This window comes from Corvus hawaiiensis, chromosome 26, assembly GCF_020740725.1.
Source record: "Corvus hawaiiensis isolate bCorHaw1 chromosome 26, bCorHaw1.pri.cur, whole genome shotgun sequence".
NCBI classification, from domain to species: Eukaryota; Metazoa; Chordata; class Aves; order Passeriformes; family Corvidae; genus Corvus; species Corvus hawaiiensis.
This window is the reverse complement of record NC_063238.1, coordinates 9,166,615-9,238,703: the sequence shown is the minus strand read 5'-3', so window position 1 is coordinate 9,238,703 and position 72,089 is coordinate 9,166,615.

Here is a 72,089-nt window from a genome sequence, read left to right as displayed (position 1 = left end):
TGGTATTACTATGACTTTGAACAAATGCTATGCATCCCTATGTCACAGAAAGAAAAAATGGGGCACAGAGAGGAGAAGTGAATTGTCCAGCGCCCAAAGGCTAAAAAGAAACAGCAGCACTTAATAAAAAACCCCAGATTTTTGCATGCCTGGTGCTGTCAAAAATTTCTACACTCCTTTTTTGGTGGGGGAGGGGCAGCGCTGTTTTTTGGTTTGGGGTTGGGTTTTGGCCTTTTTTGGGGGGAGGGGTTGGTTCGTTGGGTTTTTTGCTTTAGTAACACTTTCAGCTAGCTTTTTTGGATATCCTTTTTAATGGAAGAACGGAAGTAAGATGCCTACATTATTCCTATACCAAATACATTAGGTTGGCTTATGGGAGAAACCCTGAAGTGAAAACTCTTGAGTGCATGTTCTTTTTTAACCACATGAGGACTGTGATTGGAGATACTTCAAAGTGGGTTACGATGGTTAACTAAGTGAAAGATAATATCCCTTTGCCATTACTGCCTAGTAGGTCTCATTACTCCTTTGGGCATGCTCCTTAGAATAAATTAAAAGGATCCACTGAGAACCATTTTGCTTTGGGTTTTTTATTTTCTAATGATTGCCAAAAGCCATTTGCTAGAATAGTACAGAATGTTTACAGATGCCTTAGGAAGAAAACAGCAGAATGTGGAACTAATTGTGTTTATTCAAGATAATTATGAAACACAAATGACCATTACTTACAACAAATCCCTTGACAGCTAGAGTTTGACTCATGGGGCCAGGATCAAACTCAGTAAAGAAATGCCTTAATGTAAAGTTATACTGTCCATACGGACACCACGTATCAGCACTGGCTATTGGAGTTATTGCTCGCCCTGCAGTGCTCTTGTACCAACTAGTGTTCAGTACAGAACAGACACAGCTGCTAGGAAAGAGGAAAGGCACATGGAGATGATGAGTACTTCAGAAGGAAATCCTGCTGGGGTCAGAAATTCTGAGGAAAGCAACCACAGACTTCTCTGGCAATTAAAGAAGAAATTCAAAGGAAAATGAACCATCTTTGCTGCACCAGTAATGGGCATTTAATCTCATCAGAGAATGAGATGCACAAAGCAAATCTAAAGACATGATTATTAATTCCACCATAAAGAACATGCTATACACAATGCATCTGTGTTCATCCCAAAACAGTTTGTCAAGCCATCCCTACACATCCATGTAAAACTGGTATGCACACTTCATTCTTGAGTAGGAAGACAAGAGGAATCCAGGGTAGTACAGTGTTGGAGCTGCATAAAGGTAGATAGATGAAGAAAAATATAGTGAAAAAATTCGTAGGGAAAAAAATTAAGCAAATTGCTAGATTAAGGGAACTAGGCATAATCTGATTGCCTATGGGCTTTTTTGTTTATTTGGTTTTGGTTTTGGTTTTTTAATGGGACACTGAATTGTGCTTTTTAATTGATCTGGGGGTTTGCTCTAATACCATCCAAATGGGTCAATACTGTGATTACAGTTTCATTTGACTTCATTCTTCTATTGCTGCAGTTGAATTGGTTTTGCTTTCAACAAAAAAAAAATAGTTATTTAGACTACCAAAAATTTATTAACATGTGGTTCTCCTACAGAGAGGTCATTTATATCCTTAATGGTGTGAAAACACAATGCAGGCTGTACAGCTTTTGTTGATTTCTTTTTCTGGTGACATACACAAAATCCAAAGCTTAGTAATGGCCAAAAGAAAAAACAGCAACTTCTTTATTGACTTTGGACTTGCTTGCCCATATGGATGAGTGCATACCTTGGTGAAATCCTGAACCTTAAATCACTGTGAATTTTGGTTCAATGGTCACTTAACATACCATGCATGTAGCTTATGTTCAATGTTATAAATCAGCATTCAGCGTTGGTTTCAAAATTCCATGAAAAAGGATGAGTGTCAGAACTTGTGCACTAACACAGAATTGTTGATGAGGGATGAAACCCACCAGCAAATACATTGTGACTGAAAAATGCCAGCAGCTCAATGGGACTAGAAATGGCCTCAGCACACAGATTGGATCTTAGCAGTCTGGGTCCCTGCTAACTAAGCTCCAATGTTTCAGTCTTGGTGATTTTTTTCCCGGGAAAGAAAATCACCACTTAACTCAGTGTTTAATATGACTGGAAGAAATTGGACTGAGATCTCAAATTAATTGTCAAAAATTTTACAGATGGTTTATCACACCTCCTGGGGTTTTTCAGTTTCAGAAAACTTTTACTGTAACATTTCTGCTTTGATTTTTATTTCTTGTATAATGGGTAATTTAGCTATAAGAAGGGAAAATGATTTTAAAAGAGCTGATAACCCTTGGAATGAAATTAAACATATAACTGTGTCAAGCAGAAAGCTTCAGCAGGGTTTGAAAAATTTTTCCATGAGTTTCCATTTAATAGCTTTAAAATATGTTTTATTTAGACTCAGACCTACTTTCTCTCATTGACTTCAGTACAGTCAGGTCAGACTGGGGGGTCAGTCCCTCATGGTGACAGGACTTTTCTCCATCTGTTACAAGGACCAGCCTGTGCTGAGTTCACTAGTTTCCCAAAACACATTTTTAGCCAGAAGGAAGCTTTACCTTTGCACTATGGGAACACTGATTTCTTCTACCACTGCTGTTAATGGTACAGGCTGAAGGGGTATGCAAGAAAAAGAAAGGGTGAAGGAGAATGCAAATAGCATCCTAGGGTGAACAGTTTATACCAGTAAGAGCTCCTTGAATCTCTTGTCCAGTGCATGTGGGCAAGAAAAAGAAGGAGAATTAATTTTATGGGAGCTGCAAAATAATAACAACAGAAATTAATAGCCAACTTTTCTTTTCAAATAGGCTTGTCAAAGTCTCCCAAGAACACATGGGACTTCCTAGCAAAGCAAAAGCAAAGCCTGGTGAGCCTGACCTATTCTCCCACGCTTGCGTGGACTGGCTTCTCAGAGGTGGCTGCAAATGGCTTCTAGTGATGAGAGTCAACTGGGTCTAACTGGAGAGAAAAGGACCTCTGCTTGCCTTCCCTTCCTTGGCAGTTCTGCCCCATAAGGGTTAAGGAATTGCCCACCAGCTGCCAGCCCCTGTGACCACCCTGCTCTTCTCTCAGCCACCAGCTGATCCCTCCAACAAGCGCTAAGGTGAGAGTTCACTGACAGAGGTGGGTGAGGTTAAAGATAATAACAATCTAAACACCCATAGGGAGTTCAGCTCATGTACAAAGTCATAATTACATAAGCCATTACCATCATACGGGTAAAAAGAAATTGCTGCGAGCAGGGGTAGGAAACATTTGCAAAGACAGGCTTAAGAATCAAGGATGGAAAATATCAGACTTTCTCCAGTGGATGCACCATGGCTTTAGCTAGGCTATAAAATGAGGATTGTTTGTTTATTCAAGTACAAACCTGTTAAATGAATAACCCTGTTGCAATAAATTTTAATTTTTTAGCAGGTCTGTTCTTTGAACAGATAATGATTCAAGCAGCCTCAGATATTTTTATCAAATGCATTTTAGAGGGACAGGAAATGCCACTGAGGCTTTAAGCCCCCACTAAACTACACAGAGGCAGTGTTTGTAATACACTGCTTGCTGCTTTCATAAGCTGGACAAACCTCATACATTATGGGCCAGATTATGCCCTTGGATGAGTATGCCTGATTCCCACTGCTGTCAATGTGGCTGTCATAGAAATCTGTGGGAGACCAGCTTGTACATCCAAAGAGGAATCTGGCCTAAAATCTATTGTGCTCATATTCCTTGTTACTTGGATATTTGTCATGTCTGCTTGACTTACTCTCTTTTTAACTGAGGTAAAATGACCGTATTTAAAGATAATGTCACAAAAAGAAAAAAAAGAAAAAAAGACCTCTAGTTCTACAGTGTTTTGATTTGTGTGTGACTATAATTAATGCATGTTCTTTATCCAAGGTTTCCTTGAAAATCACTATATAAATGGGTTTACAGAAATCTAGTGTTTCTGCAGCCTTTTGTGTTTTGGACAGGCCTGGCCGATCTCCCCTAAGAGCAAGCAAACATGGTCATTTCCCCACAAGTTTTACTCTGCCAATCCTCAGCTGCCCATCGGTTGCTGCCCTCCTGAAAGAATGCCTGAGAAGAGACATTCAGTAAACATTCTGCTGCCTCTGTGATTCAGGAGCATGCCTCCTCTTCACCCAGGTAAAGGAGTTTGGGAGTAAAGGATGGTCTGCAAGAAATCATTTGCAAATACATAATACCAGGAAAAGCCAATTTAGCAGAGTAGCCCCCACGAAAATCAAACTGAACGTATCTTGTGCATTCCTGATGGGTACTACTGTGGGGAATGTGGACCTGAGGCCACATGGGTGACAACAGGAAGCATAGCATAAAGGGCCAGCTCATCTGGGAAGGATTCCCACTGGCTCCTCTGGTTGTGTCCTGGTGCCCTGGTATCTGAGCTGGATACCAGGTTCAATATTTACTCCCCTCTGCACGGCTGCTTTGAATTCATTTTATTCCTAGGCACTAGTTGGAGTGGGAAATTTATACATGCATTCAGCATTGTCATAGTCATATCTTGCCTGAGGGTATATTGATCCTTGTTACCATATTGACTTGATGCTTCTACATCTGCCAGCAATAGGTCTACACATTTTTTTTATATGAAGATTGCACATTTTCTTTCCCCTGCCCCAAATCTCCTTCCATTCAGTCTCCTTTTATCAAGGTAGAACAGTTGTGGGGGTTGTTTTTCAGCGCATCTTTTAAAATGTGTCTGTCTTTGCTCAGGTAAGGGTTTAGCAATTGCAGTTTAGCTCCAGCTAGCAGCTAAACCCCGCACAGCTGCTCGCCCACTCCCCCCACAGTGGGATGGGGGAGAGAATCAGAAAATTTAAAGTGAGAAAACTTGTGAGTTGAGTTAAAGACTGTTTAATAGGTAAAGCAAGAGCTGCATGCACACAAGCAAAGCAAAACAAGTAATTCATTCACCACTTCCCGTGGGCACGCAGGTGTTCAACCATTCCCAGGAAAGCAGGGCTTCATCAGATATAATGGTGACTTGGGAGGACAAACGCTATCAGTCTGAATGTCCCCGGCTTCCTTCTTCTTCCCCCACCTCCACATGCTGAGTGTGACACCATATGTTATGGAATATCCCTGTGGTCAGTTGGGGTCAGCTGCCCTGGCTGTGTCCCTTCCCAACTCCTTGTGCACCCCCAGCCCCCTTGCTGGTGGGTGGGGTGAGAAGCAAAAAGGCCTTGACCCTGTGTAAGCACGGATCAGTAATAACAAAAACATCCCTGAATTTTCAGCAATGTTTTCAGCACAAATGGAAACGTAATCCCACTACCAGCTACTATGAAGAAACTAGCAAAACTAGTCCAAAACTAGCACAGCAATGATGACTATAATGAAAAGAAAGAGTAAAGCAAATAGTTGGAAATTAATTGGCAACAGAATTTCCTTTCTAAATTATAAATACACTGAAACAATTCTCTGTATTTTCTTTCCAGAGTGAAAGAAACAAAGCAAAGGGGAAGCTACCTGTTCATTTCTAATTAACTGAAGACTGGGGGAGCAGTAGCAAGATGGTCCTTACAACTGGTACGCTTGGAGCAGCAGATTTGTCACCACCAGCAATTTCTGCTTTTCACTCATGTTCTCCAGAAAGTTTCAACTATAAAGGTCACTAACCAAAAGCAGCTGCTAAAGTGGGTCCAATAGTTTTTGCTTAACTTTTAGCATTTACTTAACTGATTACTAGTTACAAATCTGACACACAGCAGATATAACAGTGTTCTCAAGGAGATTAAAGGATTAGTCACTCACTAGTTTAATCAGATTAATAGAGATTTTGAACACAATATATAATTCTATCCACAGAGGGGATACATGATAGCCACATGCTAGCCTAATTTGGGAAGGGATACTAGGGATGGACAGACCCAGACAAAAAAAGCATGGAAAAAATTGCTAGTTATCACAGGGATTTTTCCATGTACTGCACTTGTAATACCACATAGAGACCTTATATTTTCTAGTGGAATTACAAATTCACAAAATACAGCATTATCATCAGCTAGTAGCCTATGCAATACTGGAAGAAGACTAACATGATGCCCTGATATAAGCTTGAGATACTGGTATAAAGTATATTTAAAACCTTGCTTTTAATTTGTGGGGAGGTGGTTTTTTTTGTTTGGGTGCTTTTTTTTGCTTTGTTTTGTTTTGGGTTTTTTCATCTTTTGATGCCACAGCATCCAGGATCTGAAACATGAAGTGTGGGGAACAACTCTGTAAAATATTAAAAGCTTTGTGGCAAAGTTGGAAATTTGATACAGTAAATTCATATGAAGCAGGAAGAAAAGAAAGGATTTGCTGTCATCTGTGAGAGATGCCAAAGCTAGTATTTAAACTTTACCTGTGGAGAAATCTACAATTTTTTAAGGAAATATGCATTTCTCTTCCACATGGTTTGAATAAAGGGAAAAGTAGGGTGGAATCTCAGCATATTGAAACTGAGGTTTTCCTGTAGTAGAAGTTACTTTACAGCTGTAGTATTTCTACAAACAATTTGTAGAGAGAAATCATAGAAAGCATTTATATGAGCCCTGTTTTTACATGTAAAGAGAAAAAGCAAAGAATAATCAGTGTGACAGTATCTTCATCTATCACCCTGTTCTTTTTAATCCATTATATTTCGTTTTCCTGATTTTTTCCCCATTTCTGGGATAATGACCTTCACAAGTTCCCAAAGCATTTCTGAAGGTGTCAGTCTTGTGTCTGAATCTTATTTCCCTGACATCCAGTCTTCAGAAAAGAAGCACTTTTAAGAAAGAAACAAACAAATTAATCTCCATGTGCTTCAGGAAAGACACTGTAGCTGGAAGTAGGCCAGGTTTTCACTCTGAAGGATGCTCTGTGCTTGGCAAAGCCCAGAAATGTGTGTCTGCAATGGTTCTTCTGCTAAGGTTTTGAAATTTAATAATTACAGCTCTTTAAAGGAGGAACTGCAGCTTAGTGGGAACATAGCAGCTAACAAGGAAAAACCACGTTACCAGCAATTAAGTGTTTGTTATGCAGGAGCTGCAAAAACAAAACGGAACTCTCCGAGAGAAGCGCTCAAACTGTGCAATCTGGCAGCCCCTACCCGAGGTCACGCGTGCGGTGCATGTACTAAACGAGTCGAGGTGAGCGTCTGTGCGACGTGCAGGCTGCCGCCGCTCCCCTCTCCCTCGGCAAGGAGGGACTGCAGGATCGTTCTTTGCCGAGAGGGCTCAACAAATCTGTTTACAGTGGTCCACTGATGGGCTCGGCGTTTGCCATCACCTCTCCGGTGGCTGCGCTGCTCCCTCACCCAACGGGCCCCAGCCCCGGCACAGCTCCCTCCCTGCAGCCGGTTCCTCTTTCCCCAGCTCCGACAGTCAGATTTCAGCCACGCAACCCGTGGCAACCAGAATCCCATCACTGCTCTCCGACAGGAGAAACACAGACACAAACACAAAGCTGCCTTTGGAAAAACAGCAATCGCCTGCTCAGGCTTTGCTTTAAAGAGAGAACGCGCTGAATTAAAAATGTGCCAAGAACAACCAGGATGGCATTGCTTTATTTTCACAAAGAAGTCTCTCCTAATTGCACATTAACTGTCTTTTCGCGAACAAACTTGTTTCCACCTAACGCTGACAGTCGCAGGAGCCCGTGTGTGCGTGTGCCGGGGGAAGGGGCGGGGGGGAGCTACTTTGTGGCGCTGTCGGTACGTCTCGTGCCTGCGCTGATGGAATTATTGTTTATTTTTTTAATTTTCAGAGGTAGGTTGATGACAGCTGAAGAAGACTGTATTTGCTGAAGAGCAGCATGATGGTAGAGAGGAGCAGAGCTCCTGAGGGAGATCTAATGGTGCCTCTCCTTCCTGCACAGAGATAAAGACTTATAATAAGCGTGTATGTTCACCATCTGGCTCTGTGCATGTGGTCCTTATGGAGGCGAAAGCAGCACAATCTGTAAATGATCAGGAGCCATCGCACTCTCTCCAGAGAATCCACGATGCAATCAAGGTGACAGATGGCATGGCCGCTGCTGTGGCCTCATGGAGAAGATCAAAATCACCTTCAATAAACTCTGACTGAAATGGGCATGAGCACCTCAAAAAAGTCAGTTTGTCAGTCAAACTGCGACAGCAAGCTGCATTGGGGAAACATAGCAGCCAGCTCTCTGTTTTCAATCGTTTCCGTCTGACTGAGCCTGAACTATGATCTTTCTCAAATTGTCCTTTCTGTTTAGCTGAAGCAGGCCAGCAAATTGCCAGATTCATAGCTTTATTGAAGGAAATTGAAAACATGATGTCCTCAATTCAAGGGACAAACAGCTGGCAGGTGCTTGGACACCCAAGCACATAAAATGGACCCCTGGTCTTTTGGACAAGTTTGTCTAACTTTTGTTAGAGTAAAAACAGATACATAATAAAATAGATATAATAAAATCCCAATTTAGGCAGGGTTTATCAGGCATTAGCTCACAGCAATTATATGGCTGCAAAAGGACCTTGTGTTATGTATTAAATGCTGGGTTTTCCCATTTATGCTAAAAATTCCACATCTACTGCTAATTGCAGTGATTCTTGTTTCTCTGGTTTTGGATGAATATCTGAGTATAACATTTCTGCCATGACTGCTTATCAAGTATAGGCATTCAGGGCCCAATCCTGCAAGGTTCCCCACATGCCTGACAAGGTGACTCACCTTACAGGGTCAGCCTGCCCAGGTCAGACTCTTCCCAGCACTCTGTCCCTCTCTGGCCACCACTCACACCAGCAGCAGCCCCAAATGCCCTACTTCCATCCTTGTGCAGGCAGGGCGGTACCTGCCAGGTGTTATCTGTCATTTGTCCTACTGCATGAGCAGCCAAGGGTCTTAGGTGAACTTCCCTGAAACTGGTGGTGAGGAGACATATCCATTCCTTTATTTTTCCTAATTCTCTCTACTTTTTATACTTATTTTTTATGGTGTCCTTGGCTTGATCAACTCCTTTTTTTTTTTTTTTAAGGGAAGGAAAAATAATGTGCTTGCTGTTCCTTTCAAGCTTGCAAGGGGACTTGCAAGGGGGACTTCCAGGCTGAAGCTTTACTGCTAGGCTGAAGCAAGAAGGACACGTTGAGAGGAGACAGAGAATGGGCAGCCTTCCTCCTGCCCGTGGGATCCTGCCCCAAGATCTTCCTGGCCTGCTTTGGTACAAGAAGGGGATCGGCGTCTGCGTCCCCGCTCCGTGTGGCAGATGGTCACTGTCTTTCTCGGTTTGCTTGCTTGCATGTTTGGTTTTCTACCACCACATTTTAAAATGTCCCTATTGCCCTTAGCCTTTCCAGCTACTCATTTTTAGCTTCGTTACTCGTGAAATATTCTAGAAAGTCTTTTGGCCTGGTTCAAATTCTTTTAACAGCAGTGAGTCTTTTCAACAACTTCACTGGGTTTGAGTAAGTCCTTGGCACACACTTCTCTGTAAAACAGAGTGTTATCAAAGGCAATTATTTTAAAATTTTGGTTTTTGATTCAGTGTGGAGCATGGGTCACATTTTGAACTCCAGGGTTCTGTACCATCTGACTAATTTTGCACATATAGCTGACCATCCTGTCTTGCACATTTTATGCTTGGAAAACATATAAATAAGTTGCCTTTGTACCTTTGTTCCTCTCTACCAACGCAACTTTGCATGCATGGCAGAAGATCTATGCTCCCTCTCACTAGTACACAGGTGCCAAGAGACTGTGACAGAAGTGGCCCAGTGTAAGCCTATTGTTTTGACCAGGCAAAAAGGTATTGTGCTGCTCCAGCACCCTGGAAGTTGGTTAAAGAGCCCACACCTTGATCGGACCAAGAGGTCCTGTTAGGAGAATGAGGAGGGAGTTTTAGCAATAAACTCCTGAGGGTTTCTGCTCTCTCTGCTGAGAAGTTTGATTTGGGATTACAAGGTGTTGCTCTGCTTTCTCCTGCTAGGTGGTAATAGGGAGCACAGCCGAACAGGTATATGGATAACCTCTCCCAGAACTGGAGAACTGCATGGACATTTCCTTTGGTACAGTTCCCTGAACAGAGCTAGTATGACAGTGGAAAATAATAAATATAATATTATAAGCCTGAGGTTCTTGTGTAGACCTTGTCAAAACATCTGAATACCTGACATCTCTATTATGGCAACAACCATAGATGTTTAAGCATTTGGACACTAAGATTTTGGAACTCAAGTATTATGAAAAATTAATGCACTTGCCTCAAGCAAAATCTACTTGGGACCTCTCTAAATTGTAGCCAAACCGTGGTAGCTTTCTGTCTTGGGCTCTATTTTATTTTCTATTTTATTTTCTGTTTGTTTCTATTTTATTTTCTGTTTGTTTCTCATGCTGAGTACAGAGAGTAGCAGGGTAATCTGCTTTGCTCCTGTGGTAGAGAGGGCAAAGACCAGATCAGGTGGTTTAGTTGACAAACCCCAGTCCACAGCTCCACTCTGGAGACCCCTTGCTACAGAGTTTGGTTTCCCCTACCACGATCTCCAGACGGTCTCTGTAAGTACTCTATCTCCTGTTGGAGAAGAGGCTTGAATTGCTCTCTCCATGGGAAGATGAATGTGCAGTCAACTTCAGAGACTGCTTTGAGTATAACAAATGGTTTTATTTCTTGTTTAGTGGTGACAATGCATGACATGTAATGCAGGGTACATTTCAATACACGTGTGCGTTAGATCAATGGAAAAAAAGCCTGGCCCAATTGAAATTTGCCACTGCATGGCTGAGAAATTTGGAGGTCTTTCCCCAACAAAGGGAAGTTTCACTTAATGCATCGAAATTTGATGTCATCTATTATGAGGAGGAAAAAAGGATAGGTTTCTAGATAATTGAATGAAGTGAAGGGAAATTTAGGGCCAGAAAGGCTTTTGTCCTTGAATGTTCTTTCATCGTATTCCAAATAGGGACTCTGTGTCATGGACCTGTGAATACAAAGACTGCTTTTAAATCTCTGCTTCTTGCATGACTGACACTTACAATTCAGTACCATCTTTCAAGGCATCCTTTGTGCACATTTATTTCAAAATAATGTATTGGACCTGTAAAACCTTATTAGAGTATTTTTGCTGCAATTACACTTCCATATTCTCTGAGTAACATTAAGTTGATTGTTCCTTGTTTTAATATGACCTTATACCACAACAGCATAAGTACAGTGAAAGTCACTGTCTGAAATGAAACAGCTTTTATACTGGGTCTTTTGTTACGTGTTGATGGAGGGGATGGTTGATTGTAAAGGGAAAGTGTTTTGTTTTCTGGAAGTAAAATACAGAATTTGGAGCCTAGCAACGTTGCCTGGGGAACATTTAATAATATTGCCATGCCTGCCACATACCAGGGAAGTGAACTTCCCAATGATGCTTAGAAACCTGGGATCACTCCTTACCCCCCTTTTGTTTGTTTGCTGGCTTTATCTCTTTGACCCTCATTCTAGTTAGAAAACCATATTGCTTCAATCTTTTTTACAAACCATTTAAAATGGAATGAAATCAAGAGAAGGGGAATATCAGCAAAGAACAACCCACTCTCAGGAGTGGAGTCTCTTCCATTGCCAGTTCAGGGCAATTTCCATTCTGTTTCCCTGGACAGCTTTATGGGGAAATGGGATGTTCTACTTCCATAGTTACCACTGGAGCAAAGGCAATGAAATATCCCCTTAAGAGGAGGTCAACAGAGTCCGGTATCAAGAGCAGGAGGTTTCAATGGAGAGGAGAGGATGTGAAAATTGAAATAAAGGATTGATTTTGAACAACAATGCCTGTGCTTCATAGATATGACTGTCTTTCATCTAATGAAGGTACCTCATAGAGGGGAGAAATTGAGTCATAAACACAGCAGATATCTTGAGCATGTGAAATAACACAAATTTCTTGCATTCCTCTGATTAGCTACGGCCAGGAAAGGGAAATGGTTATCATAATGTTCTACTGTCAATTTTTCTTTTAAAATTTATGGGACATTTTACATAGTCTGAGTGGTGGATACATTGGGATCAGCAGTTTGAACTGAAATAGAGATGAAATCAAACTAGTATGGAGTGTCCATTTGGAAGTGTTTGGGTATGTTTATTAAGAATGTAAAAGTTGATATGGGCAAAAAGGGGATGCTTTTCAAGCAATTTTTTCTTTTAGGCATGTGGACACAGAAGCAACATTACAAAAAGTAGACAGATACATTTGTGGGTGCTATTAAATAGCTATAAAAACCATGTCCCTATTTAAAAAGGTCCATTTACACAGTGGTCCCAGTCTGATTTCTAATTGTTATTTAAGCAGAAAATGCTGTACTTTCTCCTGTGATGGGAGCAAATTAGTGAACTGGAATGGTCTAGCTAAAATCAGAAACCAGGAGCTGAAAATATTCACTATGATTGCAGTAAGTTTCATGTTATGAATGTACCACAGAGCCTTTGGACCATTATGTACTTGCATTGCTATTTTAACAGCATCTGCTACATCTGGGTGCTATGTAGGGTCTGCTCCTACATACCTGCAGCTCCACCAGAGCCACAGAATGGAAGCCTGATAAGAGGACGTGCATTGCTTTGTATGATAAAAGGTACTTTCTTTGTCTGGCAAACCACTCCTTTTGTATGCACATCAACCAGATGGCCATTTCAGTTTGTCTCCGGCTGTGAATCAGACAATATGGCAGAATTAAGGGAAAAGCAAAACCTTCCCCTCTGCTCCTCCTCTCTGTATATAAAATTAGAAATCAACAACCTTCAGGGAGATTTTATTTTAATATTTCAGTCCTTCAGTAATTTAGTGGCTTTTTGACTTCAGACTTTTTTCTCGGTCACCGTGCATCACTCTCATTAAGGTGTGACTAACTAAATGCTTAAGGACCATGAGATAAGGAAAAGGGTTCAAAAATTAGGTAACAAAAGAGGCATGAGAAACAGTGGTTACTAAAAATAAAAAAGGTGTATGTGTAATTTTGGTGATTTGATACTAACTACATTTTGCATGGTGAGATTCCTGATGGTGTTTCATGGACAGTGACTGCAGTTCTCTTCTGTGTCATATCAAGAAGTCTGGGGTCTTGTTGTAGGATTAAATACAGGAAGTTTTTCTCTGGTGACCTACACTGTGGTGGTGTTCTATCCTGCACTGGAGATCCTTCTACAAATTTTGGGCAGACACATCATTACCTTGCAGAACCTGCAGAGACTTTGGAAACAATTTGTTTCAGGGTCAGGAGGTGTAAGGCAGCTCTCACGCTGCAAACACTGCCCACACGGGTGGGGAATGTTACATGTTCTTCAGATAGAAAATGCAATGGTTTCAGCTGAAGAGGAAGAAACGAGGTGAGGAAAGAGGGCCAACAGAAATGTCAGTAAAACTATGTCTCAAAAAAAAGGCTGAAATCTGCAACAGGAGCCTTAAAACCTTTGTTGCTGGACTTCCAGGACAAGAAGGTCTTATGAACTTTACAGAGACCTGATGTGCTCAACTTGTAGCTACTAACATCATTTAAAGCATCCTGACACTTCATTTTACCTATTTGCACAAATGTGTAGGATCACATTTAACAATAACTAAAAACAGTCCAAAAGCCACTATGCCAGAAAAAACCATTCTAGTCCCTGGTAGGAGATGGCAGCTCTATATTAAATCCTATAATTTAACTGGGCTTAATTTTGCAATTTTCCAGAAATATTCAAGAATATACATGCTGATTTTCGCACATCTCTCAACACAAAATTATCTCCGAGTACCAGTAACTTTTGCTGAAATGCAGTGATAGCCACGTGCAGTTGTGAAAAGATACATTCCTCATTGAAGCATCTACCCATATTTTAGCAACTGCTAAAATTAAATCCATGGGTTGAGCCCTCAGTTTGCCTGCTATTTCCACCTACTAATAACCAAGAAATATGAAGGAATTGCTCTAATGTGCAAGTAACATAACATTCTCTTGGCTCATACAGATCTCCAAGAATGACCATGAAATTTTATGTAAAATTAGATCACAGGAAATAAAGAAACTGGCCATTCTCAGGATTCTCTCTACAGCTAGCAAGAATTCCTATTGAGTTTTATTAAAACAACTTCAAATCCTGTTCTAAACATTTAGTTAGCAAACACCGAAACCATATTCAAGTGACATTTAACTGCGAGGGCAGTGGAGAAAAACATTTTGCTGTGGATCCTTCTTGGCCAGTTAGAATTTGTGACAACAAGCAAGCATATTTCACGATTTCCTTCATGTTATTTATATCTGGTTTAAGTTTAAATTTACAAAGACCATAAAGTATTCCATTTTCATGCGCAAATTTTTCAAGAAATCATGAGAAGAAAACAGCAGTAAAAAACATTTGAGAACATATAATAGAGTACCACTCTACACCGGAATAAGGGAATATGTTATAAACAACTCAATTTTAAGAGAATTTGATATGTTTTACACCTTCAATCATTTATCCTAAAGCTCTGGAAATCAGATTTCCTTCAGGTGGCTGCTGTTTTAGTGAAGGTAAACATAACAACAGACAAAAATTTGAGACATTCTGGAGTTTTGAAATGATTCTATGAATTCTTATGCATTAACTTTTGTTAAGGAAATGTTGTGAGGGCTAGCAGACATTTTACAAATATTTAGTGAGGGATAGCTTTTGCCTCAGAAGTTCAAGCGTCGACTTGCCATGCAAAGAATAGGTAAGGCTGGAGGAAAAACTAATAATTGTGGTTTTAGACAAATGAAGGTTTGGTTTCATCCAGAGTGATATGAAAAAACTGCCAAAACTGGGTCTGAACTTTACAAATTCAGAGATATACTTCCAAAAAAATATCAAACACATATCTGCTTTTGAAATCCGTGAATTATAAAATTGTGACTAAATAGTCCACATTTTATGCTCATGAGACAAAAATACTGGAAAAAAAGGTTGCGTGAGAGTTAGTTAAGTACTTTTAACATTTCTAGTTGAGGAAAGACAAAAGGTAGAAGAGGAGATCATTCAAGTACTTACAAATTTTCTCTCCTTGTCTCAGGACTTGTATTCTGAAATGGGAGCACTTACACTAATGGAGCTTCCTTTTCAACAGCACTTGATACCCATTCTCATCTTTATGTTAGATATCTTTCACTTTGCAAACTTAAGTTACATCTCTTCTTTACTGTGCCTAGGTTGAGTAGGACTCCATTATAGTCCAGTTGCTGTGAGATCCTTGAAAAATCTGTGAAATTAAAATACCTCAGTGCAAATCTAAGATCTATAGGGAATAGCCTATTCTGTTGAGAAGTTTGTACATCAGTGTTCCTGTCTGTAGAAATGAGTCAGTAATGTGTAACTTCTTTACAAATATTTTGGGATCTGAAGTCTTTGAACATACTATATAATAAGTAGATTTAGTTAACAGTTAGTAGTGAACTGTTGGTAGCAGTTATCTGGAGAAAGACAGAAGATATCGTGTGATGTACAATACGGAATTAACTCCCTCAAACAAATTCCTTCTTTATCCATGACATTTTTACCTAAATGTGGATGGAAAAAAAAATAGAATGGCATTCTGAAAAGCTTCTGATCAGATTGCTTTTTCTGTCCAATGAGTGGTAGAATTAAAATGCTATCTGGTAGTTGGTACTGTGCTTTACTGAGAGAAAGAATACATTTGCCAGCATAATATCTGCATTTTGTTAGTCCTGCCATATAAATTTGATGCACTAAGTCTGGAGCACAAGCACAGGAATCTACATACCCATCTTTATTGTAATTATTACAATAAAAAGGAGGAAAAGTGCTGGTTTGCTAGATAATTAAAAAACCCAAAGTTAATGGGCAATACATTTTTAGGAAGGTAGCTGTAAATCTCAGAACAGTTCTCTTATCAGGTCATCTGTAATCTTACTCTGAAGTCACTTCAAACCTATGGAAGAAAATCCCAAAAGTCAACAAAAAAAGTAGTTTTTCTTCTTTGAACTGGCATGCAATTTTTACAATAAATAAAAGTTATGCCACTATATAAACAGATTGCTCAAAATTAATGTCTTCCTACTTTTATCCAGTTATCTTCTCACAGTTTTAAAAAATCAGAAGTCATAACTTATGGTATATCAGACTTGAAGGTTTTATATGTTATTTTACTCCTGAACATGGCTTCCAAAGATGTATGCATAGACTGCAGCGGGCATATACATACATACATACATACATATACATTTGTGTATATATATATATATGTATATATATATACACACATATGTGTGTGTGTGTGTGTGAGCTAATAGCTTGTGAGCCTCTGGAGACAAAGCCACCTCTTGTGCAGTTCTTAAGTACATGAATAACCTTAACCACATGACTCATTCTATTGAGTGGGATATTTCATGCATTTAAAGTTGCACACATGTTAAAGTGGTTTGATGGATCAGGGCCAAAGCAAGTGAGGTCTATGGCAATGTGGGACTAATGATGCTCTTATTGTAAGAATCATTATCCCTGGTTTTGCATGAATTTTAACAATGCAAAGAGTTTGTGATTCATGGGAATTCTTTAAGGTTAATTTTAATTTGTTTGATTTCATTCCATTGTGCATGGCCCATTTTTATGCCTGTGTTTCCAAGGAAACAGTTGTAAAATGGAATTTGATATGATGTGTTACCAGGTTCCTTGTCAGCAAGTTTCAAGTGATAGTTATGAACTTGACAAATTAAGTTAAAAAAAATTATGATTTGAGTATTAAGATAGAGCTACATGTACAATGTTTGTTGTCATCTGAATGATGTTCTAATGCTTTAATTTGTTTGGGGACAGAAATTGTTCTGATCACTACAAGGAGATTGTAGTATTGACAGCACAGATACAATATAAAATGTCTGCAATGCTGAAATCAGTGTTTGAGACTGCTGCTGTCTTGATTCCATTAATATAATCTCAAGAGCAAGTACCTTGAGTTAAATCAGACTGACTCCATTTAAGAAGTCCTTTATGTTCACTGACAGCTAAAAAAAAGGAAAGTGAAATCCAGTCAGGACTCATGTCTTATGTACCAAAATCCAAGCAGGGGATGTATATACAACAAGTCTAAATGGATGCTGTATTTTGGATGGTATTTACAATCTGTTAATTGCTGTGCAAGCACAAACACAAATGTTTATTCCAAAACATTTGTGCAAATGTATGTGTTTTACAGAGCAACAAACAAACCAGAGTTCTGTTCTTCAGCTTCTTTGTTATTCTTACTTTTTTTGATGAAACGTGAAAGTCAAAATATTTCAGGAATACTTCATCATTCTATTGAGAATAGCTTATTTTTAAAGCAATCTCTATGGGCTAGTTACCTTGACTGAAGCCTGAGAAACTAGGCAAGACCCTGGAAAAGATAGAAAGACCTTTGCAAGTGATACTAAACCCATGGGTTTGAGGGAAGGAAAATAGGGATTTGTCACTGGAGCGTATTCCAGCAGTGCTGCCTTTCTAAATAGGAAAGTTATTTGGTTTAGTTTTAATTCAATTAATATTTGTCTTTCAGATACTTAATAGAAGTCATGTGAGGACTTGCAGAACTCTTAAATGACTTGTTCATTGTCTTTTGTCTGAGCATCCTTGTAAGGCATGCAAGGAGCTGATACACTGGTGTGTGTATTTTCCTCTGGCATGGTCTGTCTTGTGGTGGCCATGGACTCCCTGCTGGCAAGATGTGGGAGCACACCAAAGCCCAACTGTGCTCTCACTGGCAGCTGCACTCACTTTTCCATGAAACTTAGGGTGCTGGAGACAGCAATACAAGCATTTCTCCAGCATCATGATGTAGACAGGACATTCATTTGAACCCACAAAATCAGAAGCGTTCCTGGTTCCCTACATTTAGAGGTCAAGTGCAAAACCTTAGCAGGTTTGGGGAAGGGGATGAGGGGCAGTAACTTAATTAAAGACTTAGGAACAAGAACGTGCAGGAAACTTTAGGCCAAGCAAGGACTCAAACTTGGTTTTTCTCAAGGCTACTGTCTGAGCTGACCCTCCTCCCTCAATTTACAAGTGATGTGTAAATGGAAGTAAAACAAAAGAAAATCTAAATGTTTATTATTGAAATGCACATATCTTCACAGCACAGAGAATTCTCTGTTATTTCTTGTTCCTGGTTTTATAAATTCAGGGATTAATAACACCAAATCCTACCTTTTTTATATGTGAGAAAGTTACTTCCTGCTCCTGATTCAGTGTTCTTATCTCAAACGTTTATAAAGTATGATCCTAAGGAGGTAAATGTTAATACCAGAAAAGAAAAAAATTACTTTCCTGTAGACTCATCTCAAGTGTTTGAAGCTTCCAGAAATGTGGTATTTCTGATGTTCTTGAAGAGAGACATTTCTGACCAAAGGTAAGTGAGGTGCCAAAGGTAACTTCAAACTTGGTCCTGCATGGAGAAATCACCACTCCTTGTACAGTGGCATGTGTGTGTGTACGCATGTGCATACACACACACACACACATTGTGCATTTTTTCTTTTTCATGTTTTAAGCCTAAAACCAGTTTATGATTTTGCATTAAAAATTTGAAGTAAGTTGATTTAAAATCACAGTATCTGGATTTAGTGAGACAAGGGAGAAGTGTATGCTCTCAGTCATAGAAGAAAGTATTTTCTTTAGAAATGACTGTAGTTATATTTGTCTCAGCCCTTTCCCTTTAGTAACAGTTTAAAAGAAAGAAAAGGAAAACCATTTCTCTTGAAGACAATTGAACCTGACACAAAAGACTGTAAAAGCTTGAAAGATGGTCTGATGTGGAAATACATATTTCAACAATTTGTAAATTGTGCATTATATACTCAATGAATAATTGTGGTCTGTTTACCAAATATGAATATAGACAATTGTTAATGTACTGTCATGTCAGTCCATGTGACAGAGGCATTATATTGTTGATACAAAAATGCACATTGAAGAAAGAGAACCGAAGAAAGGAATACTTGCTGCTGTTGAAGCATTAATAAGAGCTGGTTTAATGTTGTTAGAGACTGGAAGAAGTCTCATTCTGAGATAACTAAAACTTTTCAGATTCCTTTCCCTAAATGTATATTATAAGAGTGCAAAATGCATCCACATATGATGTGTTGTTATCTTGTCTGTCTCTTTTTCTAATTCCGTCTTTTGATGTCATTTAAAAATGGATAGGGGAGTGTTCTGAAGGCTTGCAAAAAAAACCCAAAACAACAAACCTGCTCTCATTTCCAAGACAAGTCTTATTATGAAGTCTCAGGAATCAGTTTGGGTGAGTTATTGCAAATCCTTTAAGAAAATGGGAATACACTGGCTATAATAGCCCTATTTAAAATAGAAAATCTACTCTGTGTGTGTGTATGTGTGTGTGTGTGTCTCTGTGTGTGTGTGTGTGTGTGTGTGTGTGTGTGCAGGCAAACATGGCATTCAGGAGAGTGAAATGAAATGAGCCAGAAACTTCTCACATTTTCCTGGCATCTGTGGCGTGTCGCCATATGAGAACCATATGACTGCTGGCAGATTGGCATGTCAGCTCAAGCATGTACAACTTGACCTCACGGAGCTCTGTGTTTATCAGTTTATAACAGGAATATTGATACAATTTTAGCTGCAGTCTTTCTGTGCAAGGACACTTCATCCTTTCACAGTCCTAATTCTCCTTTGCTAAAATGACAGCACCTTGTTTTTGAAGTTGCTTTTCCACTTGGGGAAAAAAAAAGCAAAGGCGGCAGAAGACAGCAGAAAGCTGTTCTGTGTGCCAGAATGATGTTTCATTCATTGTTTTGTTAACTGTGAAGTCCTTAGTGGAGTTTGTCACGGGATTGCCTGGCTGACTTGTGCTGTCTTTGTGGCTGAAAACCACAGCAGTATTAAAAACAGAGGTCGAGGCAAAAATCTGGAATGTTGTTAAAGCTGCAAGTAATTTCTGAAGTATATCTGCACAGAGGAGTCCCAATGTTTATTCTCTCACAAGATGGATAAAAGGATAGTGCATAAAAATGTGGATGAGCAGTTTTTCACCTTAAGTTTGGTTTCCTGATCTCCAAATGAGTGGAATGCAAGCATACATTTAGTTGCTGCATCACATACATATGAAATTAAATATTAGAATGGTGAACATGATATAAAATCTGAGACAAACAGCTCTCCATCCAGAAAGAGAAACTGGATGTACATATAATCATAAATCTGGGTTTGCTGCAAAAATTCAGATGTCATACAAGCTTGTCTGGTTGTTTACGGCAGGTGAGAGTCGGTAAAAGTGAAATGATGTAGGTACAGTCAAACCATGACCTGGATCGGAGACAGAAATAAAAAGTATGGAGAGTACTTCTGACCATATGATTGCATTTAAACTGCCTTTGTCACCACCATTTCCTTCAAGAATAAGAGTTTATCTTATATCCTCAAGGACTTAAACATGCACTATGACTTGTTCCACTTAACAGTGTGGAAAGATGATGTACTGAACATGCATCGCTTCACATTAGCCCCACAACTGCACTCACGCCATCCTTCAGAAATAACGTTATTCATATCTGCTCAAGCTTCCTTGAAGGTTAAGCTTTAAACTGCTGTGATTTTCTAATTTTCTCTATACTGGCAACTTAATTAGAATCTCATCAGAGCAGATTCTAGGACTGACATTAAAACTTCCTCACCCACTGTCTTGACGAGAAACATTATAGAGACAAGTACTGTAATACTATTTTTTTTGGAAAGACTGGCATGAAGGGTAGGTGGAAAAGCAGTGAAGAACACCATTAGAAAATTAATTAGATAACATCCTGAAGACAAAAAAGAAAATGTAGATTAATTTTGCTTCTTCAATTTTTAAAAAAGTAATAGGAACAGAAAGAAAGCGAGATCTAATACTTCACTTTCCCCAGGGACTGACTATGGGACATTATGGCAGACAAAGAAACATCCTGCCACATGCAACTATATGTCCCTAGACAACTCTGTCTATCTCAAATATGCAATCTGTGGTGATCAAAATTTCCATTTACAATGTCCTTTCCATTTACTATTGTAAACTTCCATTTACAATGTCCTTGAGAAAATTTATCAGAAAATCTAAAATATTTGGATGTATTTTCCAAAATTTCATTCAACAGTCTTTTCATGCTGATGGATTGGAAGAAAGACTAAAATAGAAATAAAAAAGGGAGGGAAAATGGCTCTGTTCTGCTGAAAATGGAAAGCTATTTATTTCTAGTTTGTTTTGGCAGGTGATATTTGGCCAGCAAATCTAATATTGTGGTAAAGCCAAACGTTTTTGAGTTTACCCATCTGTAACCTCCACACAAGCTACAAAATTTAAAAAATTCAAAGTTTCAGAATCTTTTATGCATGATGAACTCTGATTTAGTTTTCATTATCATCTGTAGTCTGAATCTCTGCTGATAGCTTGAGAACACTTGCCATATCAAATTACCACAAAAAGATGTCCAGCCTATGGAAATGAACAATGAGCAACATCTATTTGACAATTGTCTTTTCTGTTGGTTGAGACATACTCTGTCAGAAGCACCACCAGAGATCAATGATGACATCTAAAGAGGCAAAGTACATACTCAGGAAAGACTATTGAAAATAAAATATGATCACAAATTCTCATGGATGTGCCAGTTCATTAATTTATACAGACATTTGCACTGTTGCACACTCATATTCAGACTTGAACGCATTGATATTCATGGGTGGGGTAGACTCTCCACAAAATGTATTTATGAGTTTGTGATAATTTTCTACTATTAGGACAAAAAAAAGATTTGTAGCTACAGTCAGACTTACCATTTTATTTTATATATAATTTATCATTTTGAATGGTAGCAAAAGTATTTAGAGAAGTAGTAAGATTTGAAAGTGTTCTTGTCATTCATGATGGTGATATGAGTGTTTGAGGAAAGGTAAATTCACTTCTGAGCATTGAGCTCATCTTAAGCCATGGACAACAACAATTAAATTGTCATCATCTGGAGACAATAACATAAATCTGCACAAAAAAATTTAATAGATCCTACAGCCATAACGGTATAAACTTGAATAAATGGTAGATTTATACATGAACAAGCAAAGCCTCTCATCATTAAATAGTACTTAGTGTAAGTGGATCAGTAAAGCTGTTTGTGCGTTTTTGTTTCTTTTCAAAGGATTGTAGTTAGGGGGTGCCTAAGTGTATGATTCAGAAGGGAAGGAAAATCATTTATTGCAGCATGTGGACAGGTTTGAGTGAGAGCAGATTTCCATGCAGGAATGAAATATGAGCCAGGGAAAACACCCCTTTTTGAACACACTCACAAGCCCTGATTACACGGTCCACAGCTGGAGCTAATCCAGATTCCTGTTTAATTAAATAGTAGCAGGCATTCTGCTGCCTTACATCAAAATGCACAAGGATGGAGGTGAAATGCAAAATGTGGCACCCACCTCTCTTCATTTCTCCTGAAAAAAAGAGAAGATTTATTTTAAATCTTTTATTAAAAATCTATTCACTGTGCAGGACAAATTTTAAATGTGCAGGGTGAATTCTAACTGCATAGAGAAATGTATATGATGAAGTGATGGCTTGGTACCAACATACCAAATTTAGTTATTGAATAACCTCCCTATGAAATAACCTGTGCTATAATTTGTTGTGAGACCATCCTACTCTGTGCCTGCAACCTGTTTCTGAAGGAGAATAATCCAAACTTTTTTTCCTTTCATAGCAGTAAGCATAGAACCTTCAGCTGAAGGATGTCTATATGAAAAACTGTCCCATTATATACTGTGCCATTTTAAAGCTGGGCACTTAGTGCAGTATCTATCATGTAGCATCTATATATCTATATTCAACTTTTTCCCAGGTGAGAGTGGAAATTTCATCAGTCTTTGGGGAGCAGGAACTCATCTATAGTGCAGGTCAAGTGAGATGTAGCGGGCACCGTCCAAGGTTAAAGGGTATAATAGAAGTAAACAGGTGACAACTTTCTTACAAACTTAAAATAATATATATGTTCTACTTCTCCCTAAAAGGATGGTCTTTTCTTTATTATTCTGTTAATTTATGACACAAGTACACTGATTTCATTTCGTGACAGAGGCTGTCTGATTTAAAAAGCCCAGATACACTCAGGGAAACACAGAACATGTGTATTTGCTTTCACTGAAGAATACATTTTTTTCCAGTGTATCATCCCATGTAGGAAACAATAAAGATACATATTATGGGGTTCTGTATTTTTATAGCATCATATGGTAAACATGGATAGCATCCTTGATGAAATAACAACAGCAACAACCAATACCCTCTTGGTTTTCTCCCGTCAAGAAATATGAGTGTTGAGTTGGCTTTGTTATTTGGCTGAAGTCAGCAGCAAAGAAGACAGTTGACCATAGACAGCAAAGAGGTTTTGGCTCCTTGAAGAGAAAGATGGGTATTGGGGTGGTGAGCAAAAAGTGGAGGTTAGAGAAGCAACATTTTCCCCACAAACACGTTGGCCCAGTCTTTAAAAAAATAGTTATTTCTATACTTTTCCTTAAAAGCATAAAATGGGAGCATTAAATGAACCTGAATTGCAGATACTTTAACAGTGATCAAAGTTTAATGTTGTCTTTATGTAACTCCTTATTAACTAATCTAACACCTTTCCTAGATATTACTGAGCCAAAAATCAGCAGGATTAAGCAAATATATAAAACATTTCTGTGCCTATTGAGAGCATTCACTCACATTACATTAGAATAAATTATTTTCTAACAGATGAGTACTACTATCTGTCATAGGTTAGCATAGGTTAGCATTAAAGGAAATGCCCTGACTGCCTGCTCATCTTGGCTAGCACATTATTTCCAGTGCAGGAGATGGCTTAATATGCATTTTTAAACCTTGCTGTGACATGTCAGAGGCCAATAAAATGGACTGTTGGTTTGATGTGGCATGGTTATTCCTATATTCCTTCTGATGGTTCTTAACTTTGTGTCTGTTTTAGCATTATTCCTCTCATAATTTAGACACATCCTTGAGCACAAAAAAAAAAAAATTCTTTACTTCATATGCCTTAGCTGCCCCTATCCCATTTCCCTCTGTGCCTTCTCTGGCAGTCTGAACACACATTCTCTCCCCAGAGTCCTTTTGTGTGTTTCTCCTTAACTCTCGACACCTTTCAACTCTGAAAAAACATGTAAAGACCAACCTAAAGGCTAAAATACTAATTCATTTCGTCTTTCTCTGCACCTTAGTTCCATAGGTTTGTCACTGTGGCAGGCTTCACAGGGGTGGAAAGGATGGCAATAAAAGCATTCAAGGTCTCCTGACATCTAGAAAACAGAGCAACAATTCAGAGGAAGAAGATGGCAGCTCTAAATTTAGCTTAACATATCTGCAAAATCTTTTCAAGGTGGGTACCTGTCTGGTTTCCAAATTGAGCCTCGATTTGCCTCTTTTCTCTGTTTTTTGACCCCAGGGTTGTATCCCTCCTCACACACATGGAAGAGAGTCCTCAGAAGTGATGCTTTGCTTCAGGTTTCCTCTCCCAGGCAGCTCTTGGGGGCCGGGGTGCAGCTGGCCTCAGCTTGCACTACCCCACTGCTCCTGGCTCCCATTTCGCCCTCCCTAATGTTCCTGGCGATGGAGCTGTGTTGGAAACAGGCTTCTGGGCACTGTGCTCTGGGCTGTGTGTGCTAGGATACAAACCACAGGTAAATCATGTGCTCTATAAAATGAAGCATTTGGATCCAGGAGTAGAGGGACATCATTTACTTGCCAGCCACATCACAGCCTGTGCAATACATTTACTTTATGACATTTAAAAAGGGTGAGGATCTGCCATCACAGCTGCTTCATCTACATGCATTTTGTGTGTGCTCCATACATGTATGGTCTGCAGCCAGATCAGGACTCCCAAGAAACCCTACAGGGGTCCCGTGATGGGATCATCTCCCCTGAGAGATGGTGGGTTTTTTCTGGCATGGGGATGCAGATCACATCCCTTCTGCAGGAAGGCAGGAGAGACAGGGATGCCCCAGACTGGTAAGGCTGCTCAGTCCTATATGCTGGTGCTACTGGGGGATGTCTGGAGCACCCTCTCTAATTCGTGTTTTCTCATTGCATCATGGTTGTTTTAGATTTAGGTTTTTCCTCTCTGCTTTTTTTTTTTTTTTTTTTGCTTCTTCAGACTATATTTGACCATCTTTACCACTCTCCATATATTACTCCTACTTGCTTCCTTTTCCTGCAATGGTCTTATTTTTCCAGCTCTTCATAGGCACATTTCTGCCCAAAACAGAGAACTGAATTTTTTAAAGGAAACAAGCTCTAATCTGAAACCTAGTTTTTTTGTTTTCAAAATGGAGATTCCATTCCTCATGGCAATTTCCCTCCTTCCCCCAAATTCAATATTAAAAATTATTGGAAACATTAGCCAGACAGGATTAAAAATAAACATTTTGGTAAAATGTCGTTTGGGTTTTGAATGACAGAGCAAGGCTGTGTATATAATATACTATAAAAAGCCTTAAACACCAGGATATTACATGAAAAAGTAACAGCTATTCTTTGTGAAGGTGCCATTTATCAGCATCTGAGGAAGTTATTTGAGTAGTTTAACAAACATAACTAAAGTGTAACGTTTATCAGCTGTCCTGTTTAAACAACATAGAAGAAGATGGCTCTTAAAAATGAAATGGACATCAATGAATATACATTGCCAGTTTACATGAGAGGTTGTATATAGCCCTATAGAAACAACGCATGTGAGGTGTGCTGCTGAGGGTCACTCCACCAGGCAAAGGAGAGAGGCTGAATCATACACCTTGGGCAGGCACAGACAAGCACTCTGTCATTTTAATAATGCTCTCATTGCAGAAAGTTTCACCAGTTATGGCCCATGATGCTTAATTGCTCTCATTTATCTCCCTAATAAGTGATGTCATTGAGTTAGAGCTGTTGAACACATACAACTGGCAAGTCAGTAAGTAAACCTGATATCCACACCTACTGATGAGAGTGGGGGGGATAAATGGGAGTAAGAAATGCAGCAAAGGCCTTAAAACTACACATAGTGAAATTTAGAACAGCAAAACAGATATTTCATTGTCTTATTTCTCTACTTGTCTGAAACCATCCACATTTATTGAGAGGTTAAAAGCTAGAAATACATACACAGAAACCCAGATTTTCTGAGTATAGAAGCAAACCCATTTGTACTGCCAGCTTGAGAGTTTAAGGGGTGACAGCTGTCCTTTGGTCCTGCTGCATCTTCATATAGGTAGAGATAGCTGCAAGTCTGCACAGTGGATTGTCACTCTGTGCATAGAAAAAAGAAAGTGCTTTCAGCCCCATATTTTCATTTGTAGCAAGGCTTTAGTTTTGAATGATGTAGATGAATGAAAGGAATAAAAAGAAAAAAAGCAGTCAAAAAGCTCCCCGCATGGCTTTACTCAAGCTGAGGGAACAAATAGAGAAAAAACCCAAATACATTCTTAGCAGTGACTCTGCGTTATCTCCATAGGGTACAAATCACTGCCATTTCCAAGTCTTTATCTCCCTTGCAGAGGTTACCACCTGCTGCATTTCCAGGAGGTCTGGATGGTGTTGCTGTGGCCTGGCCAGGGGCCATCAGTACTGCTGTGCTTAGGCAGGATGGTCTGTGAGCATGCAGGAAATATGTCCAAGGTGGCTGGAGTTTTGTTTGTTTACTCACTTGTTCTCCTATACTTCTAGGTGAGGAAACGTCCTCCGAAAGGAATCTGTTCTGACAGAGCTCAGCTTTTGGAGCCAGTCTGGAGTTTCTTCTCATCTCAGATTTGCCCCTTCATGGGGGAAAACGTGAGGAGGCTGTTAACATCCGTCTAAGAAATTCTCTTTTCCCAGTCTCAGGAATTAAATGGCTAGAGTTTGACAATTAAGAAAAGTTGCTTAGTCTCTGTTAACCTTTGTGTCTACAAGGGCAGAGAGCAGCAGGACTTTACAAGTCTGAGCATGCTAAAAGTGGTCATGCAAGATGATGGGAGTCTTGGGGCGTCCTGTGCTGCTTCATGCAGGAAATTAGGTGATTATTGGAAATCAACTTCCTGGGAATTGCTAGGAAAGCATAAAGGGAGTGAGGGAGGCAGAGCATGAGCCGAGAAAAGCCAAGGGGCTTCTGCAGGACCAGAATTAGGTGAGTGCCTATGTGAGCAAATGAGAGCTAGAGCAGGGGAGGATCAATGACCTGCAGCAAAGCCAGTCTCCTCAGGCTGCTCCTTTCTCAGAACAGTTTGTTTCTCTTTCTATTATTCCATCCCTTTCCAAACTGGGGAAAATTATTTTTAAAAATGCTTCTTGTTTATGGCATGGCTTTAGATTTTTTTTTTAAGGTCTTGCACCTCTATCTAGAGCACTTAAACTGCCTGTGGGCAGATAGCTTGCCACCACAGCGCTGAGAGACTTCCTCAGCAGAGTTCACAACTGTGGCTAACAGTTTGGGTGGTTCTACTAAAAATACATTACACCTGGAGATACTTGATGACTCTTTTCCCAGAGCTGATGAAAATTACTGTTACTTTTTTGAAGGGAATTTTCAGGAAGTGTTAAACGTATCTATAATAAGAGGAGTTGGCTTTAAATGTAATATTCACCACAGCTTTGAACTGTTGGTAAATCCAGTTTGCTTCCTACAATACCCCCACATTTCTTTATGGAAATAACTTCACACAGTTGGAATCTGTGAGAAAGAAGGTGATATGGGTCATGAAATTATACCAGATTTTAATTTCTACTGTATGAAATTCATAGCGTGCAGGATCTCAAACAGCAGCTACCAAGTTAGATTGTATTCTTAATATAGACTCTCAAACTCTTTTATGATTAAACATTGACTTTTCCTACATGAAAGCACAAAAGGTTGATGCTGTGTAGGAAGTTCAAGGTACCCAGATTACAGGGTGTAAAAATAAGGAGAAAAGGGATTTTTTTTCATTTTAGAGTCCTTTTAAAATGTTGGAAAAATGTTCCAGGCCATTTCAAAACCAGTCTTTTTGAAATGTTGTTAGCATGATGAACTGTTAAAAAAATTATGAGATAAAACCTTTGTTTTCACTGGTGTTAAAGAGAATTTTAAACCAAGAACTAATTATTACAAACCCACAAATGCAAATTTATGTTTAAAATGCTGAAGAAAAATACTTCAGGATACCTTTACAACATTTTAATATTCCTAAATGAAAAATTTAGTAAAAATAATGCAACTTCACAAATGTTTGAATTTTATTGACACAAATTTGTAAGAATTTCACACAGGTGTCTGGTAGAGACAGACACTTGGTCTGTGGAGGGCTAGGGATTTACTAGGACCAGAAAACTGCAGTAAAAGTAGAAAATAGAGACATGAAAGAAAAAAAACCCTACTGCACAAGTCAGAAAGTAGTGGAAAATGGAAATGCCAAGAAGATAGACTTGGGGCATTGACCACCTCCTTTGGAAGCCTGTTCCAATATCTGACCACCCTCTCAGTAAAGAAATGCTTCCAGTGTCCAGTCTGAACCTCCCCATGTGCAGCTCTGAACCATTCCCACGTGTTCTGTCACCGGGTACAGCGACAAGGGATCCACACCCGGCTCTTCACTACCCCTCCTTAGGAAGCTGGAGAGAGCATTGAGGTCACCCCACAGCCTCCTTTTTTCCTCCAAAGTAGACAAACCCAAAGTCTCAACTGCTCCTCACAGTCTTTCAACCCTCACACCAGCTTTGTGGATCTCCTCTGGACTTACTGAAGGATGTGACCTTCACATCCTTCGTAAATCATGGGGCCCAGAACTCCAGAGAGTATTCAAGGTTTCTCATGTCTGTGCCTTTTGGGGATTTTTTTACTCAATGTGTAGATAATATAAAGCAATAAAGGAGAGAGTTTTTAATGAGCTGTGAACTAGGTATAGTCTTACCACAAATGAAATATCAAGGTATGTTTTAAACTAAAAGGACCTTTTAGAAAGCAAAAGGGGTTTTTTGCTGAGTTTCAGTGAAGTTGTTCTTGATGCCTAAGTAAATATCACAAGGCAATATTAGCATAACCAAGGAGGGTATTATTTGAATCAAAATATAGATATATACCAAACGATATGATTCAAAGAAAGCTGCTTTGAGTGATATCAGGGTAATGATGTTGTAAAACATTATTCCTGACTGGTAACCTTATCTTTCACACCCTTTGCAAGATATCTAAGATGCCATATTAAGAGAGTTTTTTAAATAAATAATTTCTTCTACTTCCTGAAGTGACGGGCTTTTCATCAGAGCATAAATTCAGTATAAAAAATTTAAAAAAAACCCTTTGCAATTTTTCTGCAAAATTAAACACTGCTATCTGAACCATTGAGAGAAATATATTTACATATTTCAGGCTAAAGATCTTTTGTAAATGTTTAGTTACCACATTCAAACCTTTCAACACTTCCCCCGAAATTACATTATTCTTATGAAGATACAACAAGAAGTCAAAGAATAAAATGTAAAAAGCTCCACTTCAGTAATATGAAGGTTGTGAAATGATCTGACAGCATCCAGGAAGCTCAAAGTTACAGCTGACAGCCTGTCCTTAACTCATGCTGTGTGAAAAAAGCAAATGGCATTAATGCATATTAGCTGAGCCCAAAGTTTGAACCCCTCAGCCCATCCCTCCTTCTCTATTTGAGTTATGGGAGCTGTCATTTTGAGGTCTGATTTTCAAACTTGGCTTCAGTGTTGCTGTTAGAAGGCGTGCATGGCACTTACACACAACATAAATCTTTGCTCAAAAGCTCTGTTTTGTCCAGGCACGTGCCAGTGCAGCAGCCAGGACGCAAGATGTTAGTTACAAACATCGATGTGTATCTGCAGGCTTTGAAGACTTTACCAAAGGCACAACAGCTTGCTGTACTCCTCCTCAGAAAACATTTGTTTGACACGCTTTCTACCTTTCACCCCTGCTATAGTTTATTGGCCTTGTATGCATTTCTAACTTGTGACGCTCAATAAGGATAAATTTAACAAGTGCACCATGTATGTTTACAACCTCTGTGGAAAGCAGAGATGATCCATCTGTGAAATCTGTTTCTTTCTAGAAGCTGGTTGACACCTGGGACAGAGAAGTCTTCCTACACTGGCTCCATTCCCAAAGTCAGCTCTGGTGGTTCTTGGGGGAAATAACTGCATTTCAACATACTATGTAGCCAGCACAAAGGAAGCAGGACAGACTTCCACTTATGACTTGGGAATTTTAAGTGTAGAAACAGGTTCCTTGAAAATTGAGTAAAGCAATTTTTTCTAGTCCACAGCCTAAGAAATCTCTTTTGCCCTTCCTAATATACTACCAAGAACACTTTCAGGTAAAAAGAAACTTTCTCAAACTGTTTAAATCCTGCTATACCTTTTAAAAATAGAGTTTAAGACTAAACAAGGTGGACAGAAGTCTCTGTCTATCTTCTAGAATTTCTTTTTTCCAAACGATCAAAAATTCAGTACCTGCAATCCATAAATCTGAAGGATCCCACATACTTCAGTATAAGCAAGGTGTCTGCAGGATTCTGATGATTACTTTCTTTGAATGCTCCTTTTCTTTAGTGATGCTCTCAAGGTATTGTGCACTGGTATTGCTGTGCTCTTGTGTTGCAGATTAATCTGAGCAGTTTCTGTAAGAGTGAGCTTTGACAATGTTCACCGGTCTTGTGGGATAACACATCAGTGACCCCTATTTGTGAAACCTTCCTGCCCATTTCTGACAATGTCTCCTTAATAAACCTGAGCTCAAACCACAAGTGGAAGGTGCTGGTAGCAGAATAATAACAATAATAATGTTTTTTTAAAAAACCAACCGACCAGTCCCCAGACTAGAGAAGGTACTTAAAAAAATTAGAACATTTGAGATAAAAAGGTGTAGAGAACATGACAGTCTGTCAGTAGAAGTCTGAGCTGATAAAGGCAGCAGTTTGCTGAAATGTAATGGCTTTAGTACTACTAAAATGCTAGGAGAGTAACAAGGCACCCATGCAAGGAAAAAAAAAAAGCTGAATGAACATTTTAATTAACTCATGTGCAATTTTAATTAAAAACATAATGTGTCAGGAAAATGAATAATGCCTTGGGGCAATAAAATAGCTAGATTTTCTGTTCAGTCTTCTGCTTCATATCTGTTATGGAAGAAAGATATTATTGTTAAAATGAAAAAAACACTCCTTCCAGCCTCCTGCCCCCTCTCCACACACATCTAACAAGAACACTTAATGTTACAAAACCCAAAGGTGTGGACAAAAGGAACAGGATTAAATCAGAGCGTGGTACAAAATATTCTGTGTTACCATTATGTTGGTTGTGTCACTCTTCTGCCTTTTAACAGAAAAACTTTGACCTTCAATTTCAAAGTTGGTGTTTTGGTCTTAATAAAATATGCTCAGAAAATTCTGATGCCCATATTTTTTTATGTGTGAAAACTTGAAATATTTGACTATTATCAGGCCTTGATGACAAAGTGGTACAGATGAAGCCATTTTAAGCCATTGGGATTCTATAACCTGAGATTCCAGTAATCACATGACTTTTTAAATGTGAAAAAATAAGGCTGTCGAATATTAGAAAGGCAAAGAAATAAAATAAAGCAAGGGGAAAACAAGTTGAGGAAATTTAACTTTCCTCAATGGAAGATGTATAATGTCCAAACCTATTTATTTCTTTTTTTTGCCCAGATACCACTCACTGAAAGAAATTTGAAATTCTAGCAGCTATAGCATAGCCTGGGGCAAAGGCAGGGTCACAAGCACCATCATGTAACACATTTTAAAGGCTGTCAAAGATGTTTCTTCAGTCTCTGTGTCCTCAGCAGTCCCAGAGTCACTGGTTTGCTGCAGGGACTTGCTACCTGGTCATACCTTTTCTGTGGCTCACATCATTTTGACCGTAACTCACATCTAAACTGTGAGAAGGCTGTTTGCCTTAATGTGCTCTGAAAGCACATGAAGCTTTGTGTGCAAACAGTCCTGGGCCACATCCAGTCTGCAGCACGTTTTGCACAACTCTGGTCTCATGGGCTTCCATGGGAAGTCCTGACACCCAGGATCTCCTCTAACCCCCGCCTGTGTGTATTCAAGACCCTCACAGGAAAGAATTTTTTCCTTATATCTAATATAAACCCACCCTCTGTCAGTTTAAAGCCATTTCCTGTTGTCCTATCACTACATGCTCTTGTAAAATGTCTCTCTCCATCTGTCCCATAGCCCCTTTAGATACTGAAAGGTGCTAGAAGATCTCCCCAGAGCCTCTTCTCCAAGCTGAATAGCCCCAACTCTCTCAGCCTGTCCTTATAAGAGAGGTGTTCCATCCCTCTGCTATTCTTCATGGCCCTTCTCTGAACTTGCTCCAACAGGTCCACATCCTTCTCATGTTGGTTGCCCCAGAGCTGGATAGAGTAGTCCAAGTGGGGTCTTCCAAGAGCAGAATAGAGGGGGTTAATCATCTCCCTCAATGTGCTAGTCATGTGTAGGTGTCTTTAAGGTGTGTTTTAATTCTTGTTTTCCTGCTTCGATTTTGATTCATAATAAGTTCGATTAATTTCCCCAAGCCAAGTCTGTTTTGCCCATGACAGTAAACAGTGAGTGATCTCTCCCTGCCCTTATCTCAACTCACAGGCCTTTTCTTATATTTTCTCTCACCTGTCCAGCTGAGGAGTGTTAGAGCACCTTTGGTGGGTACCTGGCATCCAGCCAGAGTTAAACCACCAGATCATGCTTCTTTTGATGCAACCTAGAAATGTTCAAGGACAAACAGATGCAGTTTGATTCGGCCCCAGGGCAGAGGGTGGTGGGAGGCTCATCTGATCCTGGTGCCCACCCAGCAGAAGCACCTCTGCCTCTGGAGCTGCAGTGGTGTCAGCTGCACCCTCAAGCATCAGCACATCACCACAGCTCACAGACCAAACTCAAAAGAGCAAAGCCAAGCTGGAGTTTTCGGTCATCCAGAAAATAGTGGAGGGCTTGATGCAGAAGCATGCAGGGATTAGAAATTTAGAAATCTAACAAACAGTAGGTAAAAATCAGCCTTCAAACAGGAGCCTCTGCCTTTAAGGTCACTGCATTTAGAGTGTGCATATGTCTGCATTTGCATAAAACACTGAAATTCCTGAGTGCAGTGTTGTAATGTTTGTTTTCCAGAGCCTGAGGGGAATACCTAAACTGATTTTAACTGTACAGAGGATTCCTTTTCAAGAATGCTTTTTTTAATGCCTCCTCAGACCTGTTACTTGTTTTTTCCCCTTTTTGTTTCCCACCAAATTTTAGGCAGTAGCACAGCTAATAAATAAAAAGTATAATTCCAGGTTGCATACAATATCGCTGAACAAATGCATTTTAACAATATGCCTGCCTGCCAGTTATGTGTGCATCTCATAAATGAGCTTGCTTTGTCATGGCAGGAGTGCCCACCATAAGAGTTAATTTATGCAAATTCTGGATAATATTCAAGTTTAATTCTCCTTTTTCCCTTTCTTTTTCTCCCAGTCATTCACTTGATTCTAAGACTGTCATTCACTGAAGGAATAGTAAAACAGCATTTGATTTAGGAGAGCAATCACAGTTCATGTTTCAAATCCTGAATATTCACAATAAGCTGAGACAAATTATTACAGAATTATTCATCAAATTGCTTTGAATAACAAATAAATGTTGTGGAATTACAGTCTGAAAGCAGACTTTCACAAAAAAGCAAATACAGTAAAATGATTTAAATAAGTTCTTCAGTGTTAACTAGGGTTTAGATTGCTATACTCTCAGATCCTATAAGCTGCAAGTTCCTTTGTAACTTATCCCATTGATTTCAAGGGGATGATCAGTACTGGTTCAATTTGCAATATAAAAATTTTGCTGTGAAAATGCCCAACAATAGAAAAGAAAAATAATTTGACGGCTTGGCCCAGTATCTTTGTTTCTGGCCATAGGCTAGAAGACCTGAAAAGATGTACTTACTCTCATGAGCCATAAAGCAAATTTATTCACTTGGGTCTTGAGTCTGTTTAAAAACTTACACCAAGTGCTAAGGAGCTGGAGTTTGACCACTTAATATTGAATTCTCTGTCCACTTGGCCAGCCTTACAGGACTGGGAAAGCCATGTCCTTGGGTCAGCTGGGATGCCCAGTCTGTGTATATAAGACACATGCTACCTCTGATAACAGCAGCTACAAGGATTTGTACAGCCTGAACTAAGCAGGCAGGGACTGAGCAGAGGCCCAAGAAGGCTAATTCCGGATACTGGCTGACAGTTATTTTATCTAAATTCCTACTTAAATCACTTTGGTTAAAAACTATCAAAACAATTTATTTGTATTTTGCTTTGTAAGGATTTTTTTTTGCATCAAAACTGGAAACAAAATTCAGTTGGTCACATTTATTTTGGTAGAAGTCCACATGGGGACACTGCTGCAATAAATCTGCCTGGTTTTGAGACAGATCAGTATTGAAGTGATATAAAAGTACAGCTAATTGCAAAATCAGATCTTTTCACTGAAGTCTTAAAAAGGTAAAGGTATTTACAATTAGTCTGCAGCACAACAAAACACAGTGGTCTTGCAGGTTCCAGCAGCAAGCTCTGTTGATCCCTCTTAAATTTCCCTATATCACAAATACACATAGTCAAGAAAAAAAAAAAAAAAGACAAAACTTTTCAAAAATTCAGAAGAATGAGGTTGGCGTGGATCATTAAATGTTCTCTGTTGCAGATGCAAAGATAATTAATGTAATCTAGCACATCTTGGGGTAAACTAATGTGCATACAGATATAAACAACAATTCCAATCTTTTAAAGAGTGCAAGGCTGGTGCTTATTAGAAGAGTTCATAATCATTCCTATTTCAAGTTCTGCATGAGAATGTGCTGTAATGAGGAATTTAAAATTTTCTAATTAGACATGATTTTATAAAACAGACAGATAATTAAAATGGTGAGGATTACACAGAGAAGGATGAGAAAACACTGTAAAACAGACAGAAATGAAGAAAAAGGGTATAAATAAGGAAAAAACCCACAAAGCATCACTGATGTATCAAATTTATCCTGCAAAATTTGTAGTGTACTGCAGTTTTAGGTTTCATGGCGCAAAAAGCTACTATCAAACATTTTTTATAAGGTTACGCTAGCATAGGTAGATTCATACTGACAATTTTATTTGATTAAAGGATGCTTAGTAAGCCTTGGAGTTTATTTTCATAAGTTTTAGCACTTCAGAACAGGAAATTGAGGTCTATAGACCATTGCTGTTAAAACTGATCAAAACACATAGATAATAGATCTTAGCTGTAGAGCCATTTCAGAGCTATTTACCCTGATTTGTATTCAGTGAGAGATCGGAACAAATCAAAAATATTTTCTATATAATTTAAAGAAGGAGGGTGATGTTCTTCTGCTAAAAGATGGGAAGGGGGAAGAAGCTGACTCTACAGTGAGCAATTCTTTCTCTTCCACCACCCAGTGTGGGTGCCAGGTGGGATGCTGAAGGCTTGTTTATTCCCCAGCAATGCACAAAAACCACTCTACAGAACAGTCTGTTTGAGAAGGAAGGTGACAGAAGATGACTAACCCTTGTTAGCAGGATATATTTGCACCCCAAGGGAAGAGTGGTCCTACTTCCTTCTTTTTAAGGCATTTAGGAAGATGAGTTCATTTTGCCTTTGTAGAGTTAACACAGACATTTTTAAAGGCTTGGGAATGAAGCTTTAACTGGGACACTCATTCTGTTTTGTGTTGTCGTTGAACCAGCTGATTTTCCACAACGGTTTAAGCAATTTCCAGATTGTAACAGGGGATGCCACACACTAGATAGATACTGAGCAAGCGCCTCTCCAAAGAGTCGCTGCATTTCCAAATGCTCCATACCAGTGGGAGAAATTCAAGGAAGTACATATGTTGCTTCTAGCTTCCACAATATTTTGGGTGTGACTGACTAGGCTCATATGTTCCCATATTTCACCAGCAGATAAGTATTGGACTCAGAAACAATTCCACCCTATCAATATGAAAGTGATGTGTGAAGCCAAGAATGTTATTACTTAAGATCTTGCCAACTACCCTTGATCAATAGATGAAGGTCAACTCACTCAAACACATAAAACTATTTCTGATCAACCAGTTCTAGCTGCATAGCTGGGAAATTGTTTATTATTTAGGAGCTAATCTGCATATATAAAAGTGCAATGTTCCTTTTACTGATAAATAAATATCCATCAATGTTGGAAGTGATAATGTTTATTTTGTGAGGATTTATCATCTTGACTAAATCTATAAATGATAGCAAACAGAAAACATTAAAAACTCATCCCAAAGTGAACTTGCTGAGTAAAGAGATCTTAGTATGATGTTTTGATGCACTTGTTCAGCAAAAAAATAACTGATATGTTGTGGCAGATAAAATCTATCTTTCTTCTTCCTCTTGCAAATAAAGATAAAAAAATCTTGCTTTGAAAGAGAAGTCTGAAATTTGGCTAAAAAAGACAATAATAGCTGAACTAGAACCTCTTGAAGGAAACCAAAATGATGCGGAGGAAAAGACTCTTTCCTTTTTCAAACTGTAGCAGGTAAAAAGTAGAGACATTAGACATGACAATAGTTTTACTTTTGACAAGGATGTAGGATTTCATGAAGCAAAGTCACCAGCACCATTTTCCCCCATCTGCAAGCTAGTACTGACTTGCCATTGTCTTTTCTCTCTTCTTTCCTCATCTGTATACTGAAAGGATGTCTCTGGCTTCTGACACTTTTATCTTAAGCTTCAACAATAGAATTCCTGTACAGATCTGGTATTGATGCTGGTTCAGGTGTAAGCAGTGGCAAAGGCCACAGGTTTCCATGTGTGCAGTTCAAAGGATTGATGTACATGTTCAAAGGATTATCCCATTTTCAGTGGTCAGATCTTTTAGATTGTCTTAGTTGTGTGTGTGACTGTACCAAACTCCATCAGAGATTGCAGAAGTACCATCAGTTTCTGCTCCAGCATGATCTTATCAGGGATGCTTTCTTATGGCATCTGTCTTCCTCAGAGAAGGAAAATAAAGTGGTTTTGATCAAAACTGAGATAAGACAATTGCTCCTTTACGTAACCTTAATGACCTTCAGGTTTGTCAAAAGTGTCAGAATTTATGGACATTGAAATTTTCTGAGGCACTGAGGTAAGATGATACTTGCCCTGGCTCAGCAGGCTTTAATATGTAGTAACTTGAGATGTGGAGGAGTGGTCTAACAATGCCATGCCTCATTCTGTCATAACAGGTGGATTCTTGTATTTGATTTCTCTATTAAAAGAGTCTTTCTGCCTCAAAGGGCAGAACAGACGTGTATCATGTGTATCTACTTCCTCTCCTTGTTGCTGAGCTGTATCTACGATGGCCTTTTAGCAATCCAGGCCAGGTTTCAGTGGCTTGCTATTCCAATATGCCTTGGTCTAAAAGCAAGTGCCAGGCACCACCCTGAGAGCCATAGTTACATGCTCTTCAATTTTCAAAATGAACATTAGTGGCTTTAATCCCTAGAACTCAGAGATGCCTCACTGGAACAGGGGCCATCCAGCTTGACCTCTATGTACAGATGTGCAGGGCTGACAATGACAAAATCCTCCCTCTCTCGAGAGATGCAAAATATTTCTATATCCAATTGATACTAGAAGCTACATCTGGCTGCACAGGGATTTTTGACTGATGGACCAAGGAAGGGAACTACCTAAGACAGAAGATGGAAGGTAGAAAAGGCAATCAAAGATGTGTGATAAACTGCAGTTCTCATAATTTTATGGTTTATTATATTAAACAGTGTGTTTATGTGGCAGGAAGAGCACAAAAATATCATCCTTCAGTAAAGCATTGTTCTGCAATACTTTATTTGAGAATTTCATCAGGGCCAGTGAGACCTAAATAAACCCCAAGATGCAAACAGCTCATTTGTGGCTTGTACTTTAATGTTACAGTAGCATGTGCTTTTGATGGTGTTATTTTATTAAACAAAAGGTGAGTGAATTCTTGTTTCTTCTTACCCAAATGCCAAAGATTAATGAATTAAGCTTTGTTCAAGGTGAACAACAATTTCAAAATTGTTTTTCTCCTTAGTGAACATCTGATCTGTTCCTGTCAAAATGCATTCTTAAGATGTCTCTTCCTGCTTTTTCCCAGTAGATGGTTTAAATTGGAGTATGCTTTGAAAGGTTTTCACACTATAGATGGGCTATTGGGAGCTTTAGAAGGTAAGACCTGATTATTGAATACCCTTGGAGAATGTGTCAGCTCCACATGGAGAAGAAGAAGGAAAAAAATACCAAAGTCCTCTGATAGAAATAATTTGTAAGTAGAGAGACTGGTGAAGGATTATCTAAGAAAGAAAAATGTTGAGTCTTGGACATCGAAAGTCATAATTTCACACTGTAAGCAAAAAAGGACTCTGTTTTTTAGCAGAACAGAGAAGCTGGCTTTCATCACTGCTGTAGTCCCCAGCTAGAGAGGTGTGAAATGTTTACTTAGGAAGTGCAATTTTTCACAAACGACAATGTAAAAACATTCATACCTATGGGAAAACCCCATTTCCATACATGTGTGAATGTATCTAAACATCATGAATTCTATCCACTGGGTCTGTTGCAGGAAGAAATTTTTCCTGGACTGACCTCTTTCCCTGCATCTCACTGGGGACATTGTCCCCACGGATGAATTCTGATGTGGATCCCTGTTGCTTCTGCTCCCATCAGGAGCTCCTGATCTTGTGTGCCATCCCACCACAGTGTGGCCCTTCTCCTTTCCAGTTCTACTACCCTGGGGCCAGGATGATTGTCTCCATCACTGATTCAAAAAAGTACTAAGTGTAGGCAAAACAATAAAAGGCAAACACTAAATCAAGTTTGGCAAAACCGGCGTCCTACCCATCTGTTTGCTTTAGACTTTTGGAGAGCAATGACAACCCAACTGGCCTTGGATTATCCATTCAGAGCCACATCTCACCTGATAATTGAGTTAAACAACTAGTTATTCCTATAGCCAGAAAGCATGAACGGGATGATAAGGGAAGACTGATTTATGATCACTTGGTATCTGAAAGGTGTAGCATTCTATTTAACAAATAGTATTCCTCTAGATTGGAAAACATCATAAACACTTTGGAAAGCCTTCAGCCCAGACCCATCCACCACATGTATTTTTTTAACATTTTAATTTAGCTATCTGTTTTGGATTACATAAATTTAAAAAAATGAATTCTGTATTTTCTTTCTAAAATAAATCAATTCTGCAACATTGGAATTACCGATTAGATTGAGCATTAGGGAATGTATAAAACTGCATCCTTAACAGACACGACAACATTTCTCAATGAGAATCAAGCAGTTTGCAGTGACCTTCATGTTGATCAGTGGGGGGTCAGTACTGGCATTAAATCATTTTGATTCACAGATGAGATCAACATATTCATATTTGTTTGCCAAATGTGTATTTTAATTTAAGCTTCCTCTGATTGATGCATGTAATTTATGCTGCTTAGAACTAAGGCATCATATTTTTCTTTTTTCCTAACTAACCGGGGGAGACTTTCTTGGAAACAGATAAAGGAAAGAGTCCAGTAATTTGTAGCAATGTGACTACAGCCACACATGTTCTAGAATTAATGTTCTTCATTAGGGTGAGGAGTATCAGCTGTATATATACATCAGGATTTTAATTAACTTGGTCCCCACAACAGGACACATGATTCAAACTGCTTTTCCTTTATTTTGCATTAGATAAAAAAGCCCCCCAAAATCAACATGAGGTAAAGTTAAAACAGAAAAACAACAAAAAAACCCCAAACCAGCACACATGCAAGAATAAGAAACAAAATCTAAGAGTTTTAGCCAAGGTCAAGAATATTTCTGTAAATCAGAGTTAATCCTCAGGAGTAACTTGGCACTGACAGCTCACACAGCAGTGCTCTGACTGAGAGGTTACCAGTTCTACCTACCCTGTGCAGCCCAGTCTCACACAAGAGTAGTGACTCATTTGTGGGATTGTTTAAATCTTTTTTATGTATTTTTGGGATGGACACAATTTCATTTACAAAAGACTTGTAATTGGCTACAAAGACTTGCAACTGCCCTGTCCTCTGACAGATGGGTTGCCTTTTAAGTGAGCTCTGAACACACTGTTCAGGGCAAAATGCATCTAACACTGCAAGTGACTGGCTCATATTTCCCCTGACCTCTGTGTAACCAAACTGATGACTAGAGTTGCACCCGTATTGGACAGGGACACCTTTCACTAACCAGGTTGCTCAAGGCCCCATCCAGGGCCTTGAACACTTCCAGGGATGGGGCATCCACAACTACTCTGGGCAAAGTTTCAGTGCCTTATCACCCTCACAGTAAAGAATTTCTTCCTAACACCTAACGTAAACCTACCCTTGTTCAGTTTAAAGCCATTACCCTTTGTTTAGTTCTAGACATGTTTGCACATGTGTGTATTCAAGAGAGAAAAACAGATAAACTCACAGTCCCATACAGACCCCCCAGAGAGCACATATTGCTGGGTAGAGGAGGCAATTCAGGGTGAAGCTCCTTGCTTGCTGAATGCAAGGATTTGCATTTGAGTCTCACTGGTCTCAGACCAGCTCCAGAGAAGGTACTTCCTTCCCTGCAAAGATGATCTTTATCCTTTCAATAGAAATTGCTATTGTGCTAGAGGATTCTTGTGCCAGGCACTAACATGGAATTAGCTTAATTTATGCGATTTGTGTAATATTGTTGGCTGGGAGCCAAGGCAAGGTAAACTGAACTGTTGCACCTTTTATGATTTGTAAAAGAGCCCATGTTTGAACACAAATGTCAGCACTGGTGTGGCTGTGGTCCTCACCTCTAACAAGGATTGCATAGCAACAGTGAGACACAGTTTATTTAATTGAAGAAATTCAAAATACATGGACAAAGTGTTCATGCATCTAAATCTTTTGGAGTCAGCTTTGGCATAATTTTTGCCTTCTGACACAAATTCAAACCAGAGTCTGACTTTTGATTACATACCTCCTACCCCACCTATTTTAGATATCCAAGATGTAATTCTGAGCAACTAATATCCTAAATTCTTTATACAATCAACAGAACAGCTATATTGCTGGAAAGAGGTAGATTTAATGCTAAAATTAGGACAGATTCCCATAGGTCTGAACCAGTGGAAAATACATACACTGCAGAGAAATGTGAAGGATCCTAACATGCTGACAAAAAATCCTAGGGAGCTTGGCAGAGAGTCTTAAAGAGTACAATCCTGGTAAAAGAACACTATTCTTTGTTTACTATTTTCCGGTAAGTCTTTTTTATTTGTGTGTAGTACCTTAAACTTTCCTGATAACCAGAGTAATAGAAAAGATGACTTTTATCAGTCTGGAGACACTGGAGCCAGCTGATGCTTTAAATCTTTGCATTTCTGATAAGATAAATTCCATGTTTAAAGGACAAAAAATTACATACAATTATGTTTCACTATGTTACAGTGATTTAGAATACCAGTTCAGATTATTCACTTTTAAAAAATAATTATGTATTTTGCTATTATAGCACACATTTTCAGTTGACAATAAAAGAAAAGCTATTTATTTTGGGTTTAACAAAGATGTTTGAAGCTTCTCTGAGAACACAGCACTCTTCACTTTATTCTAGGGGAATAATGTTATTGTTTTGATGGCAAGAAGAAATTGAACTGGGTGGTTATGTCTGTTATATAATAAATCAAGATGTTACAGTAAACCTTCAGTACATCTAGAGATGTATGCCTGGAAGCAGATCTGGCAGCCAAAATCCAGGTCGCACAGTCCCTTTGTTTATGAAAATCACAGGTCTTCAAAAGCCTGTCTATTATCAAAGCCATTTATCAGCTGATTATTCCCATACCATTATTTCTTGCATCATTCTATCCACCAATAAGTTGGAAATATTGACAGATATTTCTTAAAAATAGAAGCTCATGCTGTCTCTGCAGGTTGATCAGATGAGCTCTCTCTCGTACATTGGAAAGCTGACTACTTTCCAACAACTTGATTTCACAAATGGAGAAACAGCATCTGTTTTCCTGCAGCTCCACATATGGCTCTCACTGTTGCTGTGCGGAGCTAAAGCAGGTAGTCCCCGTGAGCACCACCCTCCAGAGCCCTGCAGCCCCCCGGGACTGGCCCCGCCACTTGGCTGCGAGGGACACTGGTCCCCCAGGCTCCTGGAAGCCTGTACTTCATCAGCATATGCAAAACATCCCTCCCAACGTGATCTCGTGGGGAGAAATGCTCAAACGTGTATTTAGGACTCCTGCCCTTGTCTATTTGGTGTGGTGATTTCAGTGTATCTACTCCAAGACATGACTGCTCAAGGACTTTAAAAAATGTCTAGCTGTCATCAATGGAGCATGAGGGGACCTGAAATAATTTGCAGGCAGAGGGGTGTGGGCATGTGGAGAAAAGAAACAGAGCAGCTATGCTAGAACTAAGACAAAAAGCATGTATTTTTTCTGTATGGCACATGATTATTTTCGGCTCTGTAATATATCCAGCAGCTCTTCATGGTCCATTCAGGACTTTGAAGCTGAAGTCAAATAAAAATATCACAGCTTTTTTTTGCCTTTTTTTTTTTTTTTTTTACCTTTTCATAGGCTTTGTGTGCTTGTGAAGGTCAAGGGACTGGCAGCATCAGAAATTGAATTTCTGAATACATCCACAGTCCAGGTATATTTCAGACAGATGCTCTCATTCTCAGACTGCCCTGCCAGTGACCTTAACCCTGATTTGGAAGGACAACTCAATCTACTATAAAGAGGAAAGGTGATTTAGTCTCCAGCCATGCTGACAGAGTCTTGGACCTCCCTGAACACAGTTTGTCATTTGTGCTGAAACATCAAATCATTTGGTAATGTGAACTATCTCCCACTAGCGATTAAACTGAGACTAATTACTAGTCTTTCCCTCTAAAATCTGGCTCTGAATAATCCCAGGGATAAAATTTTTCTCTCTGTATTTTCCATCTCCATAACAAAATGTAATGCATAACTATCTATTTAACCATCTATCTATTTTTTCCAACCATTGCAGGCGAGACGCAAGAAAAGACAAAATTTTCTGTGGCCATTGTTGGAGACTGCATTATATCAGGTTAGAACTTAACAAAAACCTGATTTGTTCAAAGCTATCATTCCTTTCTTCAAAGCATTTATCCACATCTTCAAACCCACCAACTGATCCCCAAAATCTTAAAAGCAATTTGGGTAAAATCTAACATTGTTAAGTAACTGTAAACCCTCTGGTGAGGTGGCATCTCAGCTCATGGCATAAAAAAATCACCATCGTCCAGAAGAAATGCCGACACATGGCAGCAGCAAGGCATCTTTAAAGGAGAATAGCACAAGCTTGGAAGCCAGATACAGTCCACCTTTGGGGAAGGAGGAAGTAAATAAAGCCCATGGTTATAGCTCCCACAGGAAAAGGACTGCCAGCAGCACCTCAGGAATGACCTCAGACAGACAGGGCCAACAAGTGGGTCTGGAGAAGGTGAAGGCAGTCAAGTAAGAGATTAAGAAAGAGCGAACATGAAGAGAAAGTGGAAAGGAAAGGGAAGACAGAAGAAAAAAGAGAGGAAAACAAAGGGATTAAAATTAGTGAGAGGATGGATATGGGGGAAAGATAGTGTCAAATGTGCTATGTGGAAAATCAGACAATTCCTCCAATCTCTTACATTAGCTGAAGGAAAACAAATTTCAACATGATTTTGTTTGATGCAGGGAAAAGAAACAACCCATTACTGAAATCTGTGACAGGCTACAGCATTATTCCACTCTTCTGTGTCAGGAAAGAGCAGCTAGTGTTTAACCAGTCAGGGGAGACATCAGACTGTGAGGGACAGGGAGAAAGAGAAATGCCAGCTAGGCTGCTGTTTTGCAGGAAGGTTAAACTCTTCATTTTCAGTAAGGCAGGAAGCTGAGAGAAGCTAGATCTTGCCATGGTTCCATGGCAAGAAGACAGATGTATTGCTTTGCTTGACTTCTTGTGGCTTTAATCTCACCTTAACTTAGTTAAATGTGTGTTGTGAAGCAAATGGTCTCTGCATTCTCCACAGACTGGGGCAGGTGAGGAGTCTGCTGTTCCCCGAACTCAGAGGGAAAGACAAGTTCGGGTTTTAGGGGGTTGCACCCTCTCGTATTTAGGAGGTGGCAGAGTTTTCCTATCAGTGTGTAGATATCTGGGTACCTCATTGGAAAAATACCAGGACCTACACTGAAACTGGAAGGCCAGGAGGGAAGTAGAGTCCTGGTGTGTTCTGTGCCTGCCACAGACAGGCACTGTGGCAAGCAAGCCATGGGTGTCTGCTTTGCATGGCTGCTGAATATCTTCTAGTGAACTGAAATACTGACATATGGAAAATTGTTGGAGCCATTTAATAGTGACCTTCAGCACTTGGAAAGTCAATGCACTGTACAGTAAGTACAGAAATCCAGTGCTTTCCAGAAAATTTGCAGAATAGCACAAATGATCATTGTACAGCTGTACTCTAAGTGCCAAAGTTTCTGTTTGTTTAAAAACCTCCATTGTTAACATATTATTAAAGATATGTTTTTATTTGCTTTTTGGTAGAGGTGGCAAATGGAGACCATTATCTCTGTCACGCCAGTTTATCCTCTTTGAAAAGAAAATATCCAGGTCCAGTCAAATATAACAACAGATTATAGGAAAAACACTGACACATAAACAATGTAAAAACAGGCACTGCAATAATTTTAAAAATCTGATTCCTCTTTCAGCACTGAGGTCTGTGTTTTTAGGTTGATTCAGGCTTACATGTAGCACTCCATTTCACTTAGTGAAATGTTGTGGATGTATTCGAAAAGAGAAAATTTCTCCCTTAGAGAGCAGTAAATTTTCAAAGTGTTTGCAGTTTGTTCTTTGCAGATGGATGAAAAAAGGAGGGAATCCACCTCAGAAATTATTAGAATACTGTCATAGTATCATTCATCTTGGCAAAAGTTGACTGAGCAGATGATGAAGATCCACTTAACTTGGACTCAATCAAAGGTTTTGCTATTTTCATTTCACAGGCCAGATGTAGCTCATCACCAGTTGGAGCTGATTTCAGAAGAGGTGTTAGAGTTTGCTGGTCCAAGAGACGATCTGATCCAGGCATCAAAGGGAGCCACGAGAGAAGTGTGTACTCTCCCCCCTGCCTGCAATTGTCTGCGGTGCCGCCTGCTCGCTCCTGACAGCTCCATGCCACCATCCCAGAGCAAGGGCTCCTTCCCTCCCCACCCCAATGTACCGTCCTGCTGGCAGACAGCTAAAGAGCGCAGACTTGGTGCCTGCACAAAAGTGAGAAGGAATTGCTAATAAACACAGTCTTGTGCACTGGGAAAATCTGGAGCCAGCTTCCCGCTGTGTGTTTGCTTGACTCATCCACACCCATACACTGAGCAAGGAGGTAGCTATCTCCTCTCACTTCTCCTTTGTGGCTTTTAAACTTTTTCACTCCTTCATGGGGAACACATTCTACCTTATCTGTGCAGCATCTGTTGCCTGGTCTTTCTGCCCTGTGCCAGAAGCTTTGCTAGTCTAAAATGACTGAAATGCTTTATTGTGATGCCCATAGCATTCAAGACGTAAAAGCTTGATCAATACCCCAGCAAGATGCAAAAAGTGTGTGAAAATTTTTCTTACCCTTTCTTATGTCCTAAAAAAGTGTGCCTGAATCATTATTTATGCCTACTCTCTCCTATTTCTATCACTGATTCTAATCAGACTTCAGTACATTTCTTGAAAACAAATGTTGGGGTCTCCTCCCCTGCCATGTAGCCCTGGCAGAGGGGCCCTGAGGGCACAGACACGGGGCTTCCCTGTCCCTGCTCAGCCTCGTTCCCATTGGTTGGTTTGTGTTCCCTGCGCGGGCAGAAGGACCCTTGGTCCCGTGACTGGAACAGTTCCTCGGCAGAGCTCCAGCCATGCAGCTGGAGAAATAAACATCTCTGAAACATCTAGCAAGAATCTGTCTGTCCATATATATTTCCTTTCCACGGGACGCCTGGTTTGGTATATGCGTGTTGCAGAATCCCCACTGCAACAAATGGTGGGGAATTGAGAGCAGAACGATCCCCGATCCCTAAGCGACTGATTTGTGTAAGTAAACCCTGGAAACTTTGGATTCCTCTTCTTGGTTTTGCTTTGCTATTCCATATCTAAACTATGGAGGAACCGTGGGAAGACTCTTGGCTCTCAGAGCCGCATATGGACATTTATCTTAAACTTAAAATGATTCTTGAACAACGATTTGTAAATTTTAGCTTGATTCAAGCTCAAAAAGAACTGAAACACTTCCTGGCATGGTTGTTTAAGAACTTTTTCTATGTTTCTTGGGATTTAATTCTTACCAAGGGCTTTTGGAAAACCGTTTGGACACAGTTAATACTGGAGTCAAAATATATGCCGATGGAAGAATATTTTCGTGAATATTATTTAGTTACCGAGACTGTTGAGCAATGTCAGCTGTGTCCTGGCGAAGGGAAGCCTGGCGCAGGGACCGTGCGGCCCAGGCCACGTGCACCGAGCGCTCTGCGAGCAGCAGCGAGGCAGTTCCCGCGTGCGGGCGGAGCCACGCGAGCCGCAGTGTCGGCAGCGGAGCAAGGAGCGGCGGGACCCGGCAGTGCCCGCCCGGCCCCGCGCAGCGCGTGGTGGAGCGAGCCCCATGAACGCCCGGCCGAGAGGGGCGGCGCACAGGCAGCGGCTGACGGCGGTGGAACGGAGCCGCGCCGAACCGAAACACGCGCTGGAGCAGGGCGCGGGGGAGTCATCGCTCGGGGGCCCGGCCGAGACGTGGGTGCAGCGCCCGGCAGCGGCAGCGAAGCTGCGACCAGAGGAGGCGACGCACGGAGAACTGAGCGGCGTGGCCCGGCCCGGCCCGCGCAGCCCCGAACGCGACCCCGGGAAGAGCGCGCAGGCACCAGCAGCCCCGACAATTCCAACACGGGAGCGACCGAAGGAGAGAGCAAAGACGCAGCGAGACAGAAAACAGCAGCCACTCGGAAAAAGGAAAAGATCATAGCAACTAAGATCTTAGGGATAGTAAAATGGTATAATGTTAAGTAAAATTATGGTTTTATAACAAGGTGTGACAACCAGCAAGACATATTCGTGCATAGAACTGCTATTAAAAAGAATAACCCTGAAAAATGCATCCCAAGCTTGGGAGATGGAGAAGTCGTGGAATTCAAAATTATACGAGGTAGAAAAGGGTTACAAGCATCGCAGGTCACTGGGCCTGATGGTGTTTCTGTAAAAGGCAGTATATATGCAAAAAATCGTAGTCATGTTAGACAGTATCTCCATTGTAAGCCCCCCCTACAGTCTCCCTTTCCTAATCCCACCTTTCCCTTTTACCCTATGTCCTATTACCCCCAGTGTATTCCCAATCCATTTTTTCATCCATGGTTTCCCTCACAAAACCATGCTTTTGCCAATTGTTTCCCCAAAAATCCCTTTCCAATGCCGAGTGAGGGATGAAAAGGGGAAGGGAAGAAGTTAAACCCTCTCCTGCCTCAGTTTCCCCACAAAGCATGCTCAGAGAGTCGTGTCTCCCTTCTGTCAGCCCTAAGATGTTCCACAGAATCTGTTTGGACATTTAAAGACTCAGGAGGGTGGCTTGTTTTGTTTTGAAACTGTTCTTGTTATGTTTATCCAGTTGTTTTCATTCTCCTTTTATTAAAATAAAACGGGTGAGGTGTTGGGGTCCCTCCCCTGCCGTGTAGCCCTGGGAGAGGGGCCCTGAGGGCACAGACACGGGGTTTCCTGCCCCTGCTCAGCCTCGTTCCCATTGGTTGGTTTGTGTTCCCTGCGCGGGCAGAAGGACCCTTGGTCCCGTGACTGGAACAGTTCCTCGGCAGAGCTCCAGCCATGCGGCTGGAGAAATAAACATCTCTGAAACAGCTAGCAAGAATCTGTCTGTCCATATATATTTCCTTTCCACGGGACTCCTGGTTTGATATATGCGTGTTGCAGTATCCCCACTGCAACAAACAAAAGCCCTTGCAAGCAGTGATAAATAGATAATGTCAATTACTGTGCTGTTGATGCAGTAGTGTTGTTCTTTTTCTTTTTTAGATTTTGATTCAGCTTTATACAGAGGGTCCACCTGAGACACTATGAACTTCAGAACCTAACCAGAATTTCTCTGGGATTTACATTTTTCCTGATGCTTCACACAGGGTGACTTTTATCTCTCTCATAGATTTTCTGTGAGTGGGTCATGGGAGTCTCAGACCTGTTTATAGAACATTTATAAGATGTTTATAAAAAGCACTAGTAACTTAAATCTTTCTATCTGATAATGTTTCTACTATTTTCAGTCTCTGACTGGATAATTTTAAAAAATCTGGAAAACTTCATTAGGATGTCACAATCAAAACAGTTGAAACAGCTGTTTGGGTTTTCCAGCATATTTCCAGCACAGATTTATGCTGGAGTCAAAAACTGTAGTCCAGTTGCAGACTTTGCCTGGTTATAAAAACAGACTTCATCATGGTTTCTCACAATGTTCTGTTCCAATAAAGACTATTTAAATCCACCTACTCCATGTGTGTGAATGGATGAACCAATCGAAATCCCCATTGTAACAATACATTATAGAATATTAGAATAGCAAATATATGTATCAATGTTAGAAAAGATGGGCTGTCAATTTTGTGCTTCTCCTTTCACATTTCTTCATTCTCTTCCTTATCATCATGCCAACGACAGCAACCAAAATAAATTCAAAAAATGAAAAAACCCAAGTCACCATTGCCCCAGCAATCACCATTTGGAAGATTTTCATAAATGTTCTTTTTAAGACATGCCCTACTCAATGAAATAGATGCCTGAAATCCTGCATACTTCAACGTATTTTCTTTTCACATTCCTTCTGGACGTGTATTTATATGCCAACTCGTCTTCATAAATTTCAGACTGGCCTTATAATAGCACAAATTAATGATGCCACTAGAAAAGAACTCAGCTGCTTTCAAAGGAGCAATAATCATGTCAGAGGTGCAGTTGGCATGAAGATGATCGAGTTGCACCTCTTCTCTGAGATATTTTCAGGGATGAATCATCCTTTACATAACATACAGCAATGGACAAATTTTCCATGTTACTCTGATACCTCATGCCATCACATTTAATTGTGTAACAGTCAGTCACTACTGCATAAATTTGCTTCCTCAATGATTTGTTGTAAGACCATGGTAGATGTGTTTACAGTAAGCTGATCTGAGATTTCAGGAGACACACGTCTGACACTGCACTGGATTGCAGGAACTACTGGACAGTGATACACCTTTCTGGAGACAAACTCTCCTTCTGACTTTTTGATGTGAGCTAATTGGAACTCCTCTCTTGAACATTAACTCCTCCATTGTGAGCACTTAAATGGGAAAATTATAGACAATAAAAAGTCACTTTACTCTAAATAAAAGGTCCTTATTACACACTTTGCCTAACAGACTTTTTCATATCCTCATATATCAAAATTTTGCTTTACTGCTTGTGACTTTTTCCAGGCTATGCCTTGCATCTCTCTTTAAGAGAAGTTTAGATTAATTATTCATCTAATATTGCAGCTAAATATACCCACCAAAAGCCAAATGCTCTTTCTGTACCACAGTGCAGCTACAGCATTGCTGATGTGACACAGACTATTATCAGACTTTCAATTTGGTCTGCTAGAGCATTCTTTGGCTTACTGGATATTTTAGTAAGCCAGAGTTCACTTTACGCCATGAATATTTTTATGGAAATTTTTCATTGTGGACTCTGCTGAAGAATGAAAATACACAGAAGAAGTTTAAAATCAATAGTTTTATATTAATTAGCTATTATTTAGGTGGGATCCATCCCTGGAAAGGCCACAAATATTGGCCTTCCTCAGAGAAATATTTTTGATAGGAAACTGTTGATCTGGCACAGTGCATCAGACTGGTGTATCACACAGTGCTTCACAGAGTATGGAATACTTATCAACCACCCATTCTTCAGGTCTCACATCAGCTTAGTGTGTGACACCCAATATGCCAGGGAGTTTCCAAGTGTGTTTATATCTACACTGACTTTTACCTTACTGAGGCCAATTCATTCTGTTTAAGTTTAGACTTGTAATTGAAGTGACTAAGTTAGGAATCGGTGCCCTACAACTTAGGTTAATTGAGCCTAGCTTATCTCAGTGAGGTGCCAAAAGCTACATGGCATAACTTAAATTAAAATTCAATGAAATTCTGAAAAAAAGTTAAGATCCTGTAACTATTAAAGGAGAATGCCTGTTAACAACTGAAATACCAGATCAAATCTCCTCTGATGAAGAGGACAACTGATTGGACTTTTACTAACGCTGATATTTCAAAATCTTCAACAGATACCAAGTTCTTTTTACCAGGGATGTGGGGATACACAGATACATTATCTAACATGTTCCACTCCATAGACACCTCCATGAGAGGTCAGAGATGCTATCTAGTCCTGGTAGACATTTACTTTCGATAATGATTTTAACATAAGCCTTTACTGAATGAGTACTGCACAGAGTTCAAAAGGGGGTTTATCTAACCTACAGCAATGCTGGAGAAGGGAAAATCTATAAAACATTTACACAAGATCTTAGCAAACCTAAGTCGTTCAGTGTACATGGGATCATATGTCAAATCTTTTGTATATCTCTCTGGATAAGCAGAGAGAACCAAAGCTGAGTGATGGTTACAAAAGACATCTGACAGTAACTCACGTTACATAAAATAAAAGGCAAGCAAGCAAGCAGCTTCTTCACTTTTAAGTTGTTTCTAAAGTAATAGACAATTGCCTCAGCTGGCCATATTCCTTTGATAGCTTGCCCACAAGAACAATTTGAGAACAAGTACTGCAAATGGTTGGACAATATTTTTCTAAAAACTATTACTTGAAGAAACAATCACACTTCTACAAATGACCAAAATGATTTTACATTCTCTGTTTAGATAACCTGCTTTTCCTTTTTTTCTGAGTGTCCTTCTAGGGCAATCTGGTCCCAGCAGATGGAAAGATCACATACTTCCATATCTCCGTGAATAAAAAAACCCCTATTTTATCTTTTCAAAGCAATAAATTAGAACAGGGTTCTGTATTTTCACTATAATGCTTTTGCCTCTATAGTGAAACTCAGTAACTTTATTTTTATGTCTTAGTGGATGTTACTGCATGCAGAAAGCTTCCTAACTTCTAAATACTATGGATTTTTTGGCTTTTAGTGCATTTCTTGACATGGTAATCAATTTTTTATTCAGTTTTCTTTTTAGAAAGAAATGAGGACTTTTTAAAGAAAAAAAAAAAAGAAAAGCCAAACTGATTTAAGGTCTGGATCCACTCACAATTTTCTTTGGGGTAAGGATGAGGAAAGACATAGGGCCTGAGTGACAGCTATGTTATCAGATGTGTGAAATGGGCTTCTCTTGCTAGACTCTCTCAACCCAACTGTTAACCTCCCATTGCACAAATATTCAAACTGGTATGTAAACAAAGCATGGCTTATTTGTTTCATGTATTCTCTCTTCTTGGACAATCTATTTCTTTGCTTTGGAATTTACTTTTGATCTTTATAGTCTGTCAGTTTAACCAATATATTGAAAGAAGTTTGTAATATCATCTTCGCATAAATTTACCAAAAACTTCAGGTACCTTATTTCCTTTGTTAATAAATATTCTGGTACTAAATCCAAATACACAGCACTGTGTCAGATGCTAAGAAGAAAATGAACTCTGTCCCAGATGAAACCAGAACATTCAATAAAAAGAACAAAACATAATGCTCTTTGGCAATGCAGCCTCCTCACATGGCCTGCAAGACATTGAGTATTTCTATCCCCAGTTTGCAGAAGCCTGCACAAACTGGTAAGCTGGCATTCAGGGTCTGATACAAGGGGCTCAGTGTTTATAATATTAATCAGGTTTTGAACATTCCAAGATGATTTTAGGGTCTTAAACTAGAATTTATTCCTTTGGCAACCTATCATCTGCATTTATTTAAGCAAAAGTGTATAAAAAATTGTTATTCAAGAATTGGAAAGAAATGCTTCTTTTTCTCTTTCCAAAGAAAATTTGCATTGAATCTATAATGTGAGCCTTATTCAAACGAGCTGGTTTTATTTCCATGGAGAAATAAAATTTTCTATGAATATTTGTCACAGAGTAGGTATTTTCCCCACTGTGGTAGGTTGACCTTGGCTGGAGATCAGGAGCCCACCAAGACGCTCTATCATTCTGCTCCTTGGCTGGATGAAGGTGGGGAGAAAATAAGATGGAAGGTTTGTGGGTCAAGATAAGGACAGGGAGATTCCTCAGCAATTACCATCATGGGCAAAACAGACTCGACTTGGGGAAAATTAATCTAATTTATTACCATTCAAATCAGAGTGGGGTAATGAGAAATAAAAACTAAATCTTCAAACACCTTCCCCCCACCCCTCCCTTCTTACCAGGCTCAACTTCACTCCTGATTTCTCTACCTCCTCCCCCTCAGCGACACAGGGCGATGGGGAATGGCAGCTGCAGTTAGTTTATCACACATTGTCTCTGCTCCTTCCTCCTCACTCTGCTCCTGCTCCAGCATGGCGTCACTCCCATGGGAGACAGTCTTCCCTGAACTTCTTCAGTGTGAGTCCTTCCCACAGGCTCTTCACAAACTGCTCCAGTGTGGGTCCTTATGGGATCACAAGTCCTGCCAGCAAACCTGCTCCAGTGTGGGCTTCTCTCTCCACAGACCCACAGGTCCTGACAGGAGCCTGCTCCAGTGCAGGCTTCCCATGGGGTCACAGCCCACTCTGGGTACATCTACTTGCTCCATTGCTGTGTCTTCTGCGAGCTGTAGGTGGATCTCTGCTCCCCCATGGACTTCCATGTGTTGTGGGGGCACACCCTGCCTCACCATGGGCTGCACCACGGGCTCCAGGGGAATCTAAGCTCCAGTGCCTGGAGCACCTCCTGCCTCTGCCTCTTCACTGACCTGGGGGCCTGCAGAGATGTTACTCTCATATAAGCTCACTCCTCCCTCCAGCTGCTCCTACTCCATGGTTTTCTTTTTCCCTTTCTTAAACAAGTTGTCCCAGAGGTGCTACCACCATCCCTGATTGGCCCAGCCTTGGCCAGCTGCAGGTTCATCTTGGAGCCATCTGGCATTGGCTCCTCTGGACATGAGGGAAGCATCTAACAGCTTCTCACAGAAGCCACCCCAGTAGTCCCCCTGCTACCAAAACTTTGCCGTGCAAACCCAGTCCAACCCCAAAATTTCAAAATAAAACTGCTGTTGTATACAGCATACAGAAGTCAAAAAGCACTTAGTTGTTTGGGGTTTTTTTAATTGAAGGCTAGAAATCAGATAATACAGCATTGAGTATTTTGAATTAGGTTTTTGTTAGAGATGTGACTCTAACAGCTGGGTAGTTAGCTGCTTTTAATCATATTATTCTCACAACTTGTGTCAGCATTGCCCAGAGCCGCAGAAATCTGCTCAGTATTGTAGAGATTCTAGTAAACAAAAATTACTGTAAAACGTGAACAAAACTACACCAATGCGGAGTTAGACAAAAGGAAATGTGCAAGGGTAAACTCCTACTTACCCTTTAACCCCTGGTCTGCAAATTAGAGAGGGAAAGGGATGCAACATTGCAATGGGCACCACTGATGGACAGAAGTGAATGTGATTACAGAAGCAAAGGTAAATGGAGGTGGGGTGGGGAGGAATGTGGTAGCAGGGAAGATGAGGAAGCCAGATCCCAGCTGCTGTGTAACCATGGGCAACTACATGGACTCACAGGGAATTTCAAAGGTGCCAGCACAACAGTCTTTGGGGTCTGCCAAAGAGCCAGATGCTGGTGTAGAGTGAATATTTTAGACTGTTTGCCATACTGTTTTCAGAATTCTACCTGATCGTCTTCCCGTCTCCTTTGGAAAACCCAGTGGTATGTTAATTATCAACTTCATAAAAGAAAAAATATCCATGGTAAGCTTAATTTGTTTACAGAACTTTTGCTTAAATGCAAGACAAAAAAATAGGACCATGTTACAGCGTGTTAAAATTCATGGGCAATGTATAACATTAATGGCCTCTTTGATTAAAAATGAAATTCCTTCTTTCTGTAACACCCAGGGATTTTCATTAAAGCAAAATGAAGATCTTAACTGCAGCTACTAAAAGCAGCAGCTGGCGCTGAAACTGGTAGAGCTATATGGCCTGTGACATGTTCTTTCCCTACTTCTCACCTCTAGTGAGGCAACACATATCTTCCCCATCTTCCTTTCTTCTGAAACCCCTCTGACCACTGGAGAAATATGAGAGTCCTGTAATAATTCGTGGTTAAGTTGCTCCGATGAGAAGGGTAAACTGAAGGTACAGATTTGCAATTGGTAGATGCCTGTCTGTTGATTAGATATAACTGTGTTTTTATTTCCACCTCTCCTCCAGAGGATATAAAAGCACTCACCTGTCAACCCAATCCAGCAATGAAATTCAGCAGCCTATTGTCCCAATCACTGCTTTCAATCACTCTAAACAGTCTCCAGAGACAATCATTATTATAGGACATGTTCCTAAGAGTAGATAAATGGAGCTCAACCTGCCAGCCTGCATAGGGAAAGATGGACAGTCTTGGCCAAAAATATGAAAGGGCCTGGAGCTTTATTGACATTTACATCAAAAATAGTTAGCAATGAAAGCAGCTGTTGTGGAGAGCTTTCACCACAACGTGTTTGGAATATGCTGTGAATTGAAATACAGACCTCCTGACAAGCAATTTACCTTCTGTCATTCTCCATGTGCTTGCAGCATTACTGGGTACTTGCTGTGATAGCCCACTTAAAGCTGCACATGTGTACAGTTTGGATGAAAGATTAACTGCAATTTGAGGCAGGAAGTAACGAATTGTGGAGTGTCATTCATAATGGCCGACATTGTCATCTGCAGGGTGACACCACAGCAAGAAGGTGCCTCTGTTGTGATGAGCTTATAGATTCAGATGTCATTCATCCTAATGAAGATCTGCCTACAGTTCTAATAAGCAGAGTGTGAGACAGCTCAGGATTATAAGCATTAATCTGCCTTGTTTGTTGACATTAACATGATGACTAAAATGCCATTATGCAAGAAATTCTTTTGAAAGCTATTAAAAAGGGGCAATCTTAAAAGGAGTATTACAGCCCAGAACAAAATATGTGCCAGGAGTTAATTTGCATGTTTACTCTTTTTATTTTCTACGCTGTATTGATTTTTTTTCTCCTCTAAACATCTTAGGCTGCACAAAAGTTTTTGGTATTTCATGAGCATAGTACCACTTACTGTAGCTGAAATACAACCCACATGCTGGTTTCCCCTAATGCAAAACGTAAATCCATTAACCCCTGGTGCTGATGGCTGATTATGTTAAATACAAATAACAATGCAATAAATATTTAGCTGGTATCTTGTGAAAATAACAAACCCAAATCATGCCAAGAATACTTAAAAGGAAGACATATGATAATATTTAATTTAAATAATTGACCTAATATGTAAGTAGATTAGATTTTCTTTTCAGGCACAGAAATAAGCCATTTCAAACTGATGTGGTGCTCTTGACTATGGGGGTCAATGGAGAACTGCCAAGGCTGATTTTTCCAAAGACATCAAGGCTCTTACAAGTCATTATCAACTGGAATTGAAATAAATCTGTGTGTAAATCTCTGTTTAAAGAAGGCTAGAAGAAGGATATTAAGGATTTTGATCTTTATCCCTGCAGAAGCGGATGACATACATAAAAATGGATATATGCTTGTCTTCTCAACTAAGCTTAAATGAAAACTGTATTCACCAGCAAAATCCAGACAGCAATCTAGTATATGCAGATATGGCATAAGATATTTTCTTTCTGGCTGCACCTAAGAGACCCAGGGGACAGGTTTTAAAGGACAGTGATGTAGATGGGGGATCTCTTTGCACTAGTAGATGCTTCAGCAATTTTTTTCTTTACACCCAGCCCTTAAAACCAACTTGAAAATTCTTAATTTTTAATTTTTATGTAAGACATTTAATCAGAAGATAGATATTTTTGCTATCTGGATGTGGAATAAATTACACTCAGCAGTAGGAGATTTGGATTGGGGATAGGTTAGTAGAAGATCTTCTAAAAAGGTTAATCGAAATCTAGTGGCAGCTATTACCTTTGTAATGTGTTGGTGGAGGATAAGGTGAATGATTTATCTTGACATATATTTGTCCATTTATCAATGGATACAGGTGAAGTAATTTAAAAACAAGGAGGATCTGGGAGACGTGCCAAGGACCAAGGAAAATATGGACTGCATCTTCTAAGTCTTTTGTATCTCTGTGGAACAGACAACACTAAATAGTCATATCTACCACAGTTTAGCAAGAGAAGGGTGGAAAATAAATCCATGTTATGTGTGGGACCACTGTAGGCTGCTTCTAGTGTGAGTTGGTATGTGGGACCCTTATTGCAATTCTGTGAGTTAGTGACTGAAAACTGCATTCAACAGCATGGATTTTCATTTTCCCTTTGCACAAGGGTTCTTTTTGCTAATGCATCAGGACAGCCTTAGAAAGATCCTTTTGTTACACTAATCTAAGCACATCTGAACTGGAAACTAAAATTACCTAAGAGTGCATTTATTCCATAGGAGATCCAGCTTCCTTCAGGAGGTAAAAGAAGTTTCTGTTTAAGGTGAAGGATAAACTGCCCATTTGTGTCAGGCTTACATTTCTTGGCCTACAAGTCAAATCTAGTACAGCATCTAAAAATGACAGAAGCCTTCAGGTGGGGAAGACACTGGACTCCAAATGCAGTAAGTGGGATGAGACGAAGTCTTGGAGAGGGGTTTAAAAGGGACACAGCTCAAAGCAAGGAGCTGAGAGAAGTCATGGTGCAGTATTTTAAGCCCAGACAAATAAGAGAACCTCATGGATGGAAATAACCCTAAGCATCAGGTTACAGAGGTCTCTAATGAAAGCAGGGATCTTGTCTCCTTTCAAACAGTCAAAGTGAGCATAGGTTTATTAAATGACAGGATCTGGAGAAGGTGACACTTCCCTTCTCCCCTATTTCTAGGGCAGAGTAGAAGCTGGCAAGTGTGAGGTTCAGATCCATCATATTTCCCTTATTTGATGGATGCCTAAATTCCCCCTCAGACCTCTTGGTTGGTCAGGATTTTTGGTGTGGACTCCAGTCTTGCTGCACATGCTTGGGCTTTTTCTTAATAGGTGAGAACCCCATTTCAAATGAGAAGGTTGTGCTAAATGGGCTGAGCTGCCAAGCACGAAGCTACCTTGTGCCAGGAACTGGCAGGAGGGCAATGGGGAGAGCCTAGGGGGTACACAGGGGCTGCCCCTGTCTGCCTCTCATAGTCTAGGTGGGCCACACTCTGAAGGATCTGAAACACAGGGCTGCACTCACACAGAGGGATCCAGTGCTCCTCCTTGTCTTCTCCATACCTATGCACTGTGACTCCCCTGGCAGCACTGCCAGGCAGTCCCCACTGGCTGTTTCAGCTGGGTGGGACTTCTGGTTCAGCCAGCACTAACTCCCTGACATATTTCTGACTAGAGATATGCTCAGTCCCGAGGGGAATGTACCTCGGAGAGCAGCTGCTTGCTGCTCGTCCTACCCCCTGCACCAGCTGCACATCTCCAGAGCACCAGATGCACACAGGAGCCCTCATGGTGTCTATGCAGTGATCTGAACATTTTCAGTACTGAACCATTTTCCTGTTCTATTTGAACAAGACTACTATTCATTTCTTAAGCCTGTGTCAGGCTGATGAGGACAGCACACAACTACAATTTCAAGTCCCCCTGAGAGAATCTCCCTCTTGCAAAACACTGTGCTCCTTCATGGTGGTTACCTGCCTGTTCAGTGTCCTAGAGGTAAGCATGAAATGCCAGTTTTAAGGGCACTTCTAGACCTTTTGAAAACTATCTCACAAATTTTTTAGGGTTGGAAGGGACCTCTGGAGATCATCTTATCCAAGCCCCCTGCCTAGGTAGGGTCACTCAGAGCAGGTGACACAGGAATACCTCCAAGTGGGATTCAAACGCCTCCGGAGAGACACGACCATATCTTCACAACCTCCCTGGGCAGCCTGTGCCAGTGCTCTGCCACCCTCAATGTAAAGAAGTTCTTCCTATTGAAATGGAACTTCTCTTGATTTAGTTTATGGCCATTGCTCCTTGTCCTGTCACTGGGCACTGGCTGAAGGGAGTCTGGCACCGTCCTCTTCACACCTGCCTTTGAAATATTTATATGCAGTGATGAGATCCCCTCTCAGTCTTCTCCTCTCTAGACTAAACAGGGCCTTCTCCCTCAGTCTCTCCTCACAGGAGAGATGCTCCAGACCCCTAATCACCTTGTGGCACTCCCCTCAATGTAATCTCAATCATGTGGCCATGAGAGTTAATCTGGCCCATGGAAACCCTGCTTAGGCTGCCTGTAAACCAACGTGTGGGTCTCTGCCCACACCAGGGTCCTGCTCCTCCGCGCAGGGGAGGTGCTCTGAAGCACACTGTGTATTTTGTCCAGTCTCTATACACAGGTAGCCTTTGGGGGTGGGGGTGTGGTGTGTGTGTGGAAAGAGGCTCTGGGATGGCAAGGTAGAGAAGATGAAACCCCCTGAATCTCAGCCAGGCAGAGCCAGCTCGCTCTGGGAAAACTGCCTGGGTGTCACAGGCTGGGCAGAGGCCTGCTGAGTCCAGGCTGGCTCTGGGGGTCTACAGACACCCCTTCACCAAATAACAGGCACAGCCCAAATCCAACAGAGTCACAGGATCTCAATTCAGTGGGAATAGTATTTATGGATTCAAAAGATACAAATATTTTCAGAACCATGTGTTGGAACTTGTTTTTTAGTTTATTACATATTTGTTATCAAAAAGGCTTTTGAAATGTGTACACACTTAACATTTGTTTGTTTATGTGTTTCCAAGGAACAAAAAGAAACATTCCAACATTCCAAAACCAGCTGAGATTTGGGATGAAATGTTTCTTTTCTGGGAAGAAGTGAGTGACATATTTTTATTTACTGGTAGAATATAGCTGTCCAGAAATGTCCACAAGTTTTAGGTTTAGAAGAACTGAGTCTGCAAGAGCAGTATTCTCACCACACTTTTAATTCTGGACTCTGAGAGCAAAAACAGAGTTGATTTATTAGACACTTCTAGAAATGTGAGTTAATTATTGGCAGCTAATTACAGATTTTGGTGGCATAAATTTCCCATGGATCAGACTGACTGAGGAGGTGTGAACAGGTTAATAATATCCAAATTATTGATTACTTTCTGTATTTAAAATAAGAGAGTGGAACATTCTTATAAGGCAAAGAAAAATGATAGCTGAAAGTGTGAGGAGAATTTGACGGACAGATTTAAAAAAAAGTGAGCAGGAGATTTTTTTAAATAAAAGCAGATAAAATACCAAAGTATATGTTTTTGAGCAGACTCGTAGTATTTTTAACTGAGAGTTTAATGTTTTGAATTGATTCACTGAATAAAAATATTGCCTTTTTAAAGAAAATCCTGATGCAGTTTTCACAGAGCTTGGCAAAATTTCCATCAGATCACTTGTGTCTTTAATTAGGCCTTTTGCTGGGAAGAAGCTGACTGTGACTTTAGGGGTCAAGATGGAGCATCTTATTTTTAAGAGAGAATAATAGTGGGTCATTGAACTGCTGAGTATATGTTCAGAAGGCAGGAGTGTTTGACTGCCTTTGAAGTTTCTACTTGGATTTAGGAATAAATCAGAAAAATTCCATGAACCTGGATGGAAAATATTTAAATTTGCTGCGAGGTTAAGGGAGGCATGTTTAACCAGATGACCTCCAGGACTCCCTTCCAATCTCAATCATTCTGTGAGTCTGTGAATCTTTGAAGTAACCAAGAAAATTCTCCTGGTGAGAAGACTGATCTGACAGAAATTCTGCAAGGGCTTTCTTGAATTTTTTCACATCAGAGAAAAGTACTGGCCTTAATAATGGCAGGGAAGAAAACCAAAACTAAATGTTTAAAAATTGTTTCTTTTCCCACAAGTGTTAGGAGGACCAGCCAAATGAATGCACTGGAGGATTATTTTTTCTCTTCAGAGTGCATTAACTTTCAGCCGGAGCTATGTTGGATTATTTCTAGCTCAGAAGCTGGACCTACTTTTGCCTTCTCTAACACTGTCATTAAACAGTAACACTATCTGGCAGCAACAAACAGCACAAAATAAGTCTAAGATTATCCAACAGCACACACAGCTGAGAACATTCAAAACCAGCTGGCAAATGTTTGGAGTTACTCCAGATTCTCATAGTTGTCTTCCTTAATGCAGGCAAAGGTAACAAATGTGTGAGAGGGGCCAAAGATCTCTGGTTTGCTCCCATGCTGTGCTTTCACAATCAACTCAGAATATTCAGTGGTTCTGTGAAACTGATTATTGGGTTAGCTTTGCTAACAAGGACATACAGCAATTTTCTTTCCTTACACCCTTGAATTCTGTTGAATTTCAGCAAATGGTAGAATGAGGTTTAAAAAAACCAACATCCATGAGCACAGTGTGTGACAGAAAGGAAATGTTCTTCCTACGTATCAAAACCTTGCAAACCGGTTGTGTGACTTTTCTTCATTCTGCTCAAAGGACCACGCAAGACCAGTCCTCCAAACCTGAAGTCTTGGCTTATTGCCATGGGAAAAATTCAGACTCAGAAAAACAAGTCCTTAAGCAAAAGACTTGTCTCTTTCATGCAGCTCTTGCAGGAGAAGGAAAGACTTCAGACAGGCATTGCCTGACACTAAAACCTGTTTCTCTGCCTCGTGGTAAATCTGTGCTTGATACATAGATATGGATGTCCCCATGCTTCCCTCTCACTTGAGACTGCTCATTGCTTGGAGCTGCAGTTCAAACCAGCAAATGGAAGAAAAACTGGATTGCCCCAAACACACCAAGTACGGGCAGTCCCTGCTCTGCAGTACACCTGACAGCCGGTGGCTTCTCCACGTGACACTGGTAAAAGAAAAATTGTGACTGTTGTATTATCAGGTATTTCTACTATTTCTGGTTGTCTTCACAGGGGAGGCATACTTTTGAGATCAAGCACAGTTTCTTCTCCCCCATCTCCCCAGCCTTACCAAGTTCCTCCCAAAGACTTGGGAGCTGCAGGAATGACATACCCAGGGAAATATTGAGGTTATCAGTTATTGTGACCTTGTGCCCTTTGGCCAGTATATTTTCTATGTGAGTAGCTAGATGTGAACATAATTTTCTGGCTAAGTTCAGCAGTGAAATGTTAGAAAGTGTAGGTGAAGTCCTGCAGCTCTTGGTCTCAGGGCTCTAAAGAGCAGAGTTAAAATGTTCCTTGGTCAAGGAGGTCTTGCTGCTCTGGAATGAGGTGTTCTGTTCAGCATGGCCACAGGGCCTTTGTGGAGACCATCTGTGTCTCTTTCTGAGAACAATTTGGACAGAAGCTGCTGATTTCTGTGGGGGTAACACCCCACTAGGAGTCATGCAGCAGAAAACGGAGAGCTTCTTATTTCTGTATGCGCCTTCTAAGTGTGGTCAAGAGCCTTAGTATCTCCACTGACAAGGGCTCTGAGAGGAGCTGTGTGTTGCAAGACAGAGGAAAAGATAAGCTATTGTTTAATATTCATAGTATGGCAGGACCCAGGAGCCTCAGTCAGCCTCAGGACTCCCTTGTGCTAACCTTCATTCAAACACTCTTTGGCCTTTATCCTATTTACCTGTTAAAAGGTCTCCTCTTACATTTTTAGCCTTTCAGAACTTCGTTTGATTTTTTTTTCCTCTTTCTTTCTCAGGGGCTTGTCACCTCTTTCTTTGTCTTGTTTCTGAAAATCGGTAGAGAAAACAGGAAAAATATTTCATGTAATGTGTTTCCTGGATTTTATGTGGTGACTAAGTTACAAAGAATGCCCCCTGCTAGATTTCCTTTGAGATCTTCCTTTCTTGTAATAGGGACGGTTTGAACGAGCAGTAATTTTTGTTTCTTTTTAAAGGCGTTTTCTGAATAAACAATTTTAGTTGGAAATTTTTGCTTGACTCTCTTATGACTTTGAGAGTATTGGTTGCAAAACTTACCCTCTGAACAAATTAATAACTTATTACTGTTTTGCAAACTTATCTTTATTCTGACGTTGTAACTTGGCTATCTCCATGGACAGACGAGGGCTGCCTCACTGCAGGTATAAATTGTCCCAAGTCTGAGTAAGGAATTGGAGGAGACAAATAGGCAAGGAGAGAGGGTTAGTTATAAATTTGGCTGAGACATGCAAGGAAACATCATTTCCAGGCTTTCATTCCAAGGTACCGATGTGCAGACTGAGAAAAACCTGAGTGCAGTGGAACCAGCCAGCTCCACTATGCTCTAATTTGATCATTGCTATAAATTGTCAAGTCTTTAGGAAGAAAATTGTAAGTTAAGCACTGTTGAAGAAACAGCTGACAGTCTGTACTGTCCATTACACAGTCACGGCTGGGAAGCTGCAGATACTTGTTTGCACACAGTGAGACAGAGATGGCACTGCAGTGCTTCCTTCCATACCTGGTGCCCTCCTGCTCTGGGGTTAGAGTTTGCTGCTGTTTTATGAGTTGAGCAAACAGATTGAACAGCAGCTCTGGATGGCAAGGAGCCACCAGGGACCCACTCTCTTCAAGAAGTGACCTAGTGAGCGCTGGATGGCTGGGAAAACCCTTAAGATGAATCCACACAAAGATAGACTTGCCAGCTGCATCATTCTCCTCGCCTTCAATCTCATCCTGTCCAACTACCTGTGTCCCCTTCGATCCAAACTCCTGGTGTTTTAGACCAGGCTGGGTCTCTCCTGTATCATGAGGCAGAGACTGGATCCAGGCACAAATGACTAATGACAGCAAAGGGGGTAGGGCAGGATCTGGGTTTCAAAGTTAAGCTCTGAGATAAGGGAAGTCATGGCCATTTAAGCAAACAAACCTTGGACAAGTAAGGAGAGTTCTGGGGAGAACAAATGAATTAGTAAATAAATAGATAAAGTGCCTGTGAGAAGTTTTAAATAGTCAGCTGCTCCACAAAAACAGGAAGCCTTTAAAATATGAGGAGAAAGAGGCATTTGTTTTCTGCACACAAAAAAAAAGCCTTGACACTTTTATTTCCACTTGTGGTGCACATGAGTGCAGGAGCAGGTTTCTGCTCTAATGAGGCCAGGGAGAGACAGTTCAAGCTTGTAGCTTGAGCAAATCCCTGTGGATGAAGGGTAGAGCTCTGTGTGTGTTAAGATGAAGGCTGAATCAGGCCTCAGTACTACTGAGATCATTCCATTTTCTCTCCTTGCCACTTGCTTATTATTTTTTCTTAATTAACTTTTCTTGAACAGAAATACTTTTAAGCAGCAGGAGTGGCTGTAAATAGCTCTGAGTGATCAGTTTGAAGGAGTATGGAAAAAGAGAGGTAGCTGCATTTATCTGCTTTTGCATTTCAATGGCCTGTTTCAAGTTCAATAATGTTTCCCAGTTCCTCATTCATATAATAGAAGAGAGTCCTCACATAAAGATATTTAAAATATCTTCTTGATATAGACTTGATATAGACATATAGATATGCCGTTTCTGATATGAAACAACATATTTCTCTACTTGCTTATTTATTCACAAGAAGAGCAAATAAAACTTAATTTTTAAAGTGCATTGCATTAAGAGAGTCCTAAGAATCTCTTTAACAATATTTGCAAGTGTTTCCTTGTGAAGAAAAGTTTATGAAATGTATTTAAATATTTATGGAATGTTAAAAATGAGGCATTAATTGGCAAACAACTTAATTAAAATGCTTTCTCGAGTAATTAGGAGCAAATACCTTCTTCTCTGTTTTGCATACCATTTGTCTTATTCTCTGTTTGATAAAGCCTGCCTGTCAGTCAAACTTTGCTGCAGGTAATTTTTTAGCTCTGTGGGGAAAATCTTCAAAAATTACATCTGAATTTAAAATATTTTTATTATCATTTTTGTCTGACAAATTCTCCTTTTTAGTTCATCTCCTATACGTCCCAGTAAAGCAGCATCCTGGGAATTTAGGGCCTGAAGATGAAATTCTGCATCAAGGCATTACTGAGTTTCCAAAAATGCTCTCCTGAGAACAAACTGAATCAATCTAGAATCAACAAACAGTGCAGTTAATTAATGAGTACACCATAAGGGAGCTTTTTTAAACAATGTTGACTGCTGCTGCCTCAGGACCAATAGCACCAGAAGTTATTGCTGGTTTCAAAGAAGTGATTCTTAGGGTTCCCCCAAGGCACCTTTTGCTTACATTAGCTATTTACTACAACTTTTCCTCTTATTTGCACCCTAGGGAAAGTATACTTATTTGCTAAATTACTTTTTAAGTGATGCTTCTTCATGCCAGTAGCCTAAGGTATATGAGGGAAGATGCTACAGCGTAAATAATAGCAGAAACTGAGCTGCTTTAAAGCAAAGTGCAAAGAAAACCTCTGAGCTGGACACCACCCAAGCAGTTGCTTCCAAGCCACGCTGAACCTGGAGGGCTGGGGAGAGTCCCAGGGACCAGCTGCACACCCAGCCAGCTGTGTCTCACCAGGGGTCACAAACCCACAAAAGTCCCCAGAGGGAGCAGCCCTGCAGAGCACTTCGGAGAATCCGGATGGAATAATGGAGAAAATCCCCCAGATTTCCAGACACTACAAACCAGAGAAGCTGAATCAATTTTAGGAGAGTGATGCAAGTTTGCACCAGGTGAAATTGTGGCTAGCAGATTGTCTCCAACAATAACCAAAATGAATGGAATATTCCAAATACAGCTTTCCATGTAAAAAAATCCAAACAACAAAATATTTAAAATGGTACTGCATTTTTTTTGAGGTCGCACTGCTACATTATGGGGATGCAGTGATTACTTTTCTTCTGCAAATTTTGGAATTTCCCTTTCAGGCCACTCTGTAGGAGGAGAAAAAAAATATCTAAAGTAGTAGGCTGTGTTTACCAAACACCCTTCAGAACATAAGCTGGGTAGATCATCATGTTCTTGCAAAATTATGTTTTCTTATCACAGCTATGTGGTAAGAGTCTAAAATTGTTATTAAGTAGGGTCAAACTATCACTGGCCTGGGATGAAGTTGTATTTGCGTGTAACCAATTTCAGACACTGGATGAATTGCTGAAAATACTTTTTAAAGATGCTGGCTGGAAATTGTCCTTACCCCCACCATGCTTGAAGCTCTTATAAACATAACAGCATCTGTGATTCACACAATTTAAAGTGTCCCATGAAATCGTTGTGTAGAAATGTTAATCTAAATCTGAATGGAAGCATTATATATTAATAAATCCAAGAGACTGTACCAGCATTGGTTATAGCAATAATCAGTTGGTATTATTGATGGGATCTTGCCTGGAAGCTATTTCCAGCCTTTTCATGCTTTTAGTAACATTTACTGACAAATTACCACTACCATTAATATTTCAGAGGGGATTCATTGGTATAATGTAATCTCTAAAAGTTAGGAACGATTGAAGTTCAGGTTTGTTCCTGCTGTAGAATTTTGGCCAGATTTTTGCAGGACCAAGGAAAGCGTGATCATGAGCAGGATAGGGTGAAGATGGAGAAACATGCATGTTTCTGGAGGGCTTGCTTTGCAAAGGATTCAGGCAGACTGGAAAAGAAAGAATCCTGCAAAATGCAGAGCCTTTGTTCCCAGAGAAGAAACAGTGAAATCTGTGCCAGGAGGGCAAGTGCAACTAAACCCAGGAAGTTAAACTCAGTCATTTAATAGTCTTATGTTTATGTCTGGTTTTGTTAATTTCCTGTAAATTTGAAGGGACTTTGCAGCACAGGCACCATGACAGGGTTTGACCCGAGCAACAGCCATCTGCTGGAAGGGAAAGACCTCTTGCCACAGAGGCTCAAGCACATGGCACATGAGCCTTGTGCAGCTGGCAGCTGAACATGGGGATGCTGTTTCTTTGGAGCTCCTCCTGGCATTGCCACTATTTATTTATCTTTTGGGTTCCACTTTCCCCAAGTGAGCGTGGCTGTGTGCTGCACACCAGAGAGGCTTCATCCTGGGACTATGACCAGAACTGGGGTGTGAGGCAGCCCCAGACCCTAATCTCAGCGGTGCTCCAACAGACTTGGCCACAGGGAAATGTTGACAAAAGTTGCCATTTCCTTGATACTGTTTTGGAGTTAATTCTGCTTACTTCAGACTGTAGTCACTTTGGTCTTGACATCAGGAAGCAACTTTTAATTGTATTTTTGATGCTAATAATTTATATCTGATTAAAAACATAAACCATATCTACAGATTGCTTAAATACGAAAGAAAAGTTGATTAAAATGGAAAGTGAGGTGGGAAGCTGGAGTACTTCTACTAAAAACAAGCAGGAAAACTGCATCAGATTTGTACTGTTACTAGTGAAAATTCTGATTTCAGCAGGCTCTCAGAGCACTTTATGAAGCAACTTGTACGTGCTGTTTTATATTTCTCCATAATAAATGTTGCTCCTTTCCCGCAAAACTCAAGTATAAATGTTTATTACACATAAAGGACATGACTTTACATCAGGAATGTTCATACCAAGCCTTTTTATAAACAACACTTTTTGTACCAAATATAAACAAAAGCAATTCTCATTTGGCATTGATGCATTGAATACTACCTCAGTAAAAAAAACACTGGATCATCTCTATACCTGTTTCTTGATACTTAGTTAAAATTCACCATATAGATATGTATCAGATAGCAAAAATGGGAGATGTCTGCAAAAGTTGGAGGCTTCCTGGTTATCTTATATAATACTGTAGTATTAAGAGCCACTAAAATCCTGGGATTGCTTTTTTTCTTCTCCTTGCAAAAGTGATTGCTAGTATCTGCTTTTTTGTTTGTGTCCTTGTATCCTTTTTGTTTGTGTCCTGTGTATCAGGTAAAGTACAGTACAGCTTGACTCTTGTGATGACCAAAACCCAGGACTGAGCTAACAAATGATGATTCCTATTTCTACAGATAAAGTATTGTAATGACAAGAGCAAAATAAGTCTTTTCAGCTGATGGATATAATTTCATAGAAGTAGGTCTAGGCAGCAGAACTCTGACAATATGAGTCAAGATGATGTGGTGAAGAAAATGTTCTATAATGATCTGTATGTATACTATACATTTTGTTTTTTCTATGGAGCAGCCAACCACCAGTGCAAGGCACTGGGTTTGATCCTTCAATGTGGATGGGAAGGAGTCAACTATATTCAGTTCAATTATCAAATTACTCAAAATTCTTAGTATGTGAAGAAGACTGTTAGCAACATTCTTTCTGGCATGACCTGCTCTCCTGTCTAGTCTATTTATAACAGCATTCCCACCCCAACATCTCCAGCATTCTGTAGTGAATATGATATAGTCATGTTCCCAAATCCTTGTTTTCTCTCCTACTGGATGTGGGAGCCTGTCACTTCCTTTATAATGACTACAATAAGTTGATTTCTTGTTGTGGGTGGGAGTGGGAGCTTCAGACAAAGTTTATTAGACAAGCCCAGCCATTGAGCCATGAGGTGCAGAGTGGACCCCCTTGTTTTCTAAATTCCTTCTCAGAGAGGAGCGTGGGGGCAGGTGGACCCAATCTTAGCCCCAAACTTTGCCAATGGTTTAAGTAACCCTGTCCTGCAGGATTAAAGATGGAAATCATATCTATTTATAGAAAATGAATTATTTATTATGGCAAATGAGTAGACAAAATACCTTAATCAGAATTACTTACTACACAGTATAAAACCTAAAATTACTAGTAGTGTACAGTATATTGGATATCATATTGCACTGTACCACAGCAATTATATTGAAGCTAGCAAAAAGAAACAATTTTTAAGTAGAGATTGATTTAACTCACCGTGCCAATGCTGGTGGGCAGATCTCTTTTTCTTAACCATGAGGAGTACAGTTGTGGGATATCCCCTACCCAAGGAAGGAATCTCCACACACTCCAAGGGGAAATATGTTAGAGGAACATAACTGTATGAAAGCAGACTGCACTTGCACACGTAAATTATTGACTGCCAGTCATGTGTCTCCAGGTCAGTTTAGCAGCTTATCTGCCGAATCTTTGCCTCACTATCAGGATGTTAATTCAGGATTAGGTAGCCAGACTGGTTGTAGCATAACTCAACACCAAAACCATCATGTGTCACCCCTCTCAGCCCACCACTGAAAGCTCTCCAAACAGGACATTGTCTCAGTTGCTTGATCACATTCCAGGGCAGAGTATCCTGCAACATTTGTTCCCAGTGCTGCAAGCAGTGTTTCTGTGCTTCTGTCCGGCTGTGTTATTTGGCCTATGGTAGCTGTAAAGCCTTGGAAAAGTTTTAATTTGCTGTGCATCTTGGTCAGCTGATTCAAGCTGCTTTGTAGCGGATCTGGTTCTCAAAATTACCCCTCAGTTTACAGGGATATTTTCCTCCCTGATGATCTTACTGACTAACTGTTTAACAATTACCATTAGATCTTGCTTGCCCCATCCACTCCAGAAATGTCTGTTCTTCTCTGTCCACAGTAACTCTATCTGGCGTGCAAGATCCGTTGAAGGGTTCTTGAAAGGTTTGGACTTAGACACTGTTATTAACCTGCACACGTACAGGCAGTTTCTGGATATACTTCAGTATAAATCCTTGGTAGGGCCAAATGATAGCTCTCCCTGGATAGTTCTACCTCCAAAACATTTAGAAAAGTGTGAAGCTCTCCTTATCTTCATGAGAGTGAAGATCTCAGACAGAAAAGAGAAAAACTTAGACTTCTGAATCTGCAAGCCAGGTACCCAAAAGATAGGTATGATGCTGGATCCAGTTCCAGATTCTTTATGGATTGATAGTGATTCACAGCTTTTGGAGTGCCTAAAGATTTGGGTCTTGACTGAACACAAACTCTGGGTACTCTATAACTTTAGAAGTGCTGACTTAGTATGAACTGATTCAACCAGTTCAAAATCTCCAAAAATTTTTTGAAGAGTTGTCTTTGTACAGCAGGTTTTATGACAGATCAAGTACTGTCTATGCATGCAGCTTACTAAATCTGGCATCATCTAGCCTCCCCCAGCTGCCACAGACCTCCGTAAATACATGGACACAATGAAATCTGTATTCTGACTAACATGACAGGTAGTTGTGAACACACACTTCTCCTGGATCAAGCTTGTATTAAGAGTTGATTCTATCGTGACGATGGCTGTTGTGAAGGAATGTGCTGTCTCTGACCTGTTCATGGTGAAGTCACAAAAAAAATATTTTCACATTTTCTGATGTCAGTTTGTCTGAATTAGTGGAAGATGATGTCTACTTTAAGCTGTTGCATGAACTATCATATTTTAATTACTGATGTAAGTGAATATGAGTATTTATACACAGCTCATTTCTAACTATGAAATTCCTGAAAAACTTGAGCTACCAAGCCTCAAGATATTTCTGGAAAATGTATCATCATTGTCTGTGTTGTGGAAGGGAGATTTACAATGCTGGATCTGTGGGGATATTGTGAAAACAGAGTGTGGGACTGCTAATTTCCATGTATTCCTCTACTATATTCAAAGAGTTTGGGTGATGCTCTTGCTGTGTAAGCTTTTTTTTTTTTCTCCCTTGTACAACACCAGAATGCTTAAGCATTATAGCTGGAAGCGTTTGAAATGCTGTTTGCAAGTCAAACTGTTTCAAAGTAGCCCTTAGGGGCAGGAAAACAAATATTCCCTTAACCTTCATTCTAATTATATCAGTCATTAAAATACAGGGAACAAAGAACAGTGTTTATTAAAATTCCCTTCTGTTGATAGCTCCCCTTTATAGTGTGGTTCATACCAGCAGATGTTTAGAGGAAGCATCCTTGTGGAAGGGAGAAATAGTATGCTTATGAATTGAGATCACTTACCCAAATATTTTAAAATATTCTGATACTCCCTATGATCTTTTATAGTATATGCAGAGGAGTTATTTTAAGAATGCATTTTCAGTACAGTTATCTCTGTGGTTGTCCAGCACTGCACAGTCCATTAAATGTAAAATTCTGATGAAATAACAATGTCTGATACTTGTTGATTAAGATCCAGAACTGGCATTGTATGCTCTGCAGATAAGCAGAGAGAATAGAAATGGCTGTTTTCAACTGAAGACCTAATTTCTCTTTGCTATGAGAACTCTTGATTCTGTCATGATAAATTAATTAGGTTAATTCTGAGGTTATTAATACAACTGGCATCTACTTCAAACGAAGCCATCTGCTTTTATAGGGGCATTGGAGAGGTACACACTTCTGCTTTAGATAATTTACTTTCTTCATAGATCTTTTTTTCTTCCCTGTGGTGTGAGTTTCAGAGTGGGCTTCAGAGCATGTGCCCCTATCCTGAGTTTGCGACCAAGGTGACTATTCCACTGTGTTCAAAATACTCATACTCTGCCTAAGAAAGATTGGTCTCAGGTTGCCTGGTGATCAACAGAGATAAACAGAGGAACAGGAGTACTCTGTTTTTTAGCCAAAATTTGAACCTGAGTGGATATTTTTCTGCAATTCAAGTGGCTTTTCATGATGATGACTAGAACAGGATGATGATGTAAAATTTTTTTATATAGAAATTAGATCTGGAACCATTTATTGGATTCAGCTTTCTCTTTTTACTTCCTAAATGATAATTGTTATTTAAATTGTCATTTAAATTCCTAAATGAGCATTGTTATAATTAAGAGTTTTAAAAATCCTTAAACTTCACCATTTATTTTAGGGGTAATTTCTGTTTTCTTTCATTTTTGCATTCGTAATCTACAGATATTAAAATCGACTGTCATAAAGCTTTAAAAACTGCTTAAATATTTTTAAGCTGTATGTTTGTCTGCAAAAATGGAAGTTTAGTATGGTGTATGCTACTAGTCTGATATAGAGAGTAACAGTCCATTTCTCTTTCTTGGTGTTCATGCCACAAGGCCTCCAACTCATTTAAAGGATGATCCTGGTATAAGCAAAATGAAGTAGTCAGAGCAATCAGCATGGGACTAAGGGGCTCCAGCTCTCAGAAAGGTGCTGCATGCACATCTCTGCTGCACAACACTTGTCTACCTTTATAGGGAAATACATGTTGCTTTTGATGGACATGATGATGATAGCATATGCTACTGATGCAATCCTCCTAAGTTGGGGAATTCTAACAAGTAAACCAGGTTGCTGAGGCTTGTATGAAATTCAGGTCACACCTGACACAAGAAAGACAAAGGAGATGACTTCTGGGAAGCTTCATATCCCAGCAGTAAAAGAGAGAGCAAGAACAAGCTCCTTAAGTTGAGTTACCAAGGCTCCATGGCATGCAAGTGTCAGCTGGTATCCTGAACTCTGTCATGTTTAGTGGCTGTGAGGATGAAGACCATTCGGAGTGAAAAGAGCACAACAAGAGCAGCAAGCATAGGCCTGATGATGCAAACAAACTGTTCAGGGAGCAGGTGGGAAGCAATGGGGGCCAAGCACCTTAACCCCACTTCAAGCATGTCTGATGCTCCAGCAGCAGAAGGCAGCTGTAACCAGAGTGGATCCGGAGGCAGCTCAGAGCTGCTGCAGTGACATGTAGATCCCTTATCACTGGGGTATGGGCTGTGACTGCCAGAGTATTTCTGTTACATTCGAAAAATTTTCTTTATTCAATAAAAAGTTTAAATTATTTCCTCAATTGTGCCTATGATATAGGTAAGGATTGAGATGCTGAGCTACCAGCTACAGAGGTATACTGAGGGAGAAATGACCAGAAACTAGTTTCAGCAGCTAACCCTACAGAGTTCTTCAGTAAATTTAACTTATCTCATTTAAGAGAATAGTGTTGACTCCTTCCTCTTTTTTTTCCTTCATCTGTACCTGTTTTCCTTTGGTAAAAGAAAAACAATAACTGAGTCTATATTTCTATTTTAAAGATACAACTAGCAGATCAGGTAATACTAGTATTTTTGCTATCTGTTTTGTATGCCCAGGGGACTTGCTTCTGAAGACTCTTTCATTGACTTACAAGAGAGAATTCTCAATTGAATTCTCAATCCTCCATGACTAATGCCACCATGCAAACCTGATGATTCGCAGCACGTT